The sequence below is a fragment of the Triticum urartu genome, chromosome 6A (assembly GCF_056163025.1).
Source record: "Triticum urartu cultivar PI428250 chromosome 6A, HENAU_Tu73, whole genome shotgun sequence".
Taxonomy (NCBI): Eukaryota; Viridiplantae; Streptophyta; class Magnoliopsida; order Poales; family Poaceae; genus Triticum; species Triticum urartu.
The window spans coordinates 472228147-472299584 of record NC_141878.1 but is presented as its reverse complement, the minus strand read 5'-3'; the positions used below and the strand labels follow the sequence as shown (position 1 = coordinate 472299584).

Below are 71438 nucleotides of genomic sequence, written 5' to 3'. Positions count from 1 at the left end.
TTGCTGAGTCCCCGTGACTCACAGATTACTTCCAAAAACAAATGCAGGTGTCGATGATGCCAGTGCAGGGGACGCGGCCGAACTCAAGTGGGAGTTCGACGAGGATTCATGATGTTACTATGTTTCCTTTCCGGATGATCAGTAGAGGAGCCCAGTTGGGGCGATCGGGGATCTAGCATTTGGGGTTGTCTTTCTTTATTTGGTTCCGTAGTCGGACCTTGATTGTATTCTGGATGATGTAATGCTATATTTATGTATTGTGTGAAGTGGCGATTGTAAGCCAACTCTTTATCCCTTTCTTATTCAGTACATAGGATGTGTAAAGATTACCCCTCTTGCGACATGCCTACTATGCGGTTATGCCTCTAAGTCATGCTCCGACATGTGGGAGATATAGCCGCATCGTGGGTGTTACATCTACCTACTATAAAAAAGAAATATGAAATACTTATTGTAGGGGAAATGCATATCCCCATTGAGGTAACCTAGTGATTTAGGGAAGTTCTTCGGTTTCATGTTAATCTAAAGTGGTTGTTAATAAGACTTGATCAACCTTATTAATGAATCATTTTTGAACGGTATGAAGTTGATGAATTTAGTAAGCACTACCTTCTGTCCCAACCTTTTTTCTATTTTTATTAGTTAAATAAAATAAAATGCCATGTTTTGTCTATTTTCTGAATGTCCCATGCAATAAAAAATGACCCAAAAATAAAAGTTCTCAGAATGCCCTGAAAATTTTACATGATTTTTTTCTAAATATTTGAGAATATTTGGTGCAATAAACATCAAAGGGAGGTGCACCAGGTGGGCACAACCCACCTGGGCGTGCTAGCACCCCCAGGCGCGCCCTGGTGGGTTGTGGTCCCCACGTGCCCCCTTCACTTATCTCTTTAGTCCACATCATCACTTACCTTCAGAAAACAATATCATTTACTCTCTCTCCCATGTTCTTGAGCTCAACCCCGCGGATTTCGATCTCTTTACTCGAAGCTCCATTTCCGAAACTGTTTTGGTGGATTGTTGCTTTGTATGTGACTCCAGCGTTTGTCCAATTAATTTTTGTTTTAGTGGTTTATACTTTGAATAATTAGCTACTCTTGGTGCTGCTATAGATGTGCTTGCATGTTGAATTCTTAGTGTTCTAAGTAGTTTGAATGCTTGCTATGGCCTCTATGTATCCCTATGTGTAGTTGCTATCAATCTTATAAAGTTTTATTGACAAATTTTTGTCACCCGAAAATTCTTATTTTCAGAAAATTGTATGCGGACATGATGAACCTATTTGGAAGGAGTTCTTCGAGGAGACGATCCTCGGGGGCATCTTCTAGTGATAGTTCTGCTCGTTGTTCTTATGTTGAACCAAGTGAAAGTTCCACACGAAGTGCCGCTACCAAAACATGCTTATGGCCTTGTGATGAGTATATGATGCGAGTGGGCATTAAGGAGGAATTTGAGCAATATGTTCAAAATGCCGGTCTCGGTCCCTACCTCTCAGATAAGTGTGAACAGCACCAACTTCTCACTGAATCATTTGTCAAAGGATTTAAATATTTTCCTCGTGAGTCTAGGGTGTCGTTTATGCTTTATGATAATCCATTTACTATTCCACTAGAGAATTTTTCTTACCATTGCAAACTTCCATTCTGGGGTTCGCTTGATGAGCCATCAACGGCTGAGTTTGAGTATTTCTTGGCTAGCCTTTGTTATGGTGAAAATAGGGGAGTGAGACAAGGAAGAATAAAGAGCATTCACTTTCCCGCAATTCAGTATTTTGCATTATTTAACGGGAAATGCATAGTAGGCAAGCAAGACTATCGCATACTTTGTGCGACAGACTTGAGCCTCATTCACACTGCTCTCACTGGTGAAAGGGATTATAACCTTGCAGCCATAGTTTCACGCAGACTCCAACACAATGCTAACAGCGGCTGGTTCTATGGTGGAATTTATGCCACGCATTTAGCACGAGGGTCGGGTGCTTCACCTCTGCCCTTTGATCCTATTCTACCCACGCAGTATTTAGATTTTGACACCTTAAAAGAGGATAAGATTCTCAAGGGAAAGGTTGATAACTTCACTTATAATCTTTTGTTTAACCAAACATCTGTTGTGGACACATATTTACCTGCGCCTGCTCTTTTTGACTATAACAGCAAGGGAAGATATTTTGTTCTTGAGAGCGAGGCCCGAGCTCATAACGCAGTAGTGGTGGCGGCACGGCATGCTGAGGCATCCGCACCGAGAGCCTCTGTGAGCTACCATGCCGACTACAACCCTCCAGGCTACAGACCGATCACCAACTTAGGCCAAAAGTCTAAGCTTAGGGGAGTACGTGTTTCCACCGACTTTACATTCATGTTCACTCATTCCAATTGTCGGTGTCCATACTTTTTCATTGTATCATCCATGCTTAGATTTATTTTCTTGCTTTCTTCTTTTGTGTTTGGAAAAACTTCAGAAAAACCAAAAAAATTAGTTGTAGTAATTTAATTTCTATTGCATGCTTAGATGTAGTATTAAAAAGAGAAAACCCAAAAATATTTCCTTGTTCTTCTTTTGCTTATTGGGAGCTTTCCCGTGTAAATAGTTTTTCTTGTTTTTGCTTTATTTGCTTGCTAAAGAAAACCAAAAACTCCAAAAATATTTCATTGTGTTTCTCTGAATTTCTTTTCTTTTATTTGAGTTGTACCGAGGAGAAGACCACGATGAAAATGTTGAGTGGCTCTCATATGTATAATTGTTGAACTAATAAAGATCACATTTTACCTTGTCTTCTCCTGTTGAATAAAATGTTTGCAAATTCCAGCTTAGTCCATGGCACTCTAGCACTGTTATTATTTTCATATCATTTGGTCGTGCAAGTGAAAGGCAACAATGACGACATTCGATGAACCTAGTATCAATGATTCAGCCCATTATGACAATTAGAGATTATAGTTTCTCATGCCATGCATAAGTAGCTGGGAGTTGATAATGATTTATCTTGGATATCAACATAGCTTTAAAATGATTGTGATGTAGTATGATGATATGGTATCCTCCTCCGATTGTTCAAGTGGCTTGACTTGGTACATGTTCATGCATGTAGTTGAGTCAAAACCAACATAACCTATGTGATATTTATGTTCATGGTGTTCATATCCTACTCATGCTAGTGCCCAATGTTACTTATGCATAATGCATGGTTATGATCGTTGTTGCTCTCTAGCTGCCCGCTTCTCAATCTAAATTGCTAGCCTTCGCCTGTACTAAGTGGGAATTCTTCTTGTACATCAAAAACCTTGAACCCAAAGTTATTCCAGATGAGTCCACCATACCTACCTATATACGGTATTACCCTGCTGTCCTAAGTAAATTTGCATGTGCCACCTCTAAAAACTTCTAAAAATTATCCGTTTTATGTGCCTGGATCGTTCATGGAACGGCAGGAGGTGGTCGGTATCTTCCATGCTAAGCGGGTTATTCTTAGGTCGAGTGTTTATTCACTCGCCATCACACGAGAAAAGGGCGGTATTAGGGATGCCCAGTCCCAAACTGCAAATTACAAAAAGAGTTAATCGCTCGAATAATCAAACAAAAACTCCCAATGGATTCAAAACCTTTACTTTTATCGCTTGGGAACAGTCACTAGCCTGTTTAGCATGGGAGATATTGATAACTGATGGCCGTGGAGTAAATGAGAAGGGTGCATGTCTCAAAATATCATTTATCTCTTTTTTAAAAATTGAGCTCTGGCACCTCTGGAAATCACTGCTTCCCTCCATGAAGGGACTTTCTATTTACTTTCATCTTGTGTCACCACCTTCTAAAACAAGCGCCAAAAACTGAGTAGAGCACAGTTGTCATGATTTATGCATTGTGTATAGCTAATGTTGGGTGCATCATGACTAGATCTTTTCTACCATGAATTACAATGTTTAGTAATACGTCTCCAACGTATCTATAATTTTTTATTGTTCCATGCTGTTTTATTATCAATCTTGGATGTTTTATAATCATTTTATAGTCATTTTATATCATTTTTTATTACTAACTGATACGTCTCTGTCGTATCTATAATTTTTGATTGTTCCATGCCAATATTCTACAACTTTCATATACTTTTGGCAACTTTTTATACTATTTTTGGGACTAACATATTGATCTAGTGCCCAGCGCCAGTTCCTGTTTGTTGCATGTTTTTTGTTTCGCAGAATATCCATATCAAACGGAGTCCAAACGGGATAAAAACTGACGGAGATTTTTTTTGGAATATATATGATTTTTGGGAAGAAAAATCCACGCAAGATGATGCCTGAGGGGGCCACGAGGCAGGGGGGCACGGCCCTGACCCTCGTGGCCACCCCGTAAGGCGGTTGATTCCCTTATTTCGCTGCAAGAAATCTAATATCCGGATAGAGATCATGTTAAAATTTCAGCCCAATCGGAGTTACGGATCTCCGGGAATATAAGAAACGGTGAAAGGGTAGAATCTGAGAACGCAGAAACAGAGAGAGACAGAGAGACAGATCCAATCTCGGAGGGGCTCTCGCCCCTCCCGTGCCATGGAGGCCATGGACCAGAGGGGAAACCCTTCTCCCATCTAGGGAGAAGGTCAAGGAAGAATAAGAAGGAGGGGGGCTCTCTCCCCCTTGCTTCCGGTGGCACCGGAGTGCCACCGGGGGCCATCATCATCACCGCAATCTTCACCAACAACTTCACCGCCATCATCACCAACTCTTCCCCCCTCTATGCAGCGGTGTGACCTCTCTTTTACCCGTTGTAATCCCTACTTAAACATGGTGCTCAATGCTATATATTATTTCCCAATGATGTATGGCTATCCTATGATGTTTGAGTAGATCCGTTTTGTCCTATGGGCTATTTGATGATCAAGATTGGTTTGAGTTGCATGTTTTATTATTGGTGCTGTCCTATGGTGCTCTCCGTGTCGCGCAAGCGTGAGGGATCCCCACTGTAGGGTGTTGCAATACGTTCATGATTCGCTGGGTTGCGTGAGTGACTGAAACACAAACCCGAGTAAGGGGGTTGTTGCGTATGGGATAAAGAGGACTTGATACTTTAATGCTATGGTTGGGTTTACCTTAATGATCTTTAGTAGTAGCGGATGCTTGCTAGAGTTCCAATCATAAGTGCATATGATACAATTAGAGAAAGTATGTTAGCTTATGCCTCTCCCTCAAATAAAATTGCAATAATGATTACCGGTCTAGTTATCGATTTCCTAGGGACAAATAACTTTCTCGTAACAAAAGGCTCTTTACTAAAACTAACTTAGTTGTGTCTTTACCTAAACAGCCCCTACTTTTTATTTACGCAATCTTTATTATCTTGCAAACCTATCCAACAACACCTACAAAATACTTCTAGTTTCATACTTGTTCTAGGTAAAGCGAACATCAAGCGTGCGTAGAGTTGTATCGGTGGTCGATAGAACTTGAGGGAATATTTGTTCTGCCTTTAGCTCCTCGTTGGGTTCAACACTCTTACTTATCGAAAGCTGTTGCGATCCCCTATACTTGTGGGGTATCAAGACCTTTTTCTGGCGCCGTTGCCGGGGGGCAATAGCGTGGGGTGAATATTCTCGTGTGTGCTTGTTTGCTTTATCAGTAAGTAATTTTTATTTGTTGTTCTTAGTTGTTTTCTATCTTTAGTTATGGGTAGGAAACGCAAAATACCAAAAAAATTAGTTGTACCTACTAAACCAATGGTTGAAGAACCACTCAAAATCTATCACACTATTGAAGCTTATTACTTGGATCATCTTCGATCCCTATGTGCTCGTGCTAAAACCCCAACTAGCTTAGTTGAGGGAAAATCTTTAGATGAGCATGCTTGTTATGTGCGACACCGAATATCTGAAAAAAGGGAAACTTTTACTGGGTCAAATTCATCGTTTGCAATGCTATGCTTGGAATTTATGCGAAATAAATGATATTACTTGTTTTTCTGAAAACCCTAAGAAACACCTTCCCTATCAATGTGAGTTTAGTGATAATGGAATCGTACCTTCGTATGCTAAGGTGTTTATAGTTACTATGATGTTCAACAAATTGAAGAATTTGTTGCTTTTAAGGGTTCTTATGAAATTGCTTCTTTGATTGAAACGTATGATGCTACTCTTTACAAATCTAAAAATTTTCACATACTTAAATATTGCTATGATAATTATGCTTCTAATGCCTATGTTGAACCATATATTGAGGACTACCCCGTTGTCCAAGAAGAGACTAATATTTTGCAGGAGTCTATGGAAGAAGAAATTGATGAAACTATGAGCTCATTGGATGAAAAAGATGAGGAGGAGAGCGAAGAACAAAAGGAGGAAGAGCGGATTAGCTACCCGTGCCCACCTTCTAATGAGAGTAACTCTTCAACTCATACATTGTTTAATTTCCCTTCGTGCTTACCGAAGGATGATTGCTATGATGATTGTTATGATCCCGTTGATTCTCTTGAAATATCCCTTTTTAATGATGCTTGCTATGCTTGTGGCCAAGATGCCAATATGAATTATGCTTATGGAGATGAACTTGCCATAGTTCCTTATGTTAAACATGAAAGTGTTGCTATTGCACCTACACATGATAGTCCTATTATCTTTTTGAATTCTCCCGACTACACTATATCGGAGAAGTTTGCCCTTGTTAAGGATTATATTGATGGGTTGCCTTTTACCGTTGCACATGATGATTTTGATGAATATAATATGCATGTGCTTGATGCTCCTACGTGCAATTATTATGAGAGAGGAACTATATCTCCACCTCTCTATGTTTCCAATATGATAAAATTGCAAGAAACTGCTTATGCTATGCATTGGCCTTTACTATGTGTGCATGAATTATTCTTTTATGACATGCCGATGCATAGGAATAGAGTTAGACTTCATTGCTATATGATATATGTTACTTTGTGCTCACTAGTAAATTACAAATCATTGTTAATTAAAATTGGCTTTGATATACCTTAGGGTCCGGGTGGATCCATTACTTAAGCACTATATGCCTAGCTTAATGGCTTTAAAGAAAGCGTTGCCAGGGAGACAACCCGGAAGTTTTAGAGAGTCATTTATTTCTGTCGAGTGCTTTCATATAGTTTAAAAACAATAAAAATAAAGAGGGGAACCCAAAACTTTTTCAAAAAGGAAAGTGAAAGTGAGAAAGACAAGCATTGTTGAAGTGGGAGAGCTCCTTGAACTTTGTTCATGCTCACGGAAACTTTGTGAATCTTGATTACAGAAACTTTTCAACAAAAATAATTATACCCTTTTACAATTCCATTGTATTATAAAAATAACATGCCAAGGTTTGCCTTTAGGATGTTTACATTTGCTTGATGGTTTGTACGGTGCAGGACAGAAACTTTGGCTGTAGTGCGAGATTTTACATTTTTAGCTGGAATGTCAAATGGTTCTGATTCTTTTTGCAATGTATTCCTATAGAAATTTTTTATTTTTCCTAATTTTGGTAGAATTTTTCAAGTACCATAAGTATGGTGAATGTTCATATTATTACAGACTGTTCTGTTTTAGACAGATTCTGTTTTTGATGCATAGTTTGCTTGTTTTGATGAAATTATCGATTTATATCAGTGGATTAAGCCATGGAAAAGCTATATTACAGTAGACACAATGAAAAAACAAAATATGAATTGGTTTGCAACAGTACTTAGAGTAGTGATTTGCTTTATTATACTAACGGATCTTACCGAGTTTTCTGTTGAAGTTTTGTGTGGATGAAGTGTTCGATGATCGAGAAGGTCTCGATGTGAGAAGAAGGAAGAGAGGCAAGAGCTCAAGCTTGGGGATGCCCGATGCACCCCAAGTAAATATTCAAGGAGACTCAAGCGTCTAAGCTTGGGGATGCCCCGGAAGGCATCCCCTCTTTCTTCAACAAGTATCGGTATGTTTTCGGATTCGTTTCGTTCATGCGATATGTGCAATCTTGGAGCGTCTTTTACATCTAGTTTTCATTTTTATTTTATGCACCATGCTGGTATGAGATAGTCCTTGGTTTATTTATAGAATGCTCTATGCAGTTCACTTATATATTTTGAGTATGGCTTTATAGAATGCTTCATGTGCTTCACTTATATCATTTGAAGTTTGGATTGCCTGTTTCTCTTTACATAGACAACCGCCATTTGTAGAATGCTCTTTTGCTTCACTTATATTTGTTAGAGCGTGGGCATATCTTTTGTAGAAATAATTAAACTCTCTTGCTTCACTTATATCTATTTAGAGAGATGACAGGAATTGGTCATTCACATGGTTATTCATAAAATCCTACATAAAACTTGTAGATCACTGAATATGATATGTTTGATTCCTTGCAATAGTTTTGCGATATAAAGATGGTGACATTAGAGTCATGCTAGTGGGTAGTTGTGGATTAGTAGAAATACTTGTGTTGAGGTTTGTGATTCCCGTAGCATGCACGTATGGTGAACCGTTGTGTAACGAAGTCGGAGCATGAGGTATTTATTGATTGTCTTCCTTATGATGGCGGTCGGGGACGAGCGATGGTATTTTCCTACCAATCTATCCCCCTAGGGGCATGCGTAGTAGTACTTTGCTTCGAGGGCTAATAAACTTTTGCAATAAGTATGTGGGTTCTTTATGACTAATGTTGAGTCCATGGATTGTACCCACTCTCACCCTTCCACCATTGCTAGCCTCTCTAGTACCGCACAACTTTCGCCGATACCATAAACCCACCATATACCTTCCTCAAAACAGCCACCATACCTACCTATCATGGCATTTCCATAGTCATTCCGAGATATATTGCCATTCAACTTCCATCATCATCATATACATGACTTGAGCATTCATTGTCATATTGCTTCGCATGATCGTAAGATAGGTAGCATGATGCTTTCATGGCTTGTCTGTTTTTTTATGTCATTTCTATGCTAGATCATTGCACATCCCGGTACACCACCGGAGGCATTCATATAGAGTGATATCTTTGTTCTAGTATCGAGTTGTAATATTGAGTTGTAAGTAAATAAAAGTGTGATGATCATAATTATTAAAGCATTGCCCCAGTGAGGAAAGGATGATGGAGACTATGATTCCCCCACAAGTCGGGATGAGACTCCGGACGAAAAAAAGAAGAAGATAAAGGCCAAAAAAAGAGAAGGCCCCCCAAACAATAATAATAATAAATGAGAGAAAAAGAGAGAAGGGGCAATTTTAATATCCTTTTACCACACTTGTGCTTCCAAGTAGCACCATGTTCTTCATATAGAGAGTCTCTTGAGCTATCACTTTCATATACTAGTGGGAATTTTCATTATAGAACTTGGCTTGTATATTCCGATGATGGGCTTCCTCAAATGCCCGAGATCTTCATGAGCAAGCAAGTTGGATGCACACCCACTTAGTTTCAGTTTGAGCTTTCATACACTTATAGCTCTTAGTGCATTTGTTGCATGGCAATCCCTACTCACTCACATTGATATCTATTGATGGGCATCTCTATAGCCCGTTGATATGCCTAGTTGCTGTGAGACTATCTTCTCCTTTTTGTCTTCTCCACAACCACCATTCTATTCCACCTATAGTGCTATATCCATGGCTCACGCTCATGTATTGCGTGAGGGTTGAAAATGCTGAAGCGTGTTAAAAAGTATGAACCAATTGCTCGGCTTGTCATCGGGGTTGTGCATGATGTGAATATTTTGTGTGGTGAAGATGGAGCATAGCCAGACCATATGATTTTGTAGGGATAACTTTCTTTGGCCTTGTTATTTTGAAAAGACATGATCGCTTTATTAGTGGGCTTGAAGTATTATTGTTTTTATGTCAAATGATAGACTATTGCTTTGAATCACTCATGTCTTAATATTCATGCCATGATTAGACATATGATCAAGATTATGCTAGGTAGCATTCCACATCAAAAATCATCTTTTTTTATCATTTACCTACTCGAGGACGAGCAAGAATTAAGCTTGGGGATGTTGATACGTCTCCGTCATATCTATAATGTTTTATTGTTCCATGCCAATATTCTACAACTTTCATATACTTTTGGCAACTTTTTATACTATTTTTGGGACTAAACATATTGATCTAGTGCCCAACGCCAGTTCCTGTTTGTTGCATGTTTTTTGTTTCGCAGAATATCCATATCAAACGGAGTCCAAATGGGATAAAACTGATGGAGATTTTGTTTTGAAACATATATGATTTTTGGGAAGAAAAATCCATGTGAGACGATGCCTGAGGGGGCCACGAGGCAGGGGGCGCGCCCCAGGGGGGCAGGTGCGCCCCTGACCCTCGTGGCCACCCCATAAGGCGGTTGATGCCCTTCTTTCGCTGCAAGAAAGCTAATATCCGGATAGAGATCGTGTTAAAATTTCAGCCCAATCGGAGTTACGGATCTCCGGGAATATAAGAAACAGTGAAAGGGTAGAATCTGAGAACGCAGAAACACAGAGAGACAGAGAGACAGATCCAATCTCGGAGGGGCTCTCGCCCCTCCCGTGCCATGGAGGCCATGGACCAGAGGGGAAACCCTTCTCCCATCTAGGGAGAAGGTCAAGGAAGAAGAAGAAGAAGAAGAAGGAGGAGGAGGGGGGCTCTATCCCCCTCGCTTCCGGTGGCACCGGAGTGCCACCGAGGGCCATCATCATCACCGCAATCTTCACCAACAACTTCACCGCCATCATCACCAACTCTTCCCCCCCCCTCTATGAAGCGGTGTAACCTCTCTTTTACCCGCTGTAATCTCTACTTAAACATGGTGCTCAATGCTATATATTATTTCCCAATGATGTATGGCTATCCTATGATGTTTGAGTAGATCCGTTTTGTCCTATGGGCTATTTGATGATCAAGATTGGTTTGAGTTGCATGTTTTATTATTGGTGCTGTCCTATGGTGCTCTCCGTGTCACGCAAGCGTGAGGGATCCCCGCTGTAGGGTGTTGCAATACATTCATGATTCGCTTATAGTGGGTTGTGTGAGTGACTGAAACACAAACCCGAGTAAGGGGGTTGTTGCGTATGGGATAAAGAGGACTTGATACTTTAATGTTATGGTTGGGTTTTACCTTAATGATCTTTAGTAGTTGCGGATGCTTGCTAGAGTTCCAATCATAAGTGCATATGATACAAGTAGAGAAAGTATGTTAGCTTATGCCTCTCCCTCAAATAAAATTGCAATAATGATTACCGGTCTAGTTATCAATTGCCTAGGGACAAATAACTTTCTCATAACAAAAGGCTCTTTACTAAAACTAACTTAGTTGTGTCTTTACCTAAACAGCCCCTACTTTTTATTTACTCAATCTTTATTATCTTGCAAACCTATCCAACAACACCTACAAAGTACTTCTAGTTTCATACTTGTTCTAGGTAAAGCGAACATCAAGCGTGCGTAGAGTTGTATTGGTGGTCGATAGAACTTGAGGGAATATCTGTTCTGCCTTTAGCTCCTCGTTGGGTTCGACACTCTTACTTATCAAAAACTGTTGCGATCCCCTATACTTGTGGGTTATCACTAACCTATTGACATAGTGCCAAGTGCCAGTTGTTGTTTTTTCCATGTTTTTTACATCACAGAAAATCAATATCAAATGGAGTCCAAATGCCACGAAATTTTATGGAGATTTTTTCCGGGCCAGAAGGAAGGAAATGGGCCCTGGTTGCACCTAGGGGGTGCCCCAAGGGGGACACAACCCACCAGGGCGCGCTAGGAGGCCCAGGCGCGCCCTGGTGGGTTGTGCCCACCACCGTGCCCCCGGACCGGCTCTTTGCTCTATAAATACCCCCAAAATACCAAAACCATAGGGGAGTCGACGAAATATTCATCCAGCCGCCACAGAGTCTAGAACCACCAAATCCAATCTAGACACCATCACGGAGGGGTTCACCACTTCCATTGGTGCCTCTTCGATGATGTGTGAGTAGTTCTTTGTAGACCTTCGGGTCCGTAGTTAGTAGCTTGATGGCTTCATCTCTCTCTCTCTTGATTCTCAATACAACGGTCTCTTGGAGATCTATATGATGTAACTCTTTTGCGGTGTGTTTGTTGGTATCTAATGAACTTCGAGTTTATGATCAGATCTATGTTTTTATATCCATGAAAGTATTTGAGTTTCTTTGATATATTTTATGCATGATCTCTTATAGCCTCGTATTTCTTCTCCGATATTTGGGTTTTGTTTAGCCAACTTGATCTATTTATCTTGCAATGGGAAGAGGTGCCCGGTAGTGGGTTCGATCTTATGGTGCTTGATCCTAGTGACAGAAAGGGAACCGGCACGTATGTATCATTGCTACTAAGGATAAAAAGATGAGATCTATATCTACCGCCATATAGATAAATGGATCTTGTCTACATCATGTCATTGTTCTTATTGCATTACTCCGTTTTTCCATGAACTTAATACACTAGATGCATGCTGGATAGCGGTCGATGTGTGGAGTAATAGTAGTAGATGCAGAATCGTTTCGGTCTACTAATCTTGGACGTGATGCCTATGTAATTATCCTTGCCTGGATATCGTCATAATTATTTGAAGTCCTATCAATTGGCCAACAGTAATTTGTTTACCCACCGTTTGCTATTTTTCTCGAGAGAAGCCACTAGTGAAACCTACGGCCCCTGGGTCTTCTTTCTCATATATTTGCCTTGCGATCTACTTTTCCTTTGCATTTTTATTCAGATATCTATCAAACCAAAAAAATACAAAAATACCTTGATGTGTTTTATCTTTATTTATTTTATTTGGCATTCGATCTACCAATCTACTACAATTTACCTGACGTCCGCTTGCCTATCTCGAGGCGCCGTACCCCGGAAGGGATTGACAACCCCTTTAACACGTCGGGTTGCGAGGTGTTGTTGTTTGTGTGAAGGTGTTGTTTATGTTGTGTTGCTTGGTTCTCCTACTGGTTCGATACCTTGGTTTCATAACTAAGCGAAATACCTACCATCGTTGTGCTACATCATCCCTCCCTCTCCAGGGAATTACCGACGTAGTTGCAACTACCATCAAGGAGAATTTCTGGCGCTGTTGCCGGGGAGGATCTTCAACATAACCAGTTTCCTAATCACAAATCTCATCTCCTTGCAATTTACATTATTCGCCATTTTCCTCTCTTTTTCCTCTCCCCCACTTCAGAAAAATTTGTTGTTTTATTTGCCCCTCTTTTCGTTCACCGTTTTCTTGTCGGATCTGTTTTTGTGTGCAATCTTGTTTGCCTTTATTATCATTATGGATAATTCCTCCTCTATTGCTTGCACTCCCGAGAACGAGGTTCTCAACTTTAAACAAAGGGGAGGAGAAAGTTTAAAAGATGCTTGGTATAGAATTTGCAATGCTCATAATAGATCTATCCGTAAGCAATCTACCGTTGTGCTTCTGCGTTGTTTTTATGTTGGCATCACCACTTGGTATAGATTCGTCCTTGATACGATTACCGGTTGAAATTTCTTAATGAGTCCTCCTTTTAATGCTCTTAATGCTATGGGAAATTTAGTGGGCTCACCACCTCTTATGGTTAATGAAACAATTTTGACTCTCGAGCATGTTATGGAAAGACCAGATGCTATCGAAAAGAAAATGCTCACCGAAGATCATATGGAAATTATACATAAAAAGATGCATAATTTTGCCACTAATCTTGGATCAAAAGCGGGCTAAATTTTTAAGTTGTTAAAATAAAGGGGTACTTTAATCCATGAAAGAATAGAAGAAAGTCCGTCTCGGATCGATAAATTGGAAGAAATCTTTAGTAATCTAAGCACGGCTTTTACTACCACTAAAATTATTGAGGAAACTCCTACAAATAGTAGGAGATCCAAAAATAAGGGTGCAACTCCTAGTGATAGCAATAAAGGAGATCTTAAGATGATTAGTATCTACCCTGATTTTGTTGAAGTGATAAGAGATCCTTTTTGCAAGAATGAAATCTTTGAATTTATTCCCAGGAGTGTTGTTATTGAAAATCTTTATGCTAAATCTTTGAGGTATTCTAAGTGTTTGATTGAAGAGTTGGACAAAGATGACAAAACTTAGAACCTTGCTATATGCCTGGCTAAGGGCGTAAAACTATAGCGCTTGTTGGGAGGCAACCCAATGAATAAAATTTATTTTTGCTTTTTTGCTTTTTGTTCTTGTGTGTTTACACAGTTATGCTACTATTATGATTGTGTTTTTTGTGTTTTAATTAGTGTTTGTGCCAAGTAAAGCCTTTAGGATCTTCTTTGGCAATAGTTGTTTGATCTTGCTGAAAAAACAGAAACTTTTACGCTCACGAAATTAATTTTCATTTTTTTATCATAGAGCAATAAAATACCCATTACAATTGAAGTAGATCAATATACAAATTTCTCATGTTGTCCTAATTTTTCAGAGTTTTTTGAGTTACAGAAGTATTCAAAATAGTCAGATTGCTACAGATTGTTCTGTTTTGACAGATTCTGTTTTCTTTGTGTTGTGCGCTTATTTTGATGGCTTATGGTTTTCTTTGATGAGGTTTTGCGATAGAAAAGTTGGAATAAAGTAGATATAATACAAAAACAAAATATGAATTGGTTTTATACAACACTTATAGTAGTGATTTATTATTCTTATACTAACGGACCTCACGAAGGCTTTGTTGAGTTTTGTGTGATTGAAGTTTTAAAGTTTTGGGTTATCTTACAATGGATGAAGGAAGGATGTAAGAGCCTAAGCTTGGGTATGCCCCGGCATCCCAAGCTATTATCCAAGAATGAGCAACCAACTAAGCTTGGGGATGCCCCTGAGTGGCATCCCCGCTTTCTTCCAACAACTATCGGTATTTTACTCGAGGCTATATTTTTATTCATCACATGATATGTGTTTTGCTTGGAGCATCTTGTATGATATGTGTCTTTGCTTGTTTTATTTTGTGTTTTAAGTCATCAATCCTTGCTGGACACACCTTTTTGAGAGAGCCAAAATTATGTCATGACTTGTTAGAATTGCTCTCTATGCTTCACTTAAATCTTTTATGAGCTAGGACTTGCTCTAGTGCTTCACTTATATATTTTTTAGCACGGTGTGCTTTGTTATTTTTGAAGAAATTCTCTCTTGCTTCACTTAGATTCATTTGAGAGTTAGTAAAATTTTGAAGAACTTCTCTCTTGCTTCACTTAAATTATTTTGAGAAAAAGAAATTTTGTTATGTTCATGATCTTCACTTATATTTGTTTGAGCTTATGAAAAGCAACACATGAAAATTAGTTCCAAAGTGATAGATATCCAAGAAGGATAAAGTAAAAAAATGTCATGAAGATCATTGGACAAAATAAACTTGATTCTTAGTAATAGTTTTGAGATATGCTGATGTGATATGTGAGTTATGTTGATGAGTAATTGTGCTTTAGTAGGAATATTGGTGTTAAGGTTTGTGATTCCCTATGCATGCACGAAAGTCAATAATCATGCAATGAAAATTATATCCTACTTGTGGTGCATTATTCAGTGTTAATTATGCTTAATGCTTGCTTATGAGATTATTCGCTTCTTGGTTGGTCGCTTCTCAATCTTTTTGCTAGCCTTCATTTGGCACTAAGTATGATCTCTACTTGTGCATCGAAAATCCATTAAACCAGTTTTGCCACATGAATCCACTATATCTAACTATATGTTGTATTCTTTTGCCGTTCTAAGCTAATTTTCATGTGCCATCTCTAATTTTCAAAATAAACTTCTCTTTTGTGTGTTTGTTTCGCTCGCGGAGCGGTGAGGGGTGGCTAATATTTTCCATGCTAGATGTGTTATTCTCAAGATGAGTGTTTATTCACTTGTCATTGCACGAGAGTAAGGCAAAGGTATTAGGGATGCCCAGTCCTGGAATGCAAAAACAAATGAATTTACTTTATGTTGTCAAATAATATATTCCTTGGAAAGTGTTGGTATGGAGGGCACCCGTGGATACGGTTAGCCATGGAAAGTGAAAGTTATGGTGGAAAGGGAATAAACTTTATTTTCTGTTTGGGAACCGCCTATGGCATATCTAGCATGGAAAGTGTTCAGAACTCTAAGTTGTTTTCGTTGGTGGGATGGATACACCTCCCAAAAATTTTTTATCTCAAATTTTTTGCTTTGAGCTCTAGCACCTCTATAAATCCCTACTTCCCTCTACGAATGGCCTTTCTTTTACTTTATGCAATTTTTATTTTGAAATTTAAGTCTCCATCTTATCTAATAAAAGCACCAAGTAGGAGGCAATATGATCGTGCTCAAGTATTGGGTGTAGTTAATATTCGAGTGTGTTTCATGAATGGATAAATGTTTGAGCATGATGGGCTAGGGATAACTTGTTTTAGCAATGATATTTTTGAAAGACATGGTTGCTTGTTGATATGCTTGAGTATCTAAATTATTATGTCAAAACTATACTATTGCTTTGAATCACATAAAAGTCCAAATGTCCATGCTATAAAGAAAAGAATATGATATGGCTTGATGAATAGTGCTCCACATCAAAAATTCTGTTTTTATCACTTACCTACTCGAGGACGAATAGGAGTTAAGTTTGGGGATGCTGATACGTCTCCAATGTATCTATAATTTTTGATTGTTCCATGTTGTTTTATTATCAATCTTGGATGTTTTATAACCATTTTATAGTCATTTTATATCATTTTTTTGGTACTAACCTATTGACAAAGTGCCAAGTGCCAGTTGTTGTTTTTCCATCTTTTTTACATCGCAGAAAATCAATATCAAACGGAGTCCAAATGCCACGAAACTTTATGGGAATTTTTTATGGGCCAGAAGGAAGGCAATGGGCCCTGGTTGCACCTGGGGGTGCCCCGAGGGGGGCACAACCCACCAGGGCGTGCCAGGAGGCCCGGACGTGCCCTAGTAGGTTGTGCCCACCTCGGGTGCCCCCCGGCCCGCGTCTTTGCTCTATAAATACCCCAAAAATACCAGAACCCTAGGGGAGTCGACGAATATTCATCCAGCCGCCGCAGAGTCCAGAACCACCAGATCTAATCTAGACACCATCACAGAGGGGTTCACCACTTCCATTGGAGCCTCTCCGATGATGCGTGAGTAGTTCTTTGTAGACCTTTGGGTCCGTAGTTAGTAGCTAGATGGATTCATCTCTCTCTTGATTCTCTATAAAATGGTCTCTTGGAGATCCATATGATGTAACTCTTTTGCGGTGTGTTTGTTGGGATCTAATGAACTTCGAGTTTATGATCAGATCTATGTTTTTATATCCATGAAAGTATTTGAGTTTCTTTGATCTCTTTTATGCATGATCTCTTATAGCCTCGTATTTCTTCCCCGATATTTGGGTTTTGTTTGGCCAACTTGATCTATTTATCTTGCAATGGGAAGAGGTGCCCGGTAGTGGGTTCGATCTTACGGTGCTTGATCCCAGTGACAGAAAGGGAACCGACACGTATGTATCGTTGCTACTAAGGATAAAAAGATGATATCTATATCTACCGCCATATAGATAAACAGATCTTGTCTACATCATGTCATCATTCTTATTGCATTACTCTGTCTTTCGATGAACTTAATACACTAGATGCATGCTGGATAGCAGTCAATGTGTGGAGTAATAGTAGTAGATGCAGGCAGGAGTCGGTCTACTAATCTTGGACGTCATGCCTATGTAATGATCATTTCCTGGATATCGTCATAATTATTTGAAGTTCTATCAATTGCCCAACAGTAATTTGTTTACCCACCGTTCGCTATTTTTCTCGAGAGAAGCCACTAGTGAAACCTACGGCCCCCGGGTCTTCTTTCTCATATATTTGCCTTGCGATCTACTTTTCCTTTGCATTTTTATTCAGATCTATCAAACCAAAAAAATACAAAAATACCTTGATGTGTTTTATATTTATTTATTTTATTTGGTGTTCGATCTACCAATCTACTACAATTTACCTCACGTCCGGATTGAGAACCCCTTTAACACGTCAGGTTGCGAGGTGTTGTTGTTTGTGTGCAGGTGTTGTTTACGTTGTGTTGCTTGGTTCTCCTACTGGTTCGATACCTTGGTTTCATAACTGAGGGAAATACCTACCGTCACTGTGCTACATCATCCCTTCCTCTCCAGGGAATTACCAACGTAGTTGCAGCTACCATAATTTAGTAGCTGCTTGAATTTTGGAGGTGCTCTGCATTTATGTTTTGCGGTCTCAGAAAGGGCTAGCGAGATACCTCTATTGTCATATTATATCATGGTTGTTTTGACAGCGTGTTGCCATTTGAGATATCTTATTATTGCTCGCTAGCTGATTACACTACTGCAGGATGCTGCTAACGCGACACTTCGATCAGTGACCATTCAAGAAACTGTGTGCGATGCCATAATCGCAAACGGTGTTGTATGAGAACCGTCAGAAACGTATAAAATGTTTGCGATGATGGATGCATCAAACACGGTTCAGGTTTTAGTTGCGTGTGCGATGAAGGGTGTACGGTTCAGTTCAATTAACTATTTGCGATGAGGAGGAACAAAAGAAACGGGCAGCCAGATGAAGGCATGTGCGATACGCAACATACGGTTCACTCGGATGAATTGTTTGTGATTAGGCAACACAAAAGAAACGGGCAGCCAGATGAAGGTGTGTGCGATATATAGCATACGGTTCACTCGAATGAACTGTCTGTGATTAGGCAACACAAAAGAAACGGTCAGCCAGATCAAGGTGTGTGGGATATACAACATGCGGTTCACTCGGATGAACTATTTGCGTTGACACAAGAGTACAGAAACGATTCAACTTTAACAAGACGTGTGTGTTGTGCGATGGGCTTGCATGCGGTTCACTCGGCCCTTGTCGTCAGTGTGTGACCTTTGTGGCAACCGTTCGCTTCCCAGGCTCCTCTTCATGTACCATGGAAACCGTCCATCGACTCTTCGCCTTTCCCTCTCGATTTGGAACTGTTGCCGCACGTTAGCTCTTCCTCCTCCTCCATTTTCCTTCACCCTTCCTTCTGCCATTGTTTGATCGTCTTCTCCATGGAGGGAACAAGCCGGAAATGACCCTGTTATTCTTGCCCCGATCTGAATAATGACACGGTGGAGGAACTCATTGATCAGTGCGATGTCATCACCTCGGCTGGCATGGCAGGTTCGTTCAAGACCATTCTCGACTCAACTAATAACATCTTTACAAGGAACCCAAGGGTCCAGGAGCGTCTGATCTCCCCTATCTTCTTTGCCGTGACCCTATTGACTAGCGCGGGGACGAGGGAAGCCTCGCCTTGTGTAAGTTGATGCCGCTTGATAATGATACGTATGATGTTAAGATGCCATCGCTTGAGGGCAAGGCTTGGGCAGGCGCAAATGGAGATTGTGTTGTTTATATTGGGTACAACTGCGAGTGGGAACTTGTGAATGTGTACACTCGTCACCGGGTTCCACTTCCAAAAATCTCAGACTGCCCAAAGGTTGAGGACACAGATGGTCTACGTGAGTTCAAATACGATCATGGTAACTGTCGTCTACGAAAGATAGCAATTTGTCGAGTTCCCAACCGCTCTTGGGATTACACGAACTATGAAGTTGTTGCTATCTTCGACAAGCTTGTTGCCTTCCTTACTTCCACGCCTCGATGGATATTTCTCAAAAATTAGTTTCTATACACGGATGAGTACTGTGATGCAATTCAATACGAGGATCTTGTGTTTGCTGCCACCACTCGTGGCACTGTTTTTGCATGGAATCCTCATGATTTCGGTATGTTTGTCTTCCACCATAATTATAATTGTTTCATCCACATGCATGCAGGTTAGCTAGTTTCCCTTTACTAATTAACCTTCTTGTGTTTCCAAGGTCCTATGGACATTCCACCACCTATAGTTGAAAATTTTATTCACGAGCATGAGGACGAGCAGGACCCATACACTCAGTGGCGCCTGGCAACTTATTCCGATGGATCACCTCTTCTTGTCTATATACGGGGCACTGCTGATGTTACTAAGGAAGCAGCTGTTGTCTCGTATGGTCGCACTCTCCGGATCTATTCCAACATCCGTTGCAGGGTATTCGGGATGGATACTGGTGTACTAGCGCCAACACCTTCTCCCTGGTTCAGTATTGAAAGTCTTGGAGGAAACTCGCTCTTCCTTGGACAAAACTATCCAATGATGGTGGAAGGCGATCCAGCTGCCGTTGACAGAACATTACTACCATTTATGAGAAGCAACTGTATCTATACCTCGGACATTACTATGTTTCCCTACCATCCCAATATGGGTATTGAAATAGGCCGCCTCAGCCTGGATGATCAGTCCCGTGTTGGTCTCGAGATTGACAGTAGCTGGCCCTTCTCAGAGAAACACTTCTGATTCAAAGCAAGTGTTTCCAACGCCGACGAGTGGTTGGGCTGAAGTTCATTTCATCGCTTTGATATTTGTTGTGTGAGCAAAACTTTACTAGAATGTTTTGTTGGAAATGATCTATAATCCAACGTGTATCCTCGTTGTCGTTGTGGGTTGATGACTTGTTCTATGTAATCAATGGTACGTTTGCATATGCGTCCATGAACTCACGCCTGCTAGTGGTGTCCATATGAACAGTGCTAGTGGTTTTAGTTGCAAAAATTAGATAGTGCTAGTGATTTGTAGCTGCATATTTTGACAAATCGCAATGTTACAAGGTTGACAAATGGCAATGTTACTAGATAAACAAATGTCAATCTTTCCAGTTTGAGAAATGGCAACATACCCAAAATGACAGAAATGCAAATCTTGCCCAATTGTTTGTACGTGGTTGCACATGGGTCATGTAAAACAACCGTTTGAGTTGAAGGGATGCAGAAATCCTGCTCGGCAAATTTTCCCTTGGCTTCCTAGGGAAGTTGTCGGTTTGCATACGGGGTATCTAACTAAAACGTTTGCGATGAGTGTTTTATATTTAAAAACCATTGACATTTTTTTCAAAAGAAAATCATTTGATAAGTCTGTACGTTAAGAGAGAAAATCCCAAGTTCGTTCAAACCATATCTTTCATTCAGCCACACTGCGAATTTATATTCATATGATCGAGAATTCGAGATACAGCATTAAACCCCAAAAAACTATTTCTGGCGGCGGCGGAGGCGGCGTGCCGCGCCGTTGTTGTCGTTGTCATCCTCCGGGACGCCGTTGTTGAAGTCTTCAAGGCAGCACAAAATGTTCTTCACTTGTAAATCAAACATCATGTCGTCACGCGATCGACGGGCGGGGCGCGGGAGGATGGCAACTGGCGCCTCTGAGAGGTAGCGATCGACGGCAGCGTCCCATGCCGCTGATGGGGGGCGCACGGGCATGGGCATGGGCATGGGCGAGGTGGGTGCAGCCAAATGCATTGGAACCGGCGCCGCGGTGGGTGGAGGGGCGCGCACGGGCGCGGCAGATGCAGCCAAACGCACGGGGCCGGCGGCACGATGGGTGGAGGGGCGCGCACGGGCACGGGCGCTGGCATGTACACGAGCTCGCGCTGGTCCGCGGAGACCTCGCTGACGCCCGCGGCTTCCAGCTCTGCGATAGTGCTCGGCGACCAGCCCGTCAATGCTACGGGGATGGGCGCTGGCGCGGGCGCGTGGATGGGAGCTGGGACGGGAGCGGGGGCAGCAACTGCCGCGGCCAGCTCGTTCTGGGCCATGTCCATGTGGCCCCATTCCTCCTTATTTTCTATCTCCTCCGGCTCGGAGTCGACTTCACCAAACCTAAAGACTAGTGGCAGATGATCATTCTGTGCCATGGCGGTGGAGGTCTGCGGGGGGGGAGGGAGGGGAATGGGAGACAAACAGTAAGGCCGCCCATATTAAACAACGGCTCGGGTGCCATTAATGGAGAGGAAGGTGGGCGGCCATGGAAGTCAAAGGGCTCGCTTCCCAGTGAGCCTGCGCAGCATAAAGCTCGCACGCTTCCCGGTGAGCCTGCGCATTGGAGGACAGCTTGCACGCCTCTCGGTCAGCCTGCGCACCGGACTGCGCTCGCACGCCTCCCGTTCAGTCAAGGTCAAGCAGCTATCCACACGGCACCTCCTACAGCCATTAAAACCAAGACACGTGGCGTCACCTGAATGGTTAACAGAACGCACATGTTTTGAATTATACAAAAGTTTGAGATATTAAGTGGCAGCTATTTTTTCAAAATGCCTTTGTTGGTTGTCATTATTCGAGTGCGCCTTCTCTCAAAATGGACACGAAAAATACCACATCATGTCGGGCGCCATTCCATGATAGCGTGCCAAGTTTCATGAATTTCACACGAGTTTTGGATTTACTAGAATTTAAAAACCAAGCATCTCAATGTTTTGTCGGCAATCAACGATACCCTAGTGTTTGAAATTCATTCCCATTTATTGCATGGGACCTAAGCATGCACCCAAGGACACAAATTTGATTTTTCAACCAATTTATATGCACTGGAGCATGTGCATGTAGTTCAAATTTGAATTATGCACATAAATGCATTGAAAACTCAGTTAATGCATAAAAATGTCCAAAAGAACCCCAAAAAATCACAAAAATTGACACAACACTCCTGTTGTTCTATGTTGACACGAGAAATTTTTTGGAAGCAATAAGAGGCAGTGGATATCATTTCGTCCCCAAAGGTGGGACGTTCCCTACCGAAACCATGATGCTTGTTGTGAGAAGCATATACCGAAACCTGCCCCAAACGGGACAAAATTTTTACCACGGCATGTTGATGCCGCTCCATGAAAGCATGCCAAGTTTCATGAATTTCAGACGAGTTTTGGATTTACTAGAATTTAAAAATGAGGCATCTCAATGTTTTGCCGGCAATCAACAGTGCCCTGGTGTTTGAAATTCATTCCCATTTCTTGCATGGGACCTAAGCATGCACCCAAGGACACAGATTTGATTTTTCAACCAATTTATATGCACTGGAGCATGTGCATGTAGTTCAAATTTGAATTATGCACATAAATGCATTGAAAACTCAGTTAATGCATAAAAATGTCCAAAAGAACCCCCAAAAATCCCAAAAATTGACACAACACTCATGTTGTTCTATGTTGACATGAGAAATTTTTTGAAAGCAATAAGAGGCAATGGATATCGTTTTGTCCCCAAAGATGGGGCGTTCCCTACCAAAACCATCATGCTTGTTGTGAGAAGCCCTGGTTCGTGAGAAGCATATACCCAAACCTGCCCCAAGTGGGAAAAAATTAACACGGCATGTTGATGCCGCTCCATGATAGCATGCCAAGTTTCATGAATTTCAGACAAGTTTTGGATTCACTAGAATTTAAAAACCAGGCATCTCAATGTTTTGTCGGCAATCAATAGTGCCCTAGTGTTTGAATTTCATTCCCATCTCTTGCATGGGACCTAGAAATTCACCCAAGGACACATATTAGATTTTTCAACCAACCTTAGTGCATTGGAGCATGTGCTTGTAGTTCAAATTTGAATTATGCACACAAAATGCCTAGAAAACCCAGTTAATGCATAAAAATGTCCAAACGAACCCCGAAAAATCACAAAAAATGACACAACACTCCTGTTGTTCTATGTTGACACTAGAAAATATTTGAAAGCAATAAGTGGCAATGGATATTGTTTCGTCCCCAAAGGTGGGACGTTCCCTATCGAAACCATCATGCTTGTTGTGAGAAGGTTATACCCAAACCTGCCCCAAACAGGACAATTTTTTTACCATGGCATGTTGATGCTGCTCCATGATAGCATGCCAAGTTTCATGAATTTCAGACGAGTTTTGGATTTACTAGAATTTAAAAACCAGGCATCTCAATGTTTTGTCGGTAATCAACAGTGCCCTGGTGTTTGAATTTCATTCCCATCTCTTGCATGGGACCAAGAAATTCACTAAGGACACACATGTGATTTCTCAACCAACTTTAGTGCATTGGAGCATGTGCTTGTAGGTCAAATTTGAATTATGCACATAAAATGCCTAGAAAACCCAGTTAATGTATAAAAAGGCCAAACTAACCCCGAAAAATTCCAAGATTGAACACAACACTCCTGTTGTTCTATGTTGACACTAGAAATTTTTTGAAAGCAATAAGAGGCAACCAATGTCGTCCCCTCACCAAAGGTGGTACGTTCCCTATCGAAACCATCATGCTTGTTGTGAGAAGCTCTGGTTTGTGAGAAGCTTATACCCGAACCTACCCCAAATGGGACAAAATTTTCACCAGGCATGTTGATGCCGCTCCATGATAGCATGCCAAGTTTCATGAATTTCAGATGAGTTTTGGATTTACTAGAATTTAAAAACCAGGCATCTCAACGTTTTGCCGGCAATCAATAGTGCCATGGTGTTTGAATTTCGTTCCCATCTCTTGCATGGGACCTAGAAATTCACCCAAGGACACACATGTGATTTTTCAACCAACTTTGGTGCATTGGAGCATGTGCTTGTAGTTCAAATTTGAATTATGCACATAAAATGCCTAGAAAACCCAGTTAATTTATAAAAAGGCCAAACGAACCCTGGAAAATTCCAAGATTGAACACAACACTCCTGTTGTTCTATGTTGACACTAGAAATTTTTTGAAAGCAATAAGAGGCAACGGATATCGTCTCGTCCCCAAAGGTGGAACGTTCCCTATCGAAACCATCATGCTTGTTCTGAGAAGCTCTGATTTGTGAGAAGCTTATACCCAAACCTGCCCCAAATGGGACAAAAATTTTACCACGACATGTTGATGACGCTCCATGATAGCATTCCAAGTTTCATGAATTTCAGACGAGTTTTGGATTTACTAGAATTTAAAAAACAGGCATCTCAACGTTTTGCCGGCAATCAACAGTGCCCTAGTGTTTGAAATTTATTCCCATCTCTTGCATGGGACCTAGAAATTCACCCAAGGACACAAATGTGATTTTTTTAACCAACTTTGGTGCATTGCAGCATTTGCTTGTAGTTCAAATTTGAATTATGCACATAAAATGCGTAGAAAACTCAATTAATGTATAAAAAGGCCAAACGAACCCCGAAAAATTCCAAGATGGAACACAACACTCCTGTTGTTCCATGTTGACACTAGAAATTTTTTGAAAGTAATAAGAGGCAACGGATATCGTCTCATCCCCAAAGGTGGTACGTTCCCTATCGAAACCATCATGTTTGTTGTGAGAAGCTCTGGTTTGTGAGAAGCTTATACCCAAACCTGCCCCAGATGGGACAAAATTTTCACCACGGCATGTTGACGCCGCTCCATGATAGCATGCCAAGTTTCATGAATTTCAGACGAGTTTTGGATTTACTAGAATTTAAAAACCAGGTATCTCAACGTTTTGCCGGCAATCAACAGTGCCCTGGTGTTTGAAATTCATTCCCATCTCTTGCATGGGACCTAAAAATTCACCCCAAGGACACGCATGTGATTTTTTAACCAACTTTAGTGCATTGGAGCATGTTCTTGTAGTTCAAATTTGAATTATGCACATAAAATGCCTAGAAACCCCAGTTAATGTATAAAAAGGCCAAACAAACCCCAAAAAATTCATTTCTATTTCTTCCATGGGACCTAAGCATGCACTGAAGGACACAGATTTGATTATTTTTTCAACCATTTTGTATGCACCGGAGCATGTGCGTGTAGTTTAATTTTGAATTGTGCACCTGAAATGGCTAGAAAACCAGCTTAATGTATGAAATGTCCAAACGAACCCTGAATAATTCCAATTCTTTTACGACACACATACAGTTGCATGTTCACTGCAGATAAAGGTCTAGCAATTCCAACACCGTCCATTGCCGCTGTGACCCCATTTTGTAATTCAAATCAAGTAGATCCCACATAGTTTATTCTCACCAACCGTGTGAGATGTAGTACAAAATATCTTGGAGCACCGTCGGTGTATAGTACGCCTACGGCTTACGCGAGAAGGTGCGTCGGCTACAGTCCACAGCCGATGTGTCAAGCACACCAGCTCGCTCCCCCAAAACTCCCGCCTCTGCATCCCTCTCTGCTTCAGTCCCATGATTCAAATTTTCAGTAGCCTCGGCATTTTACTCCCGCCTCTCCATCCCTCGCAATCTCAAAAATATCTGCTCGGCCTTGATCCAAATTTTCAGTAGCCCCGCCTTGTTACTCCCACCTAGTAAAAAATTTAGTTGCCGCAGTATTTCCTCAAACACAACCTCCGCTCACACAGACACACACAACCTTCGAAACCATTGGTAGGTCGCCGCCATCGCCCGCCTCCATCCTCAACCTCTGCCTGTTTGCTGGGGAGCTGGAGTAGCCAATGGCCAAAAAGAGGTTTATCGCGGCCTTTTCGCCCGACGCCTGCGAGGTGGCCGCCGAGGTGTCCCCGTCGTCCTCCACGGGCCTGATCCGTCGTCGCCGATCCCCCGATCCGCCCGCCGCCACGCCCCTATGCCTATTCGACGACTTCCTCGTCCTCCCGCGGACCCGGCAGCCGACAAAGTCCTACCTCGGGGTCCGGCAGCGGCGGTGGGGGACGTGGGTCACCAAGATTACAAATCAAGAGACCCACACCCGCCGGTGGCTCGGTAGCTTCCACACGGCCGAGCTCGCGGCCATGGAGTACGACCGCTGGCAGGTCCGCTACCACGGCGCGGTGGCTAGGCTCAATTTCCCATTCGGCACACTTCCGGTCCATCTCGTTCCGCCGGAGCCAGGGATGGTGAGCTCGGCTATGGCGCGGGAGGACCGCGAGGCGTGGGAGCGTCTCGAGGCCAAGGCCGTCGACGAGGCCTACATGCAAGAGCTCCGCCAGCAGCACCCGGAGCTCGTGGAGGCGGAGCGGGCGATCTTTGCCGGCGCGGAGGGCGGCGAGGTTATCGCGCTCTCCTCCGATGACTTGGTCGAAGGCGGCGAGGACGGCGACGCGGAGGGCGGCGAGGTTATCGCGCTCTCCTCTGATGATGAGGTCGAAGGCGGCGCGGAGGGCATCAAGGTGGGCCCCTAGGACGAGGAGATCGGCGTTGACGAGTGGAGAGTGCCTTCCCCAACGACCCCGATGACGGTACTGGCCCGGACCCGGCTCGCGGCACACCGTACATGACGAGGAAGGATTGGCTCGACCTCTACTTCGACCGAAAGTAGTTTAGCTTAGTTTAAATTTATGTTTTATGTTCGGTTATGCAAAACTATCTATGTTTATGTTTGAATGCATGCTACTTTCGGTTGAACCTGCTTTGAACTTGATCAAATTGAAGTTTACAACCTTAAGTTTAGGGGATCGACTAGAAAAGGCCAAAAATTGTTGGAGTATATATATATCCACTAAGGGTTTTAGTCCTTTAACTTTTTAAGGATCGCCTAGAGATGTCCTTATGACTTGTTTATTTCAGTTCTTCACAATGTGATGCTCTATATGCGCAACTATTTGCCGTGCAGTCCAATTTCATCAATAACAGTTTCAACAGTACCACTATGAATTACGATATTTGGTTGTTGTTAAGGATATTGCAGTTAACATGCCTTTTCATTTTTCAATTGTTGTTTAGCAACATGCATTGTACTGAATGACTAAATATGCAATCCCAGGCTACATAGCAACAAGGAAGAGTGTTACCTTAATGTTCTGATGATGTCTAGATATACATGTAATAAAATCTTATATAATGGGATGGATGGAATGTTGTACTACATCATTTTTCAATTGTTGTTTAGCTTCTAATATTAACTTGGTGCTTTTAGGTACATATATCATTGCCAAAGATCCACACTTCGACCCTTTCTGCGCATGGGGCAATGAGATATTCATGAACCAGCATCAAGTGAGGAAACTGATAAAGATTCTTACTAAAATGGGTCAAAAGATGTCAATCGAACTATTTGTTTACACTTTATGCAAGACAACAGTGAACTGCAGGATGGTAAGTAAGAACCCTGTAGCCTTCTTTTTACTGCCCGTAATGAGTTGTGTTATATAACAATATCTGAATCTTTTTTCTTTTGCAGTGGATCCTGAAGCAGTTTACTCAAGATTACCTCTCAAACTACATGATTGGCGGTCGGCCATCACAAGGGGTTGGACTAGAGTCCTGCATGCCTTCTACATCCAGGAGAGCACAATAGGGCCATTCCGCTTCATCTTGTTCAGCAACTGGAATGTTTGTCGCCTCTTTCTTTACCATCTGTAATAGTACAAGTATAGAACCCTGGTACATCATTCTTTATTTGGTGCTTATGTAATTCTTAAAAATATGTACCTATGAATCGAATAATGCATTGGTTGTTTGAACCTGATGGATATGAACAAAGCTATAGCTTACTTTCAAGTTTAAATTAGGTACAATTTTAAATAGCAGCAATTAAATTAGGGCGAAATTATGTTGTGCGGGTCATTACGGCACACACACGGTTGGTAAAACACAAACGTTGCGATATACACCATAATCCGAGACGGTTCACAGAGAGGAAACGTGTGCAAGAATGCACATAGTTGTCGTTCGCAAAGCGTGTGTGATGTCAGACACTATCACATACGGTGCGGGAAAACCAAATGTGTGTGATTGTCTACCCATCGTACACGGTTTATAATCATGACTGTTTGTGATGTGCTAGGCATCATAAATCTCCCGTGCTTGGAATCTGCCTAGAATCTTCTTGGAAAGCTCCCGTGCCTAGAATCTGCCTGGTTTAGGCAGAACCACAAAACTCCGACTGCGATGGCAATGCAAGCACAAACGAGTAGCAAGGATGGAGCATTTGGGATATTTGAGATATCGGAAACGGTTATATAGGGAAAACTGTATGCATCAAGGCTCCCTATCCCCGACGGTTTCTGGGTCGTGTGGGAAGGACCCCCCTATCGCCCACACTCACTTGCCGACGGTTCCAAATGCCATCGTGGAAAGGGGTAAAAACCCGTTTGTTTAGGACCGACGCGCACCAGTGTTATGTCATTGATATGAGTCATTATAATCTTTAAGAGTTATTGTCGACATGGTTAGTTATAATGCTGGCTGAAAACCTGGGTGCTGTCTAAACTTACTTATGCAAACAAGAGCAAAATAGTTCGTAAAAGTTTTTCTTTCTCACTTTCAGTTTATCAACTGAATTGCTTGAGGACAAGCAAAGGTTTAACCTTGGGGGAGTTGATACGTCTCCAACATATCTACATTTCTCACGCTTTTCCTCTTGTTTTGGACTCTAATTTGCATGATTTGAATGAAACTAACCCCGGACTGACGCTGTTTTCAGCAGAGCTACCATGGTGTTGTTTTTGTGCAGAAATAAAAGTTCTCGGAATGGAACGAAACTTCGTGAGGATTTTTTATATAATAAATAAGAATTTCTGGAGCCAAGACCTACCGGAGAGGGCCCCCTGGGTGGGCACAACCCACCAGGGCGCGCCCCCTCTCCTGGCGCGCCTAGGTGGGTTGTACCCACCTAGTCGCCCCATAGACCTCAACCCTGACACTATAAATTCCTATTTTCGGAGAAAAAATCAGGGAGAAAGAATTATCACGATCCACGAGATCGAGCCGCCGCCAAGCCGCGTTCTTCCTCGGGAGGGCGTATGGAGTCCATTTGGGGCTCCGGAGAGGGGGGATCTTCGTTCTTCATCATCACCAACCCTTCTCCATCGCCAATTCGATGATGCTCCCCACCGGGAGTGAGTAATTCCTTCATAGGCTCGCTGGTTGGTGAGGAGTTGGATGAGATTCATCATGTAATTAATCGAGTTAGTTTTGTTAGGGCATGATCCCTAGTATCCACTATGTTCTTAGATTGATGTTGCTATGACTTTGCCATGCTTAATGCTTGTCACTTTGGGCCCAGGTGCCATGATTTCAGATCTGAACCGTTTATGTTATCACCATTATATCCATGTTCTAGATCCGATCTTGCAAGTTATAGTCACCTACTACGTGTTATGATCCGGCAACCCCGGAATGACAATAACCGGGACTACTCCCGGTGATGACTGTAGTTTGAGGAGTTCATGTATTCACTATGTGTTAATGCTTTGTTCCGGTTCTCTATTAAAAGGAGGCCTTAATATCCCTTAGTTTCCAATATGGACCCCGCTGCCACGGGATGGTAGGACAAAAGATGTCATGCAAGTTCTTTTAACAAAGCATGTATGACTATTTACGGAATACAGACCTACATTATATCGATGAACTGGAGCTAGTCCCGTATCGCCCTAGGTTATAACTGTCACATGATGAATATCGTCCAACAAGTCACTGATCCAATGCCTACAAATTTATCTTATATTGTTTCTGAGAAGTTACTACTGCTATTATCACTGTTACACTTGCTATAAAATTACTGCAATCACTGTTACTGTTACTATTGCTGCTGTCACTACTGTCAAAACTATCAAACTACTTTGCTACTGATCACTTTGTTACTGTTACTATTTCGGTTACTGTTCCGGTTCTCTATCAAACTACTTTGTTACTGTTACTGTTACTATTGTAGTGGTGTTTGCTTGTGATAAATTTAGACCTTATATTGTTGATTCCAAAGTAACTATCCACACATACCATGCTGTTATTAAATATCTTATGGAAAAAAAGATGCTAAACCTAGACTTATTCAATGGGTTCTCTTGTTACAAGAATTTGATTTACATATCATTGATAGAAAAAGAGCTGAGAACCCAGTAGCTGATAATCTGTCTAGGCTTGAAAATGTGCTTGATGACCCACTACCTATTGATGATATTTTTCCTGATGAGCAGTTAGCTGCAATAAATGTTTCTCACAGTACTCCTTGGTATGCTGACTATGCTAATTACATTGTTGCTAAATATTTACCACCTAGCTTTACCAACGAAAGAGAAATTCTTCTATGATTTAAGACATTACTTTTGGGATGACCCACATCTTTACAAAGAAGGAGTAGATGGTATTATTAGACGTCGTGTACCTGAGCTTGAACAGGGACAAATCCTACGGAAATGTCACTCCGAAGCTTATGGAGGGCATCATGCTGGAGATAGAACTGCTCATAAGGTATTGCAATCTGGATTTTATTGGCCTACTCTCTTCAAGGATGTCGTAAGTTCGTCTTATCTTGTGATGAATGCCAAAGAATAGGTAATATCGGTAAGCGTCAAGAAATGCCTATGAATTATTCACTTGTTGTCGAACCATTTGATGTTTGGGGATTGGATTATATGGGACCTTTTCATTCCTCTAATGGGTATACACATATTTTGGTTGTTGTTGATTATGTTACTAAATGGGTAGAAGCTATTACAACCAGTAGTGCTGACGACAACACCTCTATTAAAATGCTTAAGGAAGTTATTTTCCCAAGGTTTGGATTCCCTAGATATTTAATGACTGATGGTGGTTCACACTTTATTCATGGTGCTTTCCGTAAAATGCTCGCCAAGTATGATATTAACCATAGAATTGCATAACGTTATCATCCTTATTCTAGTGGTCAAGTTGAACTTAGCAATAGAGAAATAAAATTAATTTTTCAAAAGACTGTTAATAGGTCCAGGAAGAATTGGTCTAAGAAATTAGATGATGCACTTTGGGCTTATAGAACAGCATATAAAAATCCTATGGGTATGTCTCCTTATAAAATGGTTTATGGAAAAGCTTGCCATTTGCCTCTTGAGTTAGAACATAAAGCATTTTGGGCAATCAAAGTAATCAATTATGATTTCAAACTTGCCGGTGAAAAGATGTTATTTGGTATTAGCTCTCTAGATGAATGGAGAACCCAAGCTTATGAAAATGCAAAATTATTCAAAGAAAAAGTTAAAAGATGGCATGACAAAAGAATTCAAAAGCGTGAGTTTAAAGTCGGAGAATATGTTCTTTTATACAACTCTCGTTTCAGATTCTTTGCAGGAAAACTCCTCTCAAAATGGGAAGGCACATATGTCATCGAGGAGGTTTATTGGTTTGGAGCCATCAAAATAAATAATTCTGAAGGTACTAACCTGAAGGTTGTTAATGGGCAACGAATAAAGCATTATATCTCAGGTACGCCTATTAGTGTTGAAAGTAATATTATCCAAACTTTGGCACGGAAACGGAACACTCTAGAATTTTAAAAATAAGGAGGTACGTGATACGGTAAGTAAACGGACTCCGAAAAATCCGCAAAAATATTTTTTATTAGTTTTGGAATATTTAAGAATTTTAGAAATAAAGAAACTTCCAGGAAGCATCCCCTGGTGGGCACAAGACACCAGGGCGCGCCAGGTGCCTGGCGCGCCCAGGTGGGTAGTGCCCACCTGGGACACCTTCCGTACTCCGTTTTTCTACAATATGCTTATCCTCCAAGATAAAAAAATCTATATATACTTTTCGGACCTGTTGATCACCGTATCGCAGAGAAATCCTCTGTTCTCTTTTCTTGCTGTTTTCTGTCAGATCTGTCGGGCCAGGCATCATGTCTTCTTCTTCCTCCAACAACATGGAAGGGGATGCTTGGTTGATGAAGATCGAGCTGAAGAGAGAAGAGCTCATGGAAGCCGTCGGAGGAGATGTGAGCAAGGAGGTTACCGTAGATCAGCCTCTGGTCTTCGAACAAGCACTGCCAGCTGAGGAGGAGGAGGAAGATATCCTTAAACCTTACCTTACTCATCTTACTCCTGCTGAGATTGAAGCCTTTCTCATCATTGAAATAGTTCGCATACAAAATAAGTGTCTCACTCGTGAAAATATTCTGCATCAAGAGCACATCACCCACCTCCGGAGCGGCATCCTTCGATTGGAGAATCTCTTAATCCTTAAGGATAGAATCGCTTCATCACCACCATCATCTTCTTCATCACCAAAAGAGAATAAAGTATCGGTTATGGGCACTCCCCTTGGCTTCCGCCAAGCTTGGGGGAGGTGCCCCGGTATCGTATCATCCCACTATCTTTTTGCTTTTACTTATTTTTAGTTCAATCTTTGGCTTTAGATGAATAAAAGTAGTCCGATCCCTTCTTCTTTGAGAGTTTGCTTAGTGACATATCCTTGTAATCATGTGCAAGTTATATAATAAAGTTTAGTTTGAGTTTTTGCTTTCTTTACTTTCGTATTGCAGAAATAAGAAAGAATAAAAGAAAGGGAAAAATAATGAAAAGATTATATACTAATCCTATGGTAGGTGATGGAACCACATAAGGAAAGGTATAAGTAGAAAATTTTATTAGAGATTGACAAACATAGCATGAGTCAATGATGCAACTCATGAAAGAATTAATAAGGGAAGAGAAGATTCACATATAAATATACTATCCTAGAAATCTTTTATGGTTGTGAGCCCTCATCAAAATATTATATACCAAAATTGTTGAAGTTGGACAAGGAAGACAACTTAATGATTTATATTTGTTCATATTCACATAGAAGTCATATTGTCATGGATCCTTTAACATGTGGTGCTTGCCCCCTATCTTTGTTAGCCAAAAATTCCGCACTAAGTAGAGATACAACTTGTGCATCCAAAAAACCTTAAACCCAAATCTCATTTTCAAGTGTCCACCTACCTAGGGAGTGAGCAAGATCCCTCAAGTAAGTTGTCATCGGTGCAAAAAGGCAATAAAAATTGCTTCTAAAAATGCGAGATCATTTAGTGTAAGAGAAAATTGAGCGTTGCACGAACTTGTGATGGTGAAGAATAAAAGCAACAGACTGCATGATAAAGGTCGCTATCACAAGGGGCAATGTAACGTGGCATTCTTTTGCACTAAGGGATTGAGCATACAAACAAATAAGCGCATGGCAACGTCTTCTTCCCTCTGCGAAGGGCCTATCTTTTACTTTTATGCAAGAGTCAAAGTTTTTCTCTCTATTCCTTTTATTTTTCTCCTTTGGCAAGCATCATGTGGTGAGGAAAGATCTAGGAACATATGTCCAGTTGAATATGGGTGGCATGAGTTATTATTGTTGACATCACCTTTGAGGTGAGTACGTTGGGAGGCGAAACCATAAACCCCTATCTTTCTATGTGTACGGTTGAAACGTTTTGCTCATGTGTACGCGGTGAGTGTTAGCAATCATAGAAGACTATATGATGGTTGAGTATGTGGACATTCCTAAAGGCTCCGACACGTGACCCTTCCTGAAAAGATGATGAATTGTAGTTGCAAAGTTGACTGAGAACATAGTTTGTTGGTTTCTAATAGAGTTTTTGCTTTATACTTGGATTGTGTGATGAACTATTACTTATTCATGAGAAGTATATGATAAAAGTCCTATGTTTAATTGTGTTGTTGTTATAATAATCAACATGATGCTTCTATGTCCGTATTTTGTTTTTATCGACACCTCTCTCTCAAAACATGTGGACATGTTTTTCGATTTCGGTTTTCGCTTGAGGACAAGCAAGGTCTAAGCTTGGGGGATTTGATACGTCCATTTTGCATCATGTTTTCTTACTGTTATTTATAATGTTTTTATACATAATAATGTTTTTTGAGTAATTCTAATGCCTTTTACCTCATAATTTGTAAGGTACACACCAAGAGGGAGAATTCCGGTAGCTGGAAATCTGGACCTGGAAAAGCTACGTCAGGCTACCTATTTTGCACAACTCCAAACAAGCTGAAACTTCACGAGAATTTTTTATGGAATATATAAGAATTATTGGAGCCAATAAGTACCAGAGGGGGCCTACCAGGTGGGCACAACCCACCTGGGCGCGCCAGCGAGCCCAGGCGCACCCTGGTGAGTTGTGCTCCCCTCGGCCCACCTCCGGTGCCAATCTTTTGGTATATAAGTCATTTTTACCTAAAAAAATATAGGACTTTCGGGACGAAGCGCCAACGCCTCGAGGCGGAACTTGGGCAGGAGCACTTTTGCCCTCCAGCGAAGCGATTCCGCCAGGGAAACTTCACTCCCTGAGGGGGAAATCATCGTCATCATCATCACCAACAACTCTCCCATCTTGAGGAGGGCAATCTCCATCAACATCTTCAACAACACCATATCCTCTCAAACCCTAATTCATCTCTTGTGTTCAATCTTGTTACCGGAACTATAGATTGGTACTTGTGGGTGACTAGTAGTGTTGATTACATCTTGTAGTTGATTACTATATGGTCTATTTGATGGAAGATTATATGTTCTGATCCAATATGCTATTTAATACTCCTCTGATCATGAGCATGTTTATCATTTGTGAATAGTTACCTTTGTTCTTGAGGTCACGGGAGAAATCATGTTGCAAGTAATCATGTGAATTTGATATGTGTTCGATATTTTGATAGTATGTATGTTGTGATTCCCTTAGTGGTGTCATGTGAACGTCGACTACATGATACTTCATCATATTTGGGTCTAAGGGAATGCATTGTGGAGTAGCAATTAGATGATGGGTTGCTAGAGTGACAGAAATTTAAACCCCAGTTTATGCGCTATTTCAAGGGATCGATTGGATCCAAAAGTTTAATGCTATGGTTAGAATTTATTCTTAATACTTTTCTCGTAGTTGTGGATGCTTGCGGGAGGGTTAATCATAAGTAGGAGGTTTGTTCAAGTAAGAATAACATCTAAGCACCGGTCCACCCACATATCAAATTATCAAAGTACCGAATACGAATTAAACCAACATGATGAAAGTGATTAGATGAAATTCCCGTGTACCCTCAAGAACGCTTTGCTTATCATAAAAGACCATTTGGCTTGTCCTTTGCCTCAAAAGGATTGGGCTACCTTGCTGCACTTTTGTTACTACTATCATTACCTGCTCGTTACAAATTATCTTATTATCAAACTACACTGCTACTTACAATTTCAGCACTTGCAGACATTACCTTACTGGAAACCACTTGTCATTTCCTTCTGCTTCTCGTTGGGTTCGACACTCTTACTTATCAAAAAGAGCTACAATTGATCTCCTATACTTGTGGGTCATCAGCCATTAGGCCCATTACGTACTCTAACACCTGTCCTTCTCCCACTTGTTCCCTATCACCTACCATTTTTCTCTCGGCATAGTGACTTGTATGTCTGCCCCACCATTTTCTTCTTCTTCGTCATCCAATCCAATCGATAGTGGAACTAGACCCATGGATTTTTCTTCATCTTCTTCGTGCTGCTTTCAATCTCCTCGAGGACGGTTTGCCACTTAGGTTTTCCGTTCAATTTCATCCAACAATGTGACATATTGAATGGCTTCTTCTCGGGTTGATGGCACAAAGTCCTCGTCAAAGTTGCATGGGTTTGAAGTCCAATGCCGCTTTGGTTCCGGCTAACAGCTTGTTTGTGAAAACCAACAAATTGGCTCACATTTTCTTGGATGGTGGACAAACTATGTTGTATTGATTGGGTGTGGCCTCATAGGGTGTTTTTGCTCATGATAAAATATGTGAATTTTTTCCCAATATTTCTCGCCTTTTTTCACATATCGGATCCATGCTAGTGTTCAACCAACTATCAACCAATAAAACATCTTCAAATTGTGTGAATGCCGGACCTTTGGCTTCACTACCTTCTTCTTTTTAGTGTGTGATGTTTGCCCAACTTCAAACACTGAGGAGATTAGCATTCCCCATGTTAAATTGCAACCAACTTTAAACACCGAGGAAATTAGTATTCCCCATGTTAAATTGCAAAGACTTTTGACCATCAATTTTTTATCATGTTAAGTAATATTTGTTTTTTTTAGACAAACTCGCAAAGCTTTTATTAATTCGTCACAACGTTTACATGGACAGATGGGAGATTGCCGGCATGACCTAACCAAATATGGCGGCCACCACCGAGTGCAAGAGAGCGCTTCTCTAAATTGTGAGCTCCTAAATTCATGAACTATTTTACGAGAAATAAAAGCAGTAGAATGGTCCGATATTTCATGTATAATCGCACCATAACTTGCTGCATTCCTTTGCTTGATGTCACTGACAACCACCATGCAGTCTGAAAGCAATGCTCCCACAATATGCATCACACTTGCACGCGGGGGACTTGGCAACACGAAGCTTCGTAGTACTACGGTAGCACTGATTTTCTATCTTATGCCTCGTGAAATTCCAAAATCTCCGCCTCTACTGCTCGTCCTATTCGTTGCGGCTGCCGGGAAGCTGAAAGGTGTAAATGCGTAAATCAACCTTAAGCGCTTGGCTCTTCGCATCCCAACCCAGAATTAATTGACAGGCAGACGGAATCCCACCGGCCCGCTACCGTGCGTGCCCTTTTATATCCATCGTCGACGGCGACACACCTTGCTGCAACCTGAAACCAAGCCCCACGCATTTGCAAGGCCTGCGACCGATCAAAAACTTCTGTCGCCGGAGCCCGGCGGCGCGGGAGTGGCAAGATGAGCTTCTACAGCTACGACAGCTACGACGACGACGACGACCTCGTGCTCGTGCGGCAGGGAAGCGAAATGACTGCACGGGCGGCAAATGATAGCAGGTACAGCATGTGGACGCAGACCGAGATGGAGAAGCAGATGTTCTCGTGGTCATTTGAGCAGGTGCGCAACAGGAATCTTCTCAAGAAAAAGGTAATTCTTCTCAGTTACGTAGCTTGTTCTACCTGTTTATCTTCCTTTGTTTTCCAGATGATTGCCTAGGTGTTACATAGGCAAGTTAGCAGATGTCTCTTCTACACTTCTGAATAATCAAGGCATGTTCGATCGTCAAAAAATAAGTGTCTACCTTTCGTGCAGACAGATTTGTTATAGGCGTTTTAGTGTCAAAGCATGCACTTCGTTTCTGTTAGAATTTTCAGTACATTTTTTATAGGATTTTGTAAGATGCTTTGGTTTTGTTAGAAAATAGTAAGTATCTGAGACGCGTCGTCCCAAAATACCAGTATACGTCTGAAAGGAAACATGACTGATCAATAAGGTTTGATAAAAGATCTATCAATTTGAGCATAGTATGTTCATCAAACTGTAAAGGTCAAATACACATTCATGGAACAAATATAAATATATTCACCCTGAAGCCCATATTTTTTTTTCGAAAAGGGGGACTCCCCGGCCTCTGCATTAGAATGATGCATACGGCCATCTTATTAACCAAATAAAGAAGTGCCAACAAGGTTCCAAAGTCTCCAAAAGTAATGAAAAGCAAAGAAAGCTCACATAGAGCTAAAAAGAGGCTAGAAACACCAACTAGCCATGAACAGACGCCACAACCGGCTGGCTAAAGCTAGGTAGGTAAACTAAACGCCTATCGTATTACATGGCCGCCATCCAAACCGGTTGAAGATATCCCGAGCTACCATCTCCCAGCGGAAAGATCACCCTGAAGCCCATATAATTCATGGACCAGCTAGGTATTTCTTATGTATCTCCTATATTTTGTTCTTCAATTGTTCTATCAGATTTATTAAGCTTTTCTTAATAACTGTAAATATGTTCGTTTCCTTAATAACTGTAAGGAGTACTACTGTTTTGTTGTGCACAGTTGGCTCGGTCCTGCACTCTGTGTTCTGTGCTCTAGTCTTATTCTGTTGCATTTACATCAGGTTAAGAAGGTACCAAGAACTTTCACTTCACTAGAGGAGTACATGGGATCATTTACCCTACCACTGATTGAAGAAACTCGTGCTGATCTCTACTCTGCGCTGGAGTGTATCAAACACGCACCAGCCACTGAAGTGAAACGGATCGACGAGCTTTGTTCAAAGCAGTCCATCTTCAGCATCTTGGTCAAGAAGGCTGACCCTATGAACACAAACCCGGGGGAAGTATATGCCCTCAAGGATGCAGACATACTTGTGTTCTTGGATAGGAAGCCGAGGCACATCTCGGACCTGGGGCGCAGCAAGGTGCCCTACGTGATTGCCTCGGTGCTGAAAGCAGAGGACGCCAACGGCAATGCGATTGTGAGGCTGTCAGGCGGGAAACGGGACCTTGTGCCGCCCCTCGTCGCGGTGTTCCTGATCAACATGACAACGTACAATCGTATATGGAATGCACTGGACATGCATGTTGCTGGTCTCAGGAACACTAGCATCATTGAGAAGATTGTACGTTATGCTCCAAAAGTTTGTACTCCAATTTACATTCGACAGGCTTTAATTTTATCTTGTAGGAACTACATCTTTAAGCAATGTAAATGTGTGTTTACTTTTTTGATGGTGGTTGGCCAGGAGGACAGTTCAGAACTACCTCTACATTTGCCAGACAGATCACTTGGCCTTGAAAAATTTAGGCTAAACAGGTCACAGCAGATGGCAGTACTTGACTGTGTTTCAGCAATGGAGCAGCAGGGTACATATCCGGTGCGTCTGATATGGGGGCCTCCCGGCACAGGGAAGACGAAGACGATCAGCACGCTCCTGTGGTCCATGATGGTCAAGAACCACAGAACGCTGACCTGTGCTCCGACCAACACTGCGGTGGTGGAGGTCGCGTCTCGGATCCTCAGCCTCATCGGAGAATCCTCCGCTGGCGGTGGAAATGGCTGCTTTCTGAGTGATGTTGTCCTGTTCGGAAATGAGGATAGGATGAACGTCGATCAGGACCTCACGAAGATTTTCTTGGAGAAGCGCGTTCGCCGTCTCCAGAAGTGCTTGACGCCAGGTTCGGGGTGGACCAGCTGCCTGAGCTCTATGGTACGAATTCTCGAGGAACCTTTGGTTCAGTATGCTTCCTACGTTGAGCACACTGAAAGGCTGATCAAGGAACTTGCCAAGAAAGAAAAAGAGGAACTTGCGAAGAAGAAGGCGAAGAACAAAGGGGTGGAGGTGAAGGAGGATGTTGCTAAGAAGGAAGCAGATAAGAAAAGCATAAAGATACAGTCGTTCAAAGAATATTTCACGAGTAGCTACAAACGAATCGAGGATGAGCTCCGCACCTGCATCGAGACTTTCTGCGACGATCTCCCAAGATCAGCCACATCTAGGCAGAATTTCCGTTGCATGACGGAGGTTCTGCCCCTGCTTACAGAGTTTGGGAAACAAGTGCAGTCCGAGCCAGAGAAGCAGCTGCAGACGCTGTTCAGAGACACGTCGGACGGGAAGAACAGCTGCCTGTTTCAGAGTCTGGTGTCATACGCGGAAGACAGCGTGCGCTCAGAACTTAAGCAAGCGAGAGCCCAGTGCGTCGAGAAGCTGAATCACCTGTCCAACAACTTCGACCTCCCGGACATTTTCGACAAGCGGTCCATCGAGGAGTTCTTGCTGCAGAAGAGCAAGAGCGTGCTCTGCACCGCGTCCAGCTCCGCCCGCCTGCACTACCTGCAGAAGGCCGAGCCGTTCGACATCCTCGTCGTCGACGAGGCCGCGCAGCTCAAGGAGTGCGAGTCGATGATACCTCTGCAGATTCCTGGGATCCGGCTCGCCGTTCTCATCGGCGATGAGTACCAGCTTCCGGCGCTCGTGAAGAGCCAGGTGACACGGCATTGTCCTTGGTGCTTTTGTTGGTTGTTTTGCCCGTTGATCGCTAGCTAACTCTTGCGTTGCGTGCAGGTGTGTGATGAAGCCGACTTCGGGAGGAGCCTGTTCGAGAGGCTGAGTTCGCTGGGGCACCCCAAGCACCTTCTTAACGTGCAGTACAGGATGCACCCGGGGATAAGCAAGTTCCCGGTCTCGAGCTTCTACGGCGGCCAGATCGACGACGGCGAGAACGTCCTGCGCAGGGACTACGAGCGCAAGCACCTGACCGGCCCGATGTACGGGTCCTACTCCTTCATCAACATCGAAGGCGGAAAGGAGAGCTCCGGCAAGCACGACAAGAGCCTCATCAACACCATCGAGGTCGCCGCCGTGACCCGGATCGTGCAGAGGCTCTTCAGAGGTACGCACGCACGCTAGCTTAGCTTCACTATCCATGGATGAATTCTTTCTCCATTGCTTTGGCCACCGAAGAGATGAATGGATGATTTGTGCATGCTCGTAGAGTCGGTGGAGACGAGGAGGAAGCTTAGCGTGGGCGTGGTGTCGCCGTACAAGGGCCAGGTCCGCGCCATCCAGGAGAAGCTGGGCAAGACGTACGAGATGCACGGCGGGTTCTCGGTGAAGGTCCGGTCGGTGGACGGGTTCCAGGGCGCCGAGGAGGACATCATCATCTTCTCCACCGTGCGGAGCAACAGCACCGGCACCGTCGGCTTCCTCAACAACGTGAACCGCACCAACGTCGCGCTCACACGGGCCAAGTGAGCCGAGTCGAGCTCCCCGGTTCGCCTGCAGCATTTTCCTCCATGAGCTGCATGTGATTTTGTGTTTGCTTGCGCAGGCACTGTCTGTGGATCGTAGGGAACGCGACCACATTGGTGAGCAGCAAGACGGTGTGGCAGAAGATAGTGACTGACGCCAAGGAGAGGGGCTGCTTCTTCGACGCCAACGACGACCAGGACCTCTCGGGCGCGATCGTCAAGGCCGTCATCGAGCTCGACGAAGTGGAGAGCGCGCTGAGCATGGAGATGGGCAACCTCCGCATCGGCGGGTCACGGTCCGGGGTACGAAACAACCAAACCCCGTGCACAAATCCTGGTGCCAATTAGCTGACGGCGTTTTTTACTTCAGGCATTTCTTCTCTCTCTAAATAAACACCATGTTTTTGCTGCAGAAATCCAAGACAAAGTACGTGTGAAATTCTGGATGCTGCTACAAGAAAAGCTTGCACGGTTGTCTGGTCGTCGGCGAGCAGAAGAAATTACCAGCCGTGTGCTCTGCAAGACAGTAGTAGTAACTCTGATGCGGCGACGACTGCGACCAACCTTTCCCTAGTGTGTCTTGTACTGCTGTGTTCAAGACTGTCAATATTGTCTCAAGAACATATTTATTAAACTTCTTAATGGAGCAACCTTTATCAGTATGATATGTCTTGAAGGGCATATGACGAGCATCCACGCAAATATCCTAACTGTCGCGTCAAAGCCCACTGGCTCATCTTAAGCGCCGGGTTTCAGTGAACGATGCACGCTCATACTACTGTACTAAAAGTCCTTCAGTCTAGCCCAATCACCAGCAGCATTGAGCCGTTGAATCACGAGATTCCAACTTGAGCCCATCAACTTTGCTCACGAGATTCTAACTTCTAAGCATCCAATTAACAACGCACCATAACTACTGTCAAAAGACTCTGAACTTACTTAGTTTAGTGATCTAAAAGATCTTATTAGTTTACAGAGGGAGTAGGTAGCACAAATTCTCTATAAAAGCATCATCCTCGTTACAAACACAAGAAGAGACATTTTGAGCTTCCAGTTTGTGCTGCTTTAGCTGCTGGATCGTGCGCAGCATGGACCATGACATGTCCAGGAAGCCTCGAGATCAGCAGCACAAGAGCTGCAGGTCCAGGGCCCTGGTTCTACTTATCGCCGTCGCCACCAACACCGCCATCTTCCTCCTCTTCTCTGACACCAGCTCCGCAATCGGCATTCGCTCCGGTGAGCACGGCTTCTTCTGGAAGTCGACTAAGCTGTCATTCCGCGACATCAACATCACGGAGTATGCGCTGGCCGCTAGCCGCGACGAGCTCCTGCACCTGCACGATCGCCTCGCCACGGCAAGCTCCCTTGTCGTGACGCTCCTGGGCATAAACGACACTTCCAGCGACATGGCAGCCGCCAGGGACGAGCAGAAGCATGCGGGAGCCGACGGACTGTGGCAGCCGGAGCTCACCGGAGAGCTCCGGCTGGCCGTCGGCCCCCACAAACTGCCATTAGGCTTCACGAAGAACCTGGGGTCCGATCAGCTGTTCCCGGCGGTGGGGCAAGCGTGCCGCCGTTTCCCGGACGAGCTGGAGCGATATATGAACTACAAGCCCGGCGGCGAGTGTCCGTCTGACGAGCAGTTCTCACAGCGGCTCATGCTCAAGGGCTGTGAGCCACTGCCACGGCGGCGGTGCCGGACACGCAGCCCGGCAGGGTACGGCGAGCCCACACCACTGCCGGCGAGCCTGTGGTCCATGCCGCCGGACACCAGCATCATGTGGGACGCGTACACGTGCAAGAACTACTCCTGCCTTGCTAATCGCAGCAAGACCAAGGGATTCTACGACTGCAAAGACTGCTTCGACCTGCTCAACGGCCGGGAGAAGGGCCGGTGGACGCGCGACGACGGTGCACTCTCATACTCCATCGATGCCGTGCTTGCAACGAAGCCAAACGGCACAGTGCGCATCGGGCTTGACATTGGCGGCGGGTCAGGCACATTCGCTGCACGGATGCAGGAGCGTGGGGTGACCGTGGTGACCACGTCCATGAACTTCGATGGCCCATTCAATAGCTTCATAGCTTCACGGGGTCTTGTCCCCATGCACCTCAGCATCGCGAACCGGCTACCGTTCTTCGACGGCACACTCGACATCGTGCACTCGATGCATGTGCTCAGCCACTGGATCCCTGATGTGATGCTCGAGTTCGCGTTGTTCGACATCTACCAGAGTGCTGAGGCCTGGAGGATTGTTCTGGCTCGACCACTTCTTCTGCCTCGGCACACAGATGAACACGACGTATGTGCCCATGTTCAATCAAATCGGTTTCAACAAGGTGCGGTGGAATGCGAGACGGAAGCTGGACCGAGGGATCAAGATGAACGAATGGTACCTTTCAGCGCTGCTCGAAAAGCCCACCACCTAAGTGACCATTTGCTATTTCACTCTCTGACATTATACTCCAGCAGTTTCATCATGATGCAGGAGAACAAGTAGATGAAGCAATGTATCCATTCCACAAATTAGTGGTGTACAGCATAAGCATAGACTGTACTTATCAACACTCTCAAAATCGATCATCTTGCCATGATCGCTTCAACTTATTCTCAAACCATGTAAACTGCATAATTCTTAGCCTACATATCAGAACTGCAAAACAGGAATTGCCGTCTCGAATTTCTCTCTGTTTGTATGATTCTATTGTACCATGAGAGCATCATGGTATCCCGCAAAAAAAAAATGACAGCATCATGGTTTATTGGTTTTCCAACCTATATTTTTCCTTCAATTCAAAAGAAGGGACCAAATGCCTACCTTATTTGGTGATTCCAAATCCACTGCACTCACATTTTCTTCCCCTCCGCCTCTGTTTCCGCCTTCTCTGTCACGGACTCTCCCTCTGCCTCTGCTCCTGCTTCCACCTCCTTGGTTGCCGAGATCAGCATTGTTAAATTGGCGCTGAATGTCGCTGGCGATCGCGAGCAGAGGGAATTACCAGCCATGTGCTCTGCAAGACGGTAGTGGTAACAATTGGATGCAGCCACGACTGCAACCAACCTTTACCTAGTGTCTGTCTCTCTGTCTTGTGCTGATGTGTTGGAAGACTCTTAAGATTGCCTCAAGAACATGCTTCATTGTCACAACTATTTACACTTCTTAGTGCAGCAATCTTTATTAGTATGATATACATGTCTAGAAGCGCGGATGACCAGCATCCACACAAATATCCTAACTGTCGCGTCAAAGCCCGCTGGCTCATCTTAAGCGCCGGGTTTCAGTGAACGATGCACGCTCATACTGAAAGTCCATCAGTCTAGCCCAATCACTAGCATTGAGCCGTTGAATCACGAGATTCCAACTTGAGCCTGTCTACTTTTCTCACCTGTCAAGCAACACCCCAGTTCTAAACTGTCAACTGTGAGGTGAGGTTGGACTCTAAACATTTTTAGTAAGAGTCGTAGTAAAAGAAAGGAGTAGTGGGATAGCACAGTTTCTATAAAAGCATCGTCCTCATTACAAACACAAGAAGAGGCATTTTGAGTTTCCTTGTGCTGCTTTAGTTGTTGTTGCAACATGCGCAGCATGGACTACCACATGTCCAGGAAACCTAGAGATCGGCAGCACAACAGCTGCAGGTCCAGGGCCCTGGTTCTACTTATCGTCGTCGCCACCAACACAGCCACCTTCCTCCTCTTCTCCGACGCCAGTTACTTAGTCGGCAATGGCTCCGGCGAGCACGACCGCAGCGTCCCCTTCTGGAACTCCGGTAACATCACGGATTACGCTCTCGCTGCGAGCCACGATGAGCTCGTGCACCTGCACGACCACCTCGCCACGGCAAACTCCCTTGTCGAGACGCTCCTGGGCCTAAAGGCTACTGCCAGCGACATGGCAGCCGCCAGGGATGAGCAGAAGCATGTCGGGGTTGATGGACTGTGGCAATGGGAGCTCACCAGCGAGCTCCAGCTGGCCGTCGGCCCCCACAAACTGCCATTAGGCTTCACGAAGAACCTGGGGTCCGATCAGCTGTTCCCGACGGTGGGGCAAGCGTGCCACCATTTCCCGGACGAGCTGGAGCGCTATATGGACTACAAGCCCGGTGGCGAGTGTCCGTCCGATGAGCAGTTTGCACAGCGGCTCATGCTCAAGGGCTGCGAGCCATTGCCACGACGGAGATGCCGGCCACGCCGCCCGATAGGGTATGCTGAGCCCACACCACTGCCAGCGAGCCTGTGGGCCATGCCGCCAGACACCAGCATCGTGTGGGACGAGTACACGTGCAAGAACTACTCCTGCCTTGTCAACCGCCGCAAGACCAAGGGTTCCTATGACTGCAAAGACTGCTTCGACCTGCTCAGCGGCCGGGAGAAGGGCCGGTGGATGCGCGACGACGGTGCACTCTCATACTCCATTGATGCCGTGCTTGCAACAAAGCCAAATGGCACGGTGCACATTGGGCTCGACATTGGGGGTGGATCAGGCACGTTTGCTGCACGGATGCAGGAGCGTGGGGTGACCGTGGTGACCACGTCCATGAACTTCGATGCCCCATTCAATAACTTCATAGCTTCGCGGGGTCTTCTCCCCATGCACCTGAGCATCGCGCACCGGCTACCGTTCTTTGATGGCACGCTCGACATTGTGCATTCGATGCATGTGCTTAGCCACTGGATCCCCGATGCCATGCTCGAGTTCACCTTGTTCGACATTTACAGAGTGCTGAGGCCCGGAGGATTGTTCTGGCTCGACCACTTCTTCTGCCTCGGCACGCGAATGAACACAACATATGTGCCCATGTTCAATCAAATCGGTTTCAACAAGGTGCGGTAGAATGCCAGACGGAAGCTGGACCAAGGGATCAAGAGGAACGAGTGGTACCTCTCAGCGCTGCTCGAGAAGCCCACGACCTAGGTGACCATTTCCTATAGATTTTTCACTCCTTGGCATTATATTCCAGCAATTTCATCATGATGTAAGAGAACAAATAAATGAAGCAATGTATCCATTCCACAAATTAGTGGTGTACAGCAGAAGTATAGACTGTACTTATCAACACTCTCAAAATCGATCACCTTACCATGATCGCCTCGACTTATTCTCAAACCATGTAAATTGCATAATTCTTAGCCTACATATCAGAACTGCAAAACAGGAATTGCCGTCTCGAATTTCTCTCTGTTTGTATGATTCTACTGTACCATTAGAGCATCATCATGGCGTTCCAACCTATATTTTCCTTCAAAAGAAAGGGAGCAAATGCCTACCTTATTTGGTGATGATTCCAAATCCGCTGCACTCACAGTTTCTCCCCCTCCGCCTCTGTTTCCGTCTTCTCTGTCACGGGCTCGGCCTCTGCCTCTGCTGCTGCTTCCACCTCCTTGGTCGCCGAGATCGGCATTGTCAAATTGGCGCTGAATTTGTCGCCGGCGATCGCCTGGCAGCGCTCGAGCATCGACTCCGACTCCGCCGCCCTGCCCAGAACAGAGTACAGAACGTACTGGCAGAACAGGGGGCGGTAGTCGCCGGGGTCCTCCCGCGCGAGCTCCTCGAAGGCGGCGATCGCCTCGTCGGCCTTGCCGTCCACGAAGAGCGTCTGCGCTGCGAGGAGCCGAGCATAGTCCTCGCCGCCTCCGGCGGCGGAGAGGCGGGCCCGCGCGGCCTCCGCGCCGCTGACATGGGAGAGGGCGGCGGTCTCGATGATGAGCTTCTCGAAGAGGTGGGAGTCGTCCTGGATGGCGTCCTCGGGCGAGACCGTGACGGTGGGCGCGGGCGGCGTGCACGCGATGGCCGGGGAGGTGGCCGCGAGGAGGACCGCGGCGGAGGCGGCGAGGCGGAGGGAGGAGATGATGGGGTGGTGGGGAACCGAATTCGAATTGGTGGTGGCCTTCACGGCCGTGGGTAGATCGTACCGGCGCCGGGAGGAGGAGACGAGGGCGAAGGGGCTGCGGATGGAGGCTGCGCCGGCGAGGAAGGCCATGGCGGCGGCTAGGGTTTGCGGCGCGGAGATTACCAAGGTTTGAGTTTGTATAAATCACGGACAGGACAGAGGTGGAGAGAGCAGCGGCGGAGTTTTGTTTTGTTTGCTGGAGAAAAGAATTGAAATTTCGGTTGGTACGCTCTATGCTGTTCGGTAGCCTGGCGGTAGGTGGCGTCGGCGCCTCCGACTATTCTTTACTTCTGTTTTTATTTCCTTTTTCTCTTTTCGATGAAAGCCGACTAAAACTGACTAGTACTCCTCTACTGTGTCATGCACACAAATTTGAAAAAAAAAATTAGGGGTACACAAATTTGAAAAAATACCCAAAATGCGCATAAGATTATTTAACCTTTCTGCACATGATTTAACATTTTGTCTTTACATTTTTCAGTTGAACTTTTCGACTGAATTAAACTTTTCTTTTGAGCTGTCCTAAGAGACGATAAAGGCAGATTCATGGCTAGAGGAAATTGGAAAATTGATTGGTGCGTGGACATCCTGACAGCCGAAGCCTTGGCTCTAAGTATTGGCCTATAACTTGCACGCTTAGTTATTAACTTTGATAATTTAGAGGTACCATGAAGAATGGAGGGCGTTCTGATGCAGCGGTGGTGACTGCTTTTAACGATTTTTTATTTTATTGCTTGTGGTTTTCGTCTCGCTACTTTCAAACATTGTAATAAGGAAACTAATAAGGTTGCTTTAAGCGAAATTTTACCCCCTCATAAACGATGCAAACTGTTATTTCGAACGAATAAAGCTTTGTGTTTTTCAAAACAAAAATAGCTTATGAGGAATTTTGCCTGCTCAACAAGTGAAGATGCTTGATTTCTAATCACACCAACAGTAATTAATTACATGAAATTAGCACCCTTAAACTATCAAGTTAGTGGCTACATAAGGTAAGTTCACGCGTAGATTTCAGATCCCTGTCTGTACACATTTTGAACGACCAGACCATAGACCAGTCCTTTTTAAGTCTTGGGGTCGCATTCAGCTATGTTTGCAGCAACTTCTCTATATTTCAGCTCAGAAGGGGACACCGCTTTTATCTCTAGCCACTGCTGAGGGGATGGTAATGTGCGAGCTTTAGCTTCGAAGGGATCCTCCGCAGAATGTACAGGACAAGAGCCGAAGGAACGATTTCGACAAGCTGTAGAAAAAAGGAGGTTAACATCAATGCCAATGATGGTTTCAATTTATAGACTAGGCAAAAATAAAACGAGGTGGTGACTATGAGCTGCAAAAGTCACACATACGAGGTAATATATGAAATTCAGAATTGGATGGTCAAGAACATCCAGATCAGCATCTTTATTGAAGGCAGCGAAACACATCTGCAGAAAAACAAAAGTGCGTCAGCAACAGTGAGAAATGAACCATATGACTTGCAATCTCGTTCAAGGATCGGAGGACAGACATCCTTACCATTACGCATCTTGCCAAGAAGCAACAGGAACAAATAGCGGCCACTCTGCCAACCTCGCTCAGCTTTTGTTGCCTCCCTTTAGACTCGATAGGGAAACGCTTCAACATGAGGAATAGCCTGCCAAACAAATCAGGAGCACACGGATACAGTTAGTACCATAGTGTTATAGTTGTATTGTATAATTAAATAGATCAAACCCTGAAACAAATGGGTATAGTCTACAGTACCAAACTACAGAACCGTTACTAGACTGCGGCTAGCCTCACTGATTAACTTGACTGTAAACATGATCTAAGTGAATCATAATTCAAACTTTATGAAAGAGGTATTCTTACCTCCCTCCGTACAGCAGAAAACCCAGAGCAGCGGAAAATGAAAGTCCCGCAATGAATAACTTTGAAAGCACAAGCATAGATGAATTTGGATTCAACCACAACAATACCCACACCAAAACCTGAAAGCAAATGTATTCGAGTATTTTCAGCCAAGGCAGTCAAACGGTGATTGAGCACACATAATAAAAACAGATGAACGGAGCAGTTAGTTAAGTGAGAAGAACTCATGTAGAACAGGCATGTGAGGGTCAGTATTTAAATAAAAAACACCAACCATCAAAGACTACAATAAATGACTAAGTGCAAACTATTTCCCTATTACCTTCATGCATTTGTTTCTGTTATACTGTTCCAGATATGCACTACTCCCTCTGACAAAACATACGGCATCCACACATAACTTTGACCACCAATATAATTTATCTGCCTCGATGCTATAATTTCCATTGCAGATAAGTACAGAACACATATATATTACCAGTCTAATTGATGGTTACAGTTAAACCTCGAAATGCATGACATACATGACCCACATATACTATTGGTCTAACCGATGGTAAGTGTATCATAGTTTTTCATATTGAAAAGAGTTTTCATAAGAATAAATTTTCAGGATTCACCAGTACGATAAAAGGGAAAACATCCTGACATGTATAGGGTTTAGGGTCAGATAGTTCTCGTACAACTATACAAAATACTACTACTTCTATACCAAGATAAGACGTTTTTGCAGTTCAATTTGAACAACAAAAACATCTTATATTTTGATACAGAGGGAGTAGCTATGTACCACAATATAAGACATTTTTGCAGTTCAAAAGACATCACGTCACTACGTCTTATATTTAGTGCAAATTTATATTAAAAAAAACTGCTTTACCTGCATCGCATAAACGACACCGTTAATAGTATAGAAACCTGATCTGAGGCCATCAGTGTCTAGACCACGTGCTTGATAAGATATTTCAGCCCAGAAAAGTGCCAACATTGCATAGGTAGTGAAGAATGCAAGCCCCGGCAGATCAAGAATAACATGCTGAAAGATCTGAAATAAAATAAACACGATTAAAACTCTGATCAATCAAATTGAATATTTCATTCGAGTGACAGAAAATAATGAAGCTATCCAAACCTGAGGGTTCACTAGTTGCACTTGACGACGGAAAGCAAAGATGGAACACCTTGCTGCAGATTAGCAACAGAGTAAAATTAGAATTACACGGGATATAAATGAGCATGCAAATTTTACCCCAGTTGAGACTGAACAATGTACCTCCATTAACCAAGAAATTAAGGAACTGGAAGACCTTTTGTGTTGTCCATCCATATTCAGGAACTCTGTGCTGTATTCTGGCAACTTGGATCTGCATATACACATACATAGCACAGTGTTAATATTGCCTTCTCTTCCTCGAGTAAATTTATTCATCAAGCTGTAAACATTGGCATGTGCACATGACAAGTATAAACCTTACTAAGATATTTATTTATTTATTTGCAAGAAACCGAGGTATTTACAGTTGAGAGTTCATAGAATTATATGCATAATTCGGATGCTACCAGCGCATTCTTATCCACCAAGGTTTTCATGGATTAGAGAGAGATAAGCATGAAAGCAAACACAGGTCCTTGTCCACCTATCCGCATTCAGAATCACAGTTTTCCCCTTGATTGATCTAAAGCTCTGTGAGATGCTATTCGTTCGCATTATCGGCTTTCATACAAAAGCCTAGTATTATGCTCAAGCCACAAAGCAAATAAAAACAGCCTTTATTCTCTAGTGAAATCGCTGGTTGTGACATCACAAATTTATTCATCGGTACCCCTGCCAAATATTCTCTTGCCTCGCCACCAGGGCACCAACCTAGCAGTAGAAGGGGTACAGGTTTGTTCCTAGGACAGATTGGATGCTTACGAAGGAGGAGGCGGCGATGAGGCCGTAGAGTGCGGCGAGGGCCCAGAAGATCCCGTCCTGCCACGCCGGCGAGCCGTTCACGTGCTCCCACCACCCCGCGAAGGCCGCCGGCAGGGGCACCGGCGCCGGAGCCGGTAACAGCGCCGCTGCCGCCATCGCCGCCAGGCTGCACGGAGATCCCTGGAAGAGAGACAGACAGACAGACAGACAGACAGACGGCCTTCCTCTCGGGTAGAATCAAAAATCAAAAATTTTGGGTGGCTTGGGGAATCTGGTGGTGCCGCTGGCGGCGACGTGGGTTTGTAGGGGCGGCTCGCGTCGCCTTCGTAGCTCGGAACACAGGTTGGATCGGAGCCGACGTGTTTGGTAGTTTTGTAGTACGGGTACAGCCGCGCTCTGCTTATATCTGCGCCCGCGTTCTTGGCTAGAATTAGGACGTACTCCGGCTCGGGAGCCCATCCGAGTCCGGGGAAACATCAGCTTTTGTGTCCTTGTTGTCCTAAAAAGAAAAGAAAAGGAAAGGAACCCGCAGGTACGTCGGATCCCGATCAAACGCATACAATTATTTATTGTAGCGCGACGATATTTTCTGATAGTAGTTTTTTACACTACATAAAGTTTTACTTTAGAACATGGTAAATTTTGCACGGCGGCATGATAAATTTATCTGTTTTCACATGTCCAATCTAGATGTTCGCTGGCAAAAGCTGGAAATCCGACGTCGGATTTTTAACATTTAGAAGAAGAAATAAACAGTCTGATTTAGTATGCGAGAGATCCGAAAGTGGAATAAAGAGTGTCTGCAAGAGGCCCCTCTACCCGCCGGTGAGGGAGCGGATCCCTGCCTCCCCTACTTGCTTCCGCGGCGGGGGGAGTTGGGGACTCGCTCATCTTCTTTAGGCGTGTAGACATGCCATGTAGGTGTCGATTTGGAGAAGGGTTCGTCGCCGATCTGGAGAAATAAATCTGCCACTTCCCTTCTCCCGTGTCGGTGTTGGTTTTCCCGCCATGAGGGCGGCATTGCTATCGGTGTTCTGGGAACTAGGGTATCCAGACCTGCCTGCCTGCAGCCCACGGCGTGGCTCTATTGACGGCCTGGTACGGCCCATCTTCAGCTTCGGTAAGACAAGACCCTTGCGAGGCGGACGACACCAAGACCTCCGGAGGAAGCGGACTCCCTAGGCTGGCTCCTGGGGAGCGGAGAGTTCTATGCAAGCGTTCACCTCATGAGGCCGAGGTGACGCAAGCCATGACGACCAAGGCTAGACGGGCGCCAGCGGGCGCAGAGCAACAGGTTTCCTCTTTGGTGCTAAGGATGCAAGCGCAGGTGCAACGAGACTAAAACCACCAGGACGGATGTTATCACCGAGCCCACCGTGGCGTCACGACCGGAAGCTTTGCAGGCGAAGACGACCTTTTGTCAGGATAGGATGTACTTTCTGTCCCGCTTCAAAATTGGCCATTGTGGGATCCCTTCCCGCCTTCATTTGGGGGAAGAGGACCAATGCCACTATAAATATAGCTGAGCCACCACCGTAGGAGAGAGAGACTTCTCTTGCTCACACCTACACAAGAACAGTCCTCCTGAGGTTGTTCTTCCTCTGTAGTAGTTCATCCTCAACTCCTCGCGAGGCTAATCCACCCGAAAGTAGGAGTATGGTCTTACACCGCAAGATGACCCGAACCTGAGTAAACTGCCGCTTCTCTTTCCTTCCCTGTTCGTCAAGCTAGGCCGGGAAAGCGACGATCAGTTGGCTTGAGAGGTTGAGTTCTTCGCACACGTCCCAGAGTTCGAACCTTTATTGGGTCTGCGGAGCCCTGAATCCGACAATTGCTCTCCCTTGATCTACGTATCAAACAGTAGTTTGGATCCCATGTCCGTTGGTGGCAGCGACGTTCAGTGGGATAATTTTGCTCATCGTGGGTCTCTGGATCGCTCTGGTTCTTCCATCAAACAGGGAGGCGAAGCGACGTCGGCATCTTCGTCTTGTGAGTTTTGTTCTGCCCTCCCTCCCCGTCATGGCGTCGGTGTATTCCCCATCTTCAGCGCGGTGGCAGAGTCCCCGGTGTGCAAGTAGGGATGATCTATGGATTCGCGTGGTGATTCCTCGATGATGGTTATTGCTCCGGTGTGCTGGTCCTTGGTGGCCGAAGTTGGAGACTTCCCATCTGCCATGGCTGACTTCAAAAAGGTGTTGGCTCCGGGAGGAGTGTAGCGGCGGCGGCACGCCCTCAACTCGCTCCGGCGAGCGTAGTCTTCGTGAGGTGGTCTGAGGACCTCGTTGTAAATTTATTTATTTTTAGGATGCTTTGTACTACATCTGAATCATCAATGTTATCCTGAGGTCCTTTTCGCAAAGAAGAAGAAGAAAAAAAAACATTTGGATACTTTGTTGGCTGGGCGAGTCATGAAAACACCCGTTTTTGTGTTTGGTTATTATAATCCGACGCGGTCAGGTCCAGCCGTCCAGGGTCCAGCTTAATTGATAACACTCACCTTAATTATGGTCACACTACTTTGTTTTTTTGCAGGTAACTCGCGATTACCTACCATGTATTGATTGATTTTTGTTCCCATGTAGCCTCCCGCAAGCCGCAACTCACCAACCTCCTAACCTACCACAAACCTCACTATCCACAGCGTGTTAGCAATGCCGGTCAAACCTGATGAGCATCGTGCCAATATTCTACGGCACTTGCGTTGTTGGTGGTGGTGTAGCAGCCAGTGCGATGGGAGACGAGACCTTGTCGTTAGGCGACTCGTGAATCGCTGAATTGTTCTGCTACATGTTGCCAAGTTGTTTGTTTCGGATTTTTTCAGAGTGCTGAAAGTTCAGAGGGGGTATTCGGCCCAGAGGTTGCCATCTCACCGGTCCGTGTCACCGTCGGCACACATTCAGACAAAACCAACGATCAGCTTACCAGAACGAGAAGATATGTAACTTTCATATGTAAAAGCCACTTTCGGCTAGTTAGGCCTGTCTTTGTGACCAGAGAACAAGAATCATTCGAGCTTCGGTTCTCCCTTGTATTGTTTTCCTTTAAATGGCAGGATTCAGCATTAATTAAGAAAAAAATAGTTGATCAGTTAACTACAGAAAATCGAGCGAACACCATATTGTTTAATTAATTATAAAGAACCGAGTGAAAAATCATTACAACCGTTGAGCGGCACACATAAAATAGCCCACGCACAATACTCCAAAAAGTGTCTCGTCAAGACAGCAGTCGGGCGTTATCACCATCACTCCTCCCCTAGAAGCGTCATCGCAATTCCTAAACCGAGAAAACGACTCCGACTACACCATAGGCGATCGTCGACCCAACCCAACATTGTAGAGGCCATGTGGAGATGTATAAAGATCCACGCCAAAACTCATGCACTTGTGACCAGACATCGCAGCTCCGACTCTGATAGAGAACCATGGAGGAGAACTAGACATGGCTGGCGCCATGAAAGATCATCGAACGAACCACCTGTTGCCCGTCATCGTACGCAACTGGGACCCTCCACCGCAACTCCGACTTCACAGTAACAAACCAGCCGAGGCAATCCCGCGGACACGTCGGAGAAGAGCCAACTACCTCAACCATAGCTACGTCTCCGACATTGCTCCCCCCATTATCGTTGCCCCAGAGGCCTCAGTGCCAACACCACTGTCTTCCACCGGCCCTGCTCGCCAATACTCAGCTGCAAAGACGAAACCCCCAAGGAGGAATAGGACACCATGGCAGCGACATCGTCCGATCAAACAAGATCAAAGTTTTCCTCCAGAGCTGCAACGATCCGCGTGGGAGGGGTGTGGAACGATGCCTCCAAGAAGGTAAGTGACCACCATGGGCACCGCCAACGCTGGTCATGGCGACAATCGAGATAGGGTCTTCACCCAAGCTCACGACGCCACCTCATCCGCGTGTCATCTCGCCACAGCGCCCACCTAGCACCACCACCGAGCCAGCTCACAGTTGAAGAAGCCCATCGTCGGAGCAGCCGACCGCACCTTGCAAAGGTAGCCGACCAACACTAGTTGCTAGCCACCGATAGGAAGTCGGGTCACAGGACGCAGCATGAACCATCTATCCTTGCCGAGTATCGCGCCGACAGGGACCAAAGATAAGCCAACCGAGGCCATGAACTACCTTGGCTTCCTGTCGTGACCAAGATCCCACGCGCACGTGCACCACGTGCACCCGCTGGAGAACACAGAAGAACCAACAGCCGCAAGCGCCCTCCTGCTCCATCACTACACGTTGCTCCACCACGCCACCCACTAGCTGTCGCGCCGCCCGAGCAGCATCCCCTCAGTGCGCCTCTGTCCAACCTCACGGCGACAAATCCTCGCCGTCGGACCCCTTGTGCTGCACCTCCCCACGCAGACTCACCGCGACTCGGCCACGACCAAAGCACCTCACAAGACCACCGCAGAGGAGCCACAAAACAGATCAGCCACAACCAACCCTCCAAGCCCCTCCCACTGTCGCCGCCGCTCGCTACCAACACCTCTAACGGCCGCCATGATCAGGCTCGCCCTGCCGCGCCATTGTAGGCCTCTTGCGCCATCAGCCCTGCGCGTGCCACCATGTCACTGAGCAGCAACAGTGCCATAAAGTGGGCGCCACTACAACGTCCCGAGCAGCTGCCGCCACCGCCCTCATGCCCGCAACTGCTGCATCCACCATGCGGAAGGAGATGCCCTGCTGTCACCATCTTGGGGACCAGCCGAGCTTCGTTGGCGGCTCCTCTAGTGGCAGCAAGACGAGGGAAAGGGCGGGAGGTCGCTCGCGGGTGGTGAAATGCGGCTAGGGGTCCCCGTGCCACCACCAAGGGAGGGTGGCGCGAGGGGGTGGGGTAGGGAAGTACCACTCTTAGGTCGGTTGCGTGGTAAAAGATCGTGGATGTCGAGGGGGGTGAATAGGCGCTTTAAAATAATTACGGTTTTAGGCTTGAACAAATGTGGATTAAAATTGGAGTTTAATTTGTCAAGCACAAAATTTAAAACAACTAAGCTCATCTATGTGCACCAACAACTTATTGTAAGCAAGATAAACAACTAAGTGATGATATATATATATATATATATATCATGAAACACTATGGCTATCACAAGGTAAAGTGCATAAGTAAAGGGCTCAGGTAATAGATAACCGAGGCACGCAGAGACGATGGTGTATCTCGAAGTTCACACCCTTGCGGATGCTAATCTCCATTTGAAGTGGTGTGGAGGCACAATGCTCCCCAAGAAGCCACTAGGGCCACCGTAATCTCCTCACGCCCTCACACAATGCAAGATGTCGTGATTCCACTAAGGGACCCTTGAGGGTGGTCACCGAACCTGTGCAATTGGCAACCCTTGGGGCGGTCATGGAACTAGTACACTTTGAAAACCCTTGGGTGCGATCATCGGAACCCGTACAAATTGCTCGAGGCAATCTCCACAACCTAATTGGAGACCCCGACGCTTGTCCGGAGCTTTACATCACACTGATTGAGCTCTGAGACATTACCAACCATCTAGGGCGCCCAAGCACCCAAGAGGAACAAACTCTAGGGTACCAATCACCAATGAGTAATAAGCTTCTCAACTTTTCACTTCCATGAATTACCGTGAAGAACCCAAACCGATGCAACTAATGCAATGGCAAGAACACACGAAGTGGTCAAGTCCCTCACTCCCAAATCCCACCAAAGCAATAAAAGCTATGGAGGAATATGAGAGGAAGAACAAGGAGATCACCAAGAACTCCAAGATCTAGATCCAACGGGTTCCCTTCACATAAAGGAGAAAGTGATTGGTGGAAACGTAGATCTAGATCTTCTCTCTCTCTTTTCCCTCAAGAACTAGCAAGAATCATTGGAGGGATTGAGAGATAGCAAGCTCGAAGAAGGTCAACAATGGGGGCAAAATACAAGCTCAAGAATAAGGTCCATTGGGGAAGAAGACCCCCTTTTATAGGTGGGGGGAAATCCAACCGTATGCCCTCTGCCCATGCACAAGCGGTACTACCGCTTCAGGTGGTAGTACCAGAAGGTACCGCGGTACTAAGTTGGTTGACGGCAAGGCAGTACCGCACAAAAGCGGCACCGGGCAGTACTACCACCCTAGTACCATGAAAGTTGCGAGGGACTACAGAAGTAGAAACATAAGCGGAAGTGCAAGCAGAGATAGAATGTGGCAGTACCGCACAAGCGGTACCACCGCTTAAATTCCCAGGGCCACAACAAGAGTTGCGGTAGTGAGGCATAAGTGTGAGCCGTAGTGCCACTTGAGTGGTACTACAACTCGCCACTACCTCCCTACTACCAAAAAAGTGTCCAGTAGCCCGAGAACAAGCGGTAGTTCCCATGACGCTAGACCGCAGAAGTACCGCACAAGTGGTACTATCGCTACCTAGGGCGGCACTACCACTAGTGAGCTTCAAAATAGCCCAAGAAAAACAGATGGATGCAAGAAAACCATAACTGCCATAACTTCTGTAAATGAGCTCCAAATACAACGAACTCGAGCTTGTTGGATAGATGACGACAAGTAGTATCCAAAAGTGATGTGAAACCTCCATCTGTGAAGAACGAGCATAAACTACATCATCAAAAACATCATAGAAGATGCATATGAACTCCGTTTTCGATGAAATCGAGGTTGTCATGAAGATGACTACTAGCTCAAAAACTCACATAGAGGAAACACCAAACAAGAACCAAGAAAGATGATGGAAGGATGCAATGGTTTGAGCTCTGTACGAATGATATGATCAAGCTAACCACTTAAGTGCCCCCTTGATAGTACGACAATCGGTCCTATAACCCGGTCTCCCAATTACCATTGTGAGACCGGTAAAATAGAAAACCTATCAAGGGCAAACCTTTGCCTTGTGCATAGTCCACTTGAGCTAGATGATGACGATCTTGTCCTCCTCAAGTAGGACCACCTCTCTTGATTGCGCTGGCTCGATGAAGACTAGTAGATTGCTCCCCCATACTCCACTATGGGTGAGCCCCTCTTCGGCACATCTTCACAAGTCAATCGTCACCACAATGGACGACAAACTTCAAGCATGATCTCTTCGTGATGCTGCACTTGAACTTGCACACCGCAGTCTTGATGACGGTCACCACTTGATGTCATCCTCCATGGGTTGTATGAGAGCTTCCTCTTGAAGGAAGCCCATGGAAACATACCTAACCCCACGTAGAAATCTCATGTAGGCCATGGGTTAGTACACAAAGCGCAATGGACAATACTTACCATATCATAGGATCACTTGATCCTTCTCGGTACATCTTCTACGCTTTTTGTGTTGATCAACTTGATTCACTCTTTGACTTAGTCGTGATCAACCTTGTATCATGTCTTCTCTATGATCAATCTGTTGGGGAATGTAGCATGCAATTTCAAAAAAATTCTTACGATCACGCAAGATCTATCTAGTAGATGCATAGCAACGAGAGGGGGAGAGTGTGTCCACGTACCCTCGTAGACCGAAAGCGGAAGCGTTAGGTTAACGCAGTTGATGTAGTCGAACGTCTTCACGATCCAACCGATCTTAGTACCGAATGTACGGCACCTCTGAGTTCAGCACACGTTCGGCTCGATGACGTCCCTCGAACTCTTGATCCAGCAGAGGGTCGAGGGAGAGTTTCGTCAGCACGACAGTGTGGTGACGGTGATGGTGATGTGATCCGTGCAAGGCTTCGCCTAAGCACTACGATGCTATGACCAGAGGAGTAAACTATGGAGGGGGCACTGCACACGGCTAAGAGAACAATTTATGTGCCTTTGGGGTGCCCCCCGCCCCCATATATAAAGGAGGGGAGGAGGAGGCCAGCCGGCCCTAAGGGGGCGCCAAGTGGGGGGAGTCCCACTAGGACTCCTAGTCCTAGTTGGCTCCCCCTTCCTTCCAACGGAGAGGGGGAAAGGGGAAAAAGGGGGAGAGGGAGAAGGAAAGGGGGGCCGCGCCCCCACCCCTTGTCCAATTCGGACTACTGTGGGGGGGCACCTCTTGTGGCCTGCCTCCTCCTCTCCATTATGGCCCATGAGGCCCATTAACTTTCCCGAGGGGTTCCGGTAACCTCCTGGTACTCCGAAAAATCCTTGAACCTCTTCGGAACCATTCCGGTGTCCGTACATAACCTTCCAATATATGAATCTTTACCTCTCAACCATTTCGAGACTCCTCATCATGTTTGTGATCTCATCCGGGACTCCGAACAAACTTCGATCACCAAAACAAATAACTTATAATACAAATCGTCATCGAATGTTAAGCGTGCGGCCCTACGGGTTCGAGAACTATGTAGACATGACCGAGACACATCTCTGGTCAATAACCAATAGCGGAACCTGGATGCTCATATTGGTTCCTACATATTCTACGAAGATCTGTATCGGTCAAACTGCAATAACAACATACGTTATTCCCTTTGTCCTCGATATGTTACTTGCCTGAGATTCGATCGTCGGTATCATTGGTACCTCTTGAGCATGCGTTGGTTTTCCCTTGAAGAGGGAAGGGTGATGCAGCAAAGCAGCATAAGTATTTCCCTCAGTTTTTGAGAACCAAGGTATCAATCCAGTAGGAGACCACGCGCGAGTCACCTCGTACCTACACAAACAAATAAGAACCTCGCAACCAACGCGATAAAGGGGTTGTCAATCCCTTCACGGCCACTTGCAAGAGTGAGATCTGATAGAGATGATAATAATAAGATAAATATTTTTGGTATTTTTATGATATAAATTGAAAGTAAAGATTGCAAAATAAAATAGATTGGAAACTTGTATGATGGAAAATAGACCCGGGGGCCATAGGTTTCACTAGTAGCTTCTCTCAAGATAGCATAAGTATTACGATGGGTGAACAAACTACTGTCGAGTAATTGATAGAATTGATTATAGTTATGAGAATATCTAGGTATGATCATGTATATAGGCATCACGTCCGTGACAAGTAGATCGACTCCTGCCTGCATCTACTACTATTACTCCACACGTCGACCGCTATCCAGCGTGCATCTAGAGTATTAAGTTCATAAGAACGGAGTAACACTTCAAGCAAGATGACATGATGTAGAGGGATAAACTCATGCAATATGATATAAAACCCATATTTTTATCCTCGATGGCAACAATACAATACGTGTCGTTTCGCCTACTGTCACTGGGATCGAGCACCGCAAGATTGAACCCAAAGCTAAGCACTTCTCCCATTGCAAGAAAGATCAATCTAGTAGGCCAAACCAAACTGATAAATCGAATAGACTTGCAAAGATAACCAATCATACATAAAAGAATTCAGAGAAGATTCAAATATTGTTCATAGATAATCTTGATCATAAACCCATAATTCATCGGATCTTGACAAACACACTGCAAAAGAAGATTACATCGAATAGATCTCCAAGAGAATCGAGGAGAACTTTGTATTGAGATCCAAAGAGAGAGAAGAAGCCATCTAGCTAATAACTATGGACCCGAAGTTCAGAGGTAAACTACTCACACATCATCGGAGAGGCTATGGTGTTGATGTAGAAGCCCTCCGTGATTAATGCCCCCTCCGGCGGAGCGCCGGAAAAGGCCCCAAGATGGGATCTCACGGTTACAGAAGGTTGCGGCGGTTGTCGGTGTCAAAACCGGCGAATCTCGGGTAGGGGGTCCTGAACTATGCGTCTAAGGTTGATGGTAACAGGAGACAGGGGACACGATGTTTACCCAGGTTCGGGCCCTCTCTATGGAGGTAATACCCTACTTCCTGCTTGATTGATCTTGATGAATATGAGTATTACAAGAGTTGATCTACCATGAGATCGTATTGGCTAAACCCTAGAAGTCTAGCCTGTATGACTACGGTATTGAGTATATCCTTTCCGGACTACACCCTCCGGTTTATATAGACACCGGGGGGATCTAGGGTTACATAGAGTCGGTTACATAAGATGGAATCTTCATAATTGTTCACCAAGATTGCCTTCCATGCTAAGGAGAGTCCCATCCGGACACGGGGACAGTCTTCAGTCTTCATATCCTCACAGCCCATCAGTTCGACCCATAGATAACAGGCCGGACGCCCGGGGACCCCTTTGTTGGGGAACGTAGTAATTTCAAAAAAATTCCTACGCACACGCAAGATCATGGTGATGTATAGCAACAAGAGGGGAGAGTGTTGTCTACGTACCCTCGTAGACCGACAGTGGAAGCGTTATGACAACGCGGTTGATGTAGTCGTACGTCTTCACGGCCCGACCGATCAAGCACCGAAACTACGGCACCTCCGAGTTCTAGCACACGTTCAGCTCGATGACGATCCCCGGACTCCGATCCAGCAAAGTGTCGGGGAAGAGTTCCGTCAGCATGACGGTGTGGTGACGATCTTGATGTTCTACTGTCGCAGGGCTTCGCCTAAGCACCACTACAATATTATCGAGGACTATGGTGGAGGGGGGCACCGCACACGGCTAAGAGAACGATCTTGAAGATCAACTTGTGTGTCTAGAGGTGCCCCCTGCCCCCGTATATAAAGGAGCAAGGGGGGGGGTGCGGCCGGCCCTAGGAGGAGGCGCGCAGGAGGAGTCCTACTCCCGAAAAGGGGGGGGGCGCCGCCCCCCTTCCTTGTCCAATTCGGACTTGGGGGGGGGGGAGGGGCGTGCGGCAGCCCCTAGGCCTCCTTTCCTCTTCCTCCACTAGGCACATTAAGGCCCATTAGGTTACCGGGGGGTTTCGGTAACCTCCCGGTACTCCGGTAAAATGCCGATTTCACCCGGAACACTTCCGATGTCCAAACATAGGATTCCAATATATCAATATTTATGTCTCGACCATTTTGAGACTCCTCGTCATGTCCGTGATCATATCCGGGACTCTGAACAAACTTCGGTACATCAAAATATATAAACTCATAATGAAACTGTCGTCGTAACGTTAAGCGTGCGGACCCTACGGGTTCGAGAACAATGTAGACATGACCGAGACATGTCTCCGGTCAATAACCAATAGCGGAACCTGGATGCTCATATTGGCTCCTACATATTCTACGAAGATCTTTATCGGTCAGACCGCATAACAACATACGTTGTTCCCTTTCTCATTGGTATGTTACTTGCCCGAGATTCGATCGTCGGTATCTCAATACCTAGTTCAATCTCGTTACCGGCAAGTCTCTTTACTCGTTTCGTAATACATCATCTCGCAACTAACTCATTAGTTGCAATGCTTGCAAGGCTTATGTGATGTGCATTACCGAGAGGGCCCAGAGATACCTCTCCGACAATCGGAGTGACAAATTCTAATCTCAAAATACGCCAACCCAACATGTACCTTTGGAGACACCTGTAGAGCTCCTTTATAATCACCCAGTTACGTTGTGACGTTTGGTAGCACACAAAGTGTTCCTTCGGCAAACAGGAGTTGCATAATCTCATAGTCATAGGAACATGTATAAGTCATGAAGAAAGCAATAGCAACATACTAAACGATCGGGTGCTAAGCTAATGGAATGGGTCATGTCAATCACATCATTCTCCTAATGATGTGATCCCGTTAATCAAATGACAACACATGTCTATGGTTAGGAAACATAACCATCTTTGATTAACGAGCTAGTCAAGTAGAGGCACACTAGTGACGTTTAGTTTGTCTATGTATTCACACAAGTATTATGTTTCCGGATAATACAATTCTAGCATGAATAATAAACATTTATCATGATATAAGGAAATAAATAATAATCTTTATTATTGCCTCTAGGTCATATTTCCTTCACCCTTTGTCCAGGACTCCCTCAGTAGCCCCTGAACCTGGCTTCAATGACAAGGTATCCGATGCGTAGTGCTGTCTTCAGCATTGCAAGGCAGGTTCCTCCATCCGAACTTCCGAATAGTCTCTAGATGAATTGATCGTGCCCGGACCTGTAACACACACCGCACACAACCGCAGAGAGAATATAATAACACACGAGTCCAATCTGCTGACAACTTTAGTAATGTGACGTCTCGCCTGTCCGATCATAATTTCGAACCGGTTTTCACCCCACGTTTCGAGATGCGGTTGCCATTGGCACGTCTTGTCAAAGCAGAGATCATGTCCCCTTATTACGGGATTCTCATCAATACGAGCGTGGGTATCCCAATCGTACCATTTACACAGCCCTTGGGAGCAGGCAAATTTTAAGGCGAATGGGGGGGGGGCGTTCGATATTCACCGCCCTTATAAGGATATAAGATTCACCTTTCTTCTCCCACGCTTTCTTCCTGCCTCTCCGCTCTTGAGCTCCAACGCCCAAGTCCTCATTCGTTCCCATTCAAACAAACACCCAATCATGTCCGGATCCGGAGCCGGCAACAAGTGGATGGCCTCCTTCGTTAAGAGGAAAGATATAGAGGAGCTCCAAGAGGCAGGATACCTGGCCAAGGAGACCGTTTACCGACTTCAGGCCAAGGGACAGATCGTACCCACCCCCGAGCCTCATGAGATAGTGGTGTTCCTCACGCATTTTGTCCGTGGGCTGGGATTCCCTCTCCACCCGTTTGTCCGCAGACTGATGTTTTATTATGGGCTAGATTTCCATGATCCAGCCCCCAACTTTATTCTCAACATCTCAGCATTTATAGTCGTGTGCGAGGCCTTTCTCCACATCCCACCTCATTTCGGCCTATGGCTGAAGACTTTCAATGTGAAGCCGAAGGTGGTGAGCGGTCAACAGGCAGAGTGCGGAGGAGCTATGTTGGGTAGGATGCCCAACGTCACCTGGATCGAAGGTTCTTTCATGTAAACGGTGAAGGGGTGGCAATCAGGGTGGTTCTACATCACCGAGCCGCGCGACACCAACTGGACGACGGCTCCCGAATTCCGATCTGGAGCCCCGATGCGGCTCACCTCCTGGAAAGAGAAGGGCCTAACCTAGGGTTCTCCGGGCGAGCTGACAGGGCTCCAGATGTGTGTCCAGAACATAATATCCAACAAGATCAAGCTTGTCAATGTGATCCAGGTTATGCCCATCCGCCGGATCCTCCCATGCCAACGTCGGACTTGCTATTTGTGGGAATTCGATCCGGCCAAGCACCAGACGCTGCTAGAGCTCTTCGGCACAACGCATGAGGATATCTGGAAAGTGCTATTCAAGGCCGGCGAGATGCCACCACCTACAACCGAGGATCGTGGGCTTAGCTCAAAGCGCCAAGCCAATCCGGTAAGTTCTTTCACGCTCTCAAGGCATAATATTTACTAGCGTATTGTGAGAAAGAAGTCTAAGCTCTCCTATCAATTTTTTCCTTAGGCCTGGACCGACATAGCGAGGCAGATTAACTGTCCAGCCCCGCTACCCAAAAATAAAGAGATCCCACTCCTGACGAAGATGTTGTTCTCGTCGCCTTATGAAGTGCCAGAGAAGAAGACCAAGAAGGCGACCAAGGGGACCAGGAGTGGCCTTCGTTGAAAGGATACTTCGGACCTGTCATCTGAAGACGAGGAGGAGGAGGAAGAAGACAACTCCCCCTGAGGGGGAAGGAAGAAAAGGGTGGCCTCCATGAACCTGGAGGTGAAGGCACCCAAGAGGGGAAGGGCTCCCTCGCGGAGAACTCCGCGTGGGATGTCGATAGCAGTCCGTAACGAATGCACCGGACCAAGCCTCGGGCCGCTTCATAAGTACCAAAGACCTTATACTCGTCCAGATGTATGGCCCTTCCCCTTTGCCATATTAATATGTTTAATTTATGCTATTGCAGTCCGGCCCGCGACAGTTCTCCGCAATCCTCGATAGAGGGCTCGCTAGACTCAAAGGAGATGGCTATCACGTCGCCACCACCTGCTCACTCTACCTCGCCCAAAGGCGATGATGAGGTGGTGTCCCAAAGGGCCTTTACCAACCAAGGGGAGGCTCCGTAGATCATCAGGGCGGAGTCCAAGGATGACTCCACAGCCGCCGGACACATGGGGGAAGAAGCCCCCATGGGGACTGATGGTGGTGGCCGAGTTCCATTCGGCCCTCAGCCGGACCTGCACGGCTCCGGAGTCCAGCGAACGGTCTTCCCCGAAAGGAGGGGGTGTGCCTGTTCTGCTGGTGACCTCCTTCCAACCAGAGGCGCCAGATGATCTGCTGGAAGCACTGCGAGGTGCTTCCATTGTAGATGAACACCGTGTCCTCATGGGTACGGTGATAAAAAAAGGTTCAGTCTGCCAAAAGCGGGCTGACTGAAGCCTGCACTAGCCTTTTAACAGGCTTTGAGGTAATAATAATTGTAGAAAGAATATCACAGCATAGACAGTATCCCCTGACGCTCTGTTCGGTGTTCGGAAAGAAAAGCCGAACAGAGGATCAAAACAATTTTTGCAGGAGTCTAACATATGATGTCTATGAAAATAAGCAGGCGTTGCTGCTGGCTGCTGCCGCTCATACTGCGGAGGTCTTCGAACTGAAGTGGAGTCTGGAGCGGGCCGAGGAAGAGCTCAGCCTTGTGAAGAAGCAGTTGGAGGACAACCAAGGTATGCAGTAACCCGTGCGTGTATGTTAGGAAGGATGAATACTTCGTGCTGACTAAAGTGTCATGGACTATGCTAGGGGCCACGACCGAGGTGGTGGCCCTCAAGAAGGCATTAGCCGAGGCCGAGGACAAAGCGGCCAAGGAACACGCTGTACACGAAAAGCACGAGGCCCGGGTCAGCGAGGTTCAGTAAGAGCTTCAGGATGCCGTCAAGAAGTACGAGTCCCTGGAGCGTGATTCTAAGATGCAGGCGTCCAAACTTGCGAAGGCCGGCCAGAGCGCACAAGAGGCTTGAGACGAGGCCCAGAGCGCCCTTCAGGAATTCCAGGCAGCTAAGAAGATTGCGACGGGTAAGGCTTTCATTATGCAAAGCAAGTCTGTGAAGGAAACACTCCTTTTACCTACCCGAATTTGGTGCTCTACACGGGCGTTTACGGATTTGCCGCGTAGCGTATCCGATGCTGCTGAATTCTATCGAGCTGGGGAAGGGAGTTCGACGGAGAAGCTGTTTTGGTCTCAATATCTTGGGCCAGAACATCCGATATACTACAGCGACCAACTGAAACAGTTGGTCGAGCTGCACAAGGCGGCCGAGCTGGCCATGAGGGACCTGATAGTCCGACTATGGCCTGCCGCGCTGGTACCCAGCAGCTACTTCGGGCTTGTGAAGCGGCTTGTTAGTGACTGCCCGCGGCTTGAGGTCGTAAAGCGGTCGGTCTGTATTGAAGGTGCCCGGATGGCCTTTGCTCGTTGCAAGATGTGGTGGGCGAAGATGGACACCGTCGAGCTGACCAAGGGGCCGCCGAAGGGCAAGGAGCACCGTACACCCGAGCGCTACTTTGCGGATGTCCTAGAGGGGTCTCGTATTGTAGCCGCGCAGCGCGGGTAGGACATTATTTTCGAGTGAATACACTCGTATTTTGTCTTGTATGATGTCGACAAATCCGCTTTGTAATATAATTTATGTTTTGATTGTGTCCTCCTGTGCGGCCGTGTTGTATGAAATCTGAGGGTTGGCCAGTCGTCGGCTTCTGCCCTCACGTAGGTAGTACGGAGGTGTTCGGGATGGTATCTAAACAATCTTGATCCAATTATATGGTCCTTGAAGGAGTTGTTTAGTGCAACAAACCAGGCAACCAGACTATACGGCTTGAACGCCCTCACTTAGCCATAGGAGTTTTATAATAAAACATTGGCGCAACCCCTGGTATAGGAACCAGAGTGCTGTCAGTGTCTTATCGGGAAGTACGATCCTTTGCGAAATGCGGAAAAACCTCCAACGATTTGAGACCTTCGAACAGCTGACCGGCTCTCGCCGCATCATGACAGTCAATTTTCGGCTTTCTCCACTGAGGTGCTCATCCGTTTTAGACCAGGGCACAATCGCAGCAGTTCTCTCTTTACTATCCTAGCTAATGTAGCGGAACGTAGGGTAGCAAGCACAGGAGCCAGGCAACCCCACTATTGACCAAAGACATGATTCGGAGCCAATGCATATAATGCTAAATTCGGGGTGCCGAACTATACTTATAAGAAGTGTTCGGACTTTTGTTGCCGTAATGTGGGGCGCTATAAAGCCCCTGGCAAACATCAAAATGTACCAAAGTGTATGGGTGCTACCTGATGGGGTTATCCACAGGGAAACTGAAAAAAAGGAAAGAGAGAAAGAAAACAAAAAAGATGTAAAGGTAAAAAGCTGGGGACCTATAGCTCCAGCTAAAAATTGTTTTCATTGTAATGTAATTAGTACGTCAAGGTGCATTGATACAAGTAGTGCAACAAGCAACATGCTATTTAACATGCCGAAACCAGGGGAGAGTAGCATATGGGTCCTGGAAGACAGGTAGAGTTATCGTTAACGGAATCACCTAAAAAGTCCCCGTATGTCTGCGCTCCTCGCCATCTTGGTGTATTTATCCTTCAAGAGGACCAATAACCAGACCACCCGATGGGGCCTGTAGGATTAAAACCTGAAATAAAACAAGAAAAAGTGAAAGTATGTGTGTATCCGATGTCGGTTGAGCCGTGCCATGGATCACAAGCTAGCTATGCCTCCGTCGATGCCCATGGAATTTTGTGTGCGTAGTTATGTATGCGCGGCACGTAGGCCACCGCTTGATCAGGACTGAGACGGAGGCTGGATTTCTAGTCGAGCTCCTGAAGAGCCAAGCTCTCCTGCTGCAGAGTAGTCCGGACCCTCTTAAGGGTGTCTGAGGGCTGGGCAGCCGAATGAAGGTTCTGCTTGAGAAGGCCGCTTTGTAGTTCTGCTGCTAGGGCAGCTGTGTGCTCTTCTGTACGAAGAGAGCGTTCCGTATTCCCATTGACTATTATGACGCCGCGTGGGCCGGGCATCTTGAACTTGAGATAAGCATAGTATGGCACTGCATTGAATCGAGCAAACACAGTTCATCCGAGTAGTGCATGATAGCCACTGCGGAATGGGACGATATCGAAGACTAACTCCTTGCTTCGGAAGTTGTCCGGAGATCCGAAGACAACCTCTAGTGTGATTGAGCCCGTACAATGGGCCTCTACGCCTGGGATGACTCCTTTAAAGGTGGTCTTCGTAGGCTTGATCCTTGATGGGTTAATGCCCATTTTTCGCACTGTATCCTGATAGAGTAGATTGAGGCTGCTACCGCCGTCCATAAGGACACGAGTTAGGTGGAACCCATCAATTATTGGGTCTAAGACCAGTGCGGCTGAGCCTCCGTGACGGATGCTAGTCAGGTGATCCTGGCGATCAAAGGTGATCAGGCATGACGACCATGGATTGAATTTTAGGGCGACTGGCTCTATCGCATAGACGTCCCTGAGCGCACGCTTGCGCTCCCTCTTGGGTATGTGGGTAGCATATATCATGTTCACCGTTTTGACCTGAGGGGGAAACTTCTTCTGTCCCCCTATGTTCGGTTGCCGTGGCTCTTCGTCATCGTCCTTGCTTTGCGATCCCTTTTCCATGTTCTTGGCGTTTAATTTGCCGGCCTGTTTGAAAACCCAACACTCTCTATTTGTATGATTAGGAGGCTTGTCGGGGGTGCCGTGAATCTGGCACGGACGATCAAGTATGCGGTCCAAGCTGGATGGGCCCAAATTGTTCTTTTGGAACGGCTTCTTCCGCTGACCGGACTTAGAGCCATTGAATCCGGCGTTGACCGTCGTATCCTCGGTGTTGTCACTATTGTTTCGGCGCTTGTATCTATTGCGTCGAGACTTGTCTTTGTTGCTTTTAACTTCAGGGGTGCCGGCGTCGCTTGCATTGTTTTTGCTACAGGCCAACCAACTGTCCTTGCCCGCACAAAAGCGGGTCATGAGTGCCGTGAGGGCTGCCATGGATTTTGGCTTTTCTTGGCCGAGGTGGCGAGCGAGCCATTCATCGCGGATGCTATGCTTAAAAGCTGCTAGAGCTTCGGCGTCCGGACAGTCGACAATTTGGTTCTTTTTAGTTAAGAACCTTGTCCAGAATTTCCTGGCGGACTCTCCGGGCTATTGAACTTTATGGCTTAAGTCATCAGCGTCCGGAGGTTGAACATATGTACCTTGGAAGTTATCGAGGAAAGCCTCTTCCAAGTCATCCCATCTGCCAATGGAATTTTCAGGCAGACTGTTTAGCTAATGCCGAGCTGGCCCTTTGAGTTTTAGAGGGAGGTATTTTATGGCATGGAGGTCATCTCCGCGGGCCATATGGATGTGGAGAATGAAGTCTTCGATCCACACTGCGGGGTCCGTGGTTCCATCGTATGATTCTATGTTCATGGGCTTGAATCCTTCGGGGAATTCGTGATCCAGGACCTCATCAGTGAAGCAATGAGGGTGTGCGGGGCCTCTATATCGGGCCGTATCGTGACGCAGTTCTGATAGAGTCCGCCTGCGGTGTTCGCCCCCCGCATGAATGGGTTTGTCATGTCCGAATAGGTGGCCGTGGTCACGTGTCGAGGCGCGTCCTCGTGATCCGTAGATTGATCTTGTATGTCCTGCTTTATTGTTCAGGTTCTGCCAGAGGTCATATGTATGGTCGTGGGCTAATTTACCTCTGCCTGAGTGATGAGGCGGGGCGGGCTGGTGTTCGGCATGAGTTGCCATTTTGTCCCGACCACGTGGTGGTCGGTCGGCTGTATTGTGAGATGGTGGTATGTACTCCGACGCCTCCTCGTCGAACTGAGGTAGCAATTTGCGCTTTGGGTAGCTTTTGGTTGGGCGCTTGAGGCCGTACTCTTCGGCTGCTAGGACATCAGTCCATTTATCATTGACTAGATCTTGGTCAGCTTGAAGCTGCTGCTGCTTCTTTTTCAGGCTCCTTGCCGTGGCTATTAGCTGGCGCTTGAAGCGCTCCTGCTCAAGAGGTTCCTCGGGCATGATGAAATCTTCGGTGCCGAGGCTCACCTCATCTTCGGAGAGCGGGAGGTAATTATCGTCCTCCGAATCTTCGTGCGTGGCATGTTTAACAGGGCTAACCTACTCATCTTCCCATTCATCTTGTTTGTTTGCTTTATCGACGGGGTCTTCGTTGTCTTCAGCACCTTCCGGAGTGTCATCTTCTCCTGTGCCGGTGTTGATGTCTTTACTGCAGTGTGACTTAGAGCGGCACCGCTGACACTGGCGCTTGGACTGTATTTCGGAAGGTTTATCCTCAACTGGGTCTTCCTTATCGTCGCTGCTGTTCTCCTTTGGTGCATCCACCATTTATACGTCATACGAGGAAGTGGCCGTCCAGCGTCCGGTGAACGGCGGGTTCTGGGCCTCTTCTTCTCCGGCATCGTCGTCCATACCGTCGATGTCCTCGGAGTCGTAATCAAGTTCGTCGGCCAAATCCTCGATCGTGGCTATAAAGTGGGTGGCGGGTGGGAAGTAAAATTCTCCATCGTCAGCCCCTAGTTCGAGCCGGATATAGTTCGGCTGAGAGTCCTCTGCCAAGGACAGGTTTTTTAATGAGTTTAGCACATTGCCCAAAGGCGAGTGCTGGAAGATGTCTGTGGCGCTGAATTTCAAGATCGATAAATGATCAAGCTCGGCGTCCACGGGCTCGCGCAGTTCGGAACCTACGGCCGGAGACGAGTCCGGCGTTCCGGTGGCATAGGCATCGTGTGAGACCAGGTCCATGTGTGGCTCCAACGCCGTGGAGTCTATGGCCTCCGAGGTGGGGTTAATCCTCCCGTCTTTGGATGGCGCAGCCTGTTCCGGCTCTAGGGCCAGAGCGGATACAGGAGCGATCTCCTGGATGTGGCCCGATGACAGATTTAGGTCATGATCATCGGGGTGACCGGGAGCGGCCACCGCGACATCGAATCCGGCGAAGTCAAGTGTCCACGGATGTCCACGACGTAGTTCAAGCTCCCGAATCTGACCTGATGGCCACAGGCGTAGCTTTCGATCCGCTCCAGATGGCCAAACGAGTTGGCCCGCAGTGTGAAGCCACCGAACACGAAGATCTGCCCGGGGAGGAAAGTTTCTCCGCAGACAACGTCATTATTGATGATTGAAGGGGCCATCAAACCTTTCAGCGATAGCACAGAGGAACTCTCAATGAAAGCACCAATTTCGGTGTCAAAACCGGCGGATCTCAGGTAGGGGGTCCCGAACTATGCATCTAAGGTTGATGGTAATAGGAGACAGGGGACACGATGTTTACCCAGGTTCGGGCCCCCTCTATGGAGGTAATACCCTACTTCCTGCTTGATTGATCTTGATGAATATGAGTATTACAAGAGTTGATCTACCATGAGATCGTAATGGCTAAACCCTAGAAGTCTAGCCTGTATGACTACGGTATTGAGTATATCCTTTCCGGACTACACCCTCTGGTTTATATAGACACCGGGGGGATCTAGGGTTACATAGAGTCGGTTACATAAGATGGAATCTTCATAATTGTTCGCCAAGCTTGCCTTCCACGCCAAGGAGAGTCCCATCCGGACACGGGGACAGTCTTTGGTCTTCATATCCTCACAGCCCATCAGTCCGGCCCATAGATAATAGGTCAGACGACCGAGGACCCCTTAGTCCAGGACTCCCTCCGTGGTGGAATTAGGTTTTCGTGGTGCTCCCTGATGTTTTCAGAGTACGTAGGTATATATAGGAGGAAGAAGTAGGTTGGTGGAGCCACGAGGGCCCCACGAGGGTGGAGGGCGCGCCCAGGGGGGTAGGCGCGCCCCCTGCCTCGTGGCTTCCTCGTTGGTTTCTTGACATCCACTCCAAGTCCTCTGAATCACGTTTGTTCCAAAAATCACGCTCCCGAAGGTTTCATTCCGTTTGGACTCCATTTGATATTCTTTTTCTGCGAAACACTGAAATAGGCAAAAAAAGAACAATTTGGGCTGGGCCTCCGGTTAATAGGTTAGTCCCAAAAATA

At 45.5% G+C, this 71438-nt stretch overlaps 4 protein-coding genes and 1 pseudogene across 7 annotated transcripts; 3 read left to right on the top strand and 2 right to left on the bottom strand.

The window, feature by feature from the left end:
- The first annotated feature begins 37086 nt into the window (after positions 1-37086).
- On the top strand, positions 37087-41884 carry LOC125514141 (uncharacterized). 3 transcript variants are annotated; one of them, XM_087528357.1, is made up of 6 exons: positions 37087-37354; positions 38326-38829; positions 38953-40194; positions 40273-40600; positions 40703-40958; positions 41039-41884. In XM_087528357.1, exons 1-6 carry the CDS (start codon positions 37166-37168, stop codon positions 41304-41306), a joined length of 2787 nt encoding a protein of 928 aa, XP_087384483.1. In that variant the 5' UTR covers positions 37087-37165; the 3' UTR covers positions 41307-41884. The 3 variants fall into 3 exon arrangements, with proteins under 3 accessions (XP_087384483.1, XP_048535369.2, XP_087384482.1); XM_048679412.2 differs by having other exon boundaries at positions 38326-40194; positions 41039-41261; positions 41372-41884; XM_087528356.1 differs by having other exon boundaries at positions 38326-40194.
- Positions 41885-42011: 127 nt separating this feature from the next.
- On the top strand, positions 42012-43527 carry LOC125514144 (putative methyltransferase At1g29790; annotated as a pseudogene).
- Positions 43528-43572: 45 nt separating this feature from the next.
- LOC125514142 (uncharacterized) lies at positions 43573-47068 on the bottom strand. 2 transcript variants are annotated; one of them, XM_087528358.1, is made up of 2 exons: positions 46281-47068; positions 43573-43884 (listed from the first exon to the last, which is right to left on the bottom strand). In XM_087528358.1, exons 1-2 carry the CDS (start codon positions 46938-46940, stop codon positions 43807-43809), a joined length of 738 nt encoding a protein of 245 aa, XP_087384484.1. In that variant the 5' UTR covers positions 46941-47068; the 3' UTR covers positions 43573-43806. The 2 variants fall into 2 exon arrangements, with proteins under 2 accessions (XP_087384484.1, XP_048535370.2); XM_048679413.2 differs by lacking the exon at positions 43573-43884 and having other exon boundaries at positions 45949-47066.
- On the top strand, positions 44204-45874 carry LOC125514143 (putative methyltransferase At1g29790). The gene is given in 1 exon segment (XM_048679414.2): positions 44204-45874. A coding segment is annotated over 1 exon segment (1338 nt). The 5' UTR covers positions 44204-44536.
- A 679-nt stretch (positions 47069-47747) lies between the features above and the next one.
- On the bottom strand, positions 47748-51053 carry LOC125514140 (tobamovirus multiplication protein 3). Its single transcript, XM_048679411.2, has 8 exons — positions 50620-51053; positions 49978-50068; positions 49837-49889; positions 49585-49749; positions 48705-48823; positions 48369-48486; positions 48200-48277; positions 47748-48093 (listed from the first exon to the last, which is right to left on the bottom strand). Exons 1-8 carry the CDS (start codon positions 50773-50775, stop codon positions 47995-47997), a joined length of 879 nt encoding a protein of 292 aa, XP_048535368.1. The 5' UTR covers positions 50776-51053; the 3' UTR covers positions 47748-47994.
- Positions 51054-71438: the final 20385 nt, after the last annotated feature.

Excerpts from the sequence above, each read along its gene's own strand:
- LOC125514141 (XM_087528356.1), top strand. The coding sequence starts at position 37,166 with ATGAGCTTCTACAGCTACGACAGCTACGACGACGACGACGACCTCGTG. Across the intron at positions 37,355-38,325 it reads GGAATCTTCTCAAGAAAAAG|GTTAAGAAGGTACCAAGAAC; the intron begins GTAATTCTTCTC and ends CATTTACATCAG. Across the intron at positions 40,959-41,038 it reads GTCGCGCTCACACGGGCCAA|GCACTGTCTGTGGATCGTAG; the intron begins GTGAGCCGAGTC and ends TTGCTTGCGCAG.
- LOC125514142 (XM_087528358.1), bottom strand. The coding sequence starts at position 46,940 with ATGGCCTTCCTCGCCGGCGCAGCCTCCATCCGCAGCCCCTTCGCCCTC. Across the intron at positions 43,885-46,280 it reads CAGAGAAGACGGAAACAGAG|GTGGAAGCAGGAGCAGAGGC; the intron begins GCGGAGGGGGAG and ends GCAACCAAGGAG.
- LOC125514140 (XM_048679411.2), bottom strand. The coding sequence starts at position 50,775 with ATGGCGGCAGCGGCGCTGTTACCGGCTCCGGCGCCGGTGCCCCTGCCG. Across the intron at positions 50,069-50,619 it reads TCATCGCCGCCTCCTCCTTC|ATCCAAGTTGCCAGAATACA; the intron begins GTAAGCATCCAA and ends GTGTATATGCAG. Across the intron at positions 49,750-49,836 it reads TGCAACTAGTGAACCCTCAG|ATCTTTCAGCATGTTATTCT; the intron begins GTTTGGATAGCT and ends ATTTTATTTCAG.